This window comes from Neoarius graeffei, chromosome 3 (assembly GCF_027579695.1).
Source record: "Neoarius graeffei isolate fNeoGra1 chromosome 3, fNeoGra1.pri, whole genome shotgun sequence".
NCBI lineage: Eukaryota > Metazoa > Chordata > Actinopteri > Siluriformes > Ariidae > Neoarius > Neoarius graeffei.
Genome location: NC_083571.1, coordinates 3,867 through 75,955, shown reverse-complemented (window position 1 = coordinate 75,955; position 72,089 = coordinate 3,867).

Sequence of the window (72,089 nt, the reverse complement as noted above, 5' to 3'; positions counted from 1 at the left end):
TAACTCGGGGTCCCCGATCGTGGCCGAGGTGTCCGCGAAGCCGTAGGACCTTTAGTTTCAGAGTTATTCAAAAACAAACACTAACCCGTTCATTTCAATGGAAGGCCGGTAGTGAAAACCTCCCAAGTCCCACTTGCCAAAGAACTTCCCAGGGGAAGGTGTTAGGAGCATGTTTCAGCCCATTTGGAGTCTACCTATTTTGGATACATGATTTTTAAAAAATGTATTTGAAAGGTTAGGCCTCGTTCCGGGAATAGGATACTGTCAATAGGCCTAATTCCGGAAATGAAGTCTATTTCCCTAACCCGCTAACCCTGACTCCTTCACTTCAGAGCAAGCCCTTTTGCAGGCTGAAAGTTGTATGTGTACAAAGAGGATGCGTGGGGCTCAGGGTAACCATATTTAACGGATTTTTGAAAAAAAAAAAAAATCGGCCTCGTCGCCAGACCCTACGTCCAAGGCCTAATACCCTTACTCGACACCGTGGGCCTAAAATCATCCAAAATTTTTTATTTTTTTTCCCCCCACTCCCAGGGCTTATATGGGATGGTGAAACACAATAGCCCATCAGAAATGACTTTTCTGACTTTCAAGTGGGGGAAATGACTCTGGAAATCACTCGGTTAGGACTTTGGACTTGATTTCCGGAACGAGTCCTAACCCGACCCCATCGCTTAGACTTGCCGGTTGGAATTTTGATTTCGTCCAATCACGGCCCGCCTTTTCGGGCTAGGGCCTCGCGCCCCTATCGGTAGATAGCCCTAAGCGAGACGATACGGGGGATACTCGTCTGACGTCCGTACGACCTTCCTGTCCGGAACGGCGGCCCGAAACGCACTCGGCCAAAGGCCTCGTAAAAATAGTTGGAAATATTCACAAAAAAATCAGGAAAAGGTGGTATTGACCCGGAATCGAGTCTACCCCCCCCTAAATCGAGGGCACTGAGCGCACCTGACTTTGAACCGAGTCTCTAGCACCTTCCTGTCCTGAGATACACCCAAAGGTCACAGGTCAGAAAAAAAGTGTAAAAATATTCGTGAAAAATAACCCGAATGTCCCCGCTGCTTCAAAATCGTCACACACCCTAACTCGGGGTCCCCGATCGTGGCTGAGGTGTCCGCGAAGCCGTAGGTCCTTTAGTTTCAGAGTTATTCAAAAACAAACACTAACCCATTCATTTCAATGGAAGGCCAGTCGTGAAAACTTCCCAAGTCCCACTTGCCAAAGAACTTCCCGGGGGAAGATGTTAGGAGCACGTTTCAGCCCATTTGGAGTCTACCTATTTTGGATACATGATTTTTTTTTAAAATGTTTTTGAACGGTTAGGCCTCGTTCCGGGTATAGGATACTGTCAATAGGCCTAATTCTGGTATTGAAGTCCAATGTCCTATCCTGGTCCAAACTCAATTTTGACGTGCTGGGACACGCCTTAGGACCCTAAGCCACGCCGCCAAGGTGTTTTTTTGGAAAATCCAGTCTGGGTCTTGTCAAAGAAATGCTCTTAGAAGAAGCTCTCTGCTGCTATTGCCCCTCCCCACCCACACAGAAGCTCTCTGCTGCTGATGCCCTTCCCCCACACTACTTTTCACAACAACAACAGAGATGTAAGTCAAACACAGGGTCTGTCAAGTGTATGTGAGCATCAGGGTTTCCCACACTTGAAAGGGAAGGACTCGGACACAGCATTCCACTCGTCTTGTATTTTATTGGTTTTCAGTGGAACTGACGTTATAGTATAATTGTGGTAGTAGTGGGTTTTCCCAGAACAAAACATAGAACCAGAATCAGAAGTAGAAGGTTAAAAACCTTTAAACATACAAACATAAAATAAATGTATGAATAAATGCCTGTTTTTCTACAACAAAGCATGTATGAATAAATGCTTGTTTTTCTATAACAAAACCCAAGTTAATTAGGCAACAATATATAAATATTTATGTATAAGGTAAATTAAGTATATTTTAACAATTTGTAATCATTCAGGTAATATGTTGCTGAACAAATATAACTGAACAGAAAACCAGTTGTAAAGTAAGAACCATTTTAACCATTAGCCCTTTCACAGGCAGTTTGTTCACTTTAACTGAAGATATTTTACTACACACCACTGAGAAAGAAAGTTTAAACCAATCACAGGTAAGGAACAAACATTTGTCATGCCCACGGATTACTGCGAGCGCAGCGTTTGCATATAAAAAAGTTCAGTGGGTTTACCGGTAGCCTTTTTTGTCCTTTTTTCCCTGATGTGCTGTAAAGTTTGCGTTAGTAGTAAATTCTCTTTGCAACTGCAACATGATTTTTTAAAAAATGTTTTTGAAAGGTTAGGCCTCGTTCCGGGTATAGGATACTGTCAATAGGCCTAATTCCGGAAATGAAGTCTATTTCCCTAACCCGCTAACCCTGACTCCTTCACTTCAGAGCCAGCCCTTTTGCAGGCTGAAAGGTGTATGTGTACAAAGAGGATGCGTGGGGCTCAGGGTAACCATATTTAATGGATTTTTGAAAAAAAAAAATCGGCCTCGTCGCCAGACCCTACGTCCAAGGCCTAATACCCTTACTCGACACCGTGGGCCTAAAATCATCCAATTTTTATTTTTATTTTTTCCCCACTCCCAGGGCTTATATGGGATGGTGAAACACAATAGCCCATCAGAAATGACTTTTCTGACTTTCAAGTGGGGGAAATGACTCTGGAAATCACTCGGTTAGGACTTTGGACTTGATTTCCGGAACGAGTCCTAACCCGACCCCATTGCTTAGACTTGCCGGTTGGAATTTTGATTTCGTCCAATCACGGCCCGCCTTTTCGGGCTAGGGCCTCGCGCCCCTATCGGTAGATAGCCCTAAGCGAGACGAAACGGGGGATACTCGTCTGACGACCGTACGACCTTCCTGTCCGGAACGGCGGCCCGAAACGCACTCGGCAAAAGGCCTCGTAAAAATTGTTGGAAATATTCACAAAAAAATCAGGAAAAGGTGCTATTGACCCAGAATCAAGTCTACCCCCCCTAAATCGAGGGCGCCGAGCGCGCCTGACTCGGAACCGAGTCTCTAGCACCTTCCTGTCCTGAGATACACCCAAAGGTCACAGGTCAGAAAAAAAGTGTAAAAATATTCGTGAAAAATTACCCGAATGTCCCCGCGGCTTCAAAATCGTCGCACACACTAAGTCGCGGTCCCCGATCGTGGCCGACGCATCCGCGAAGCCGTAGGACCTTTAGTTTCAGAGTTATTCAAAAACAAACCCTAACCCATTCATTTCAATGGAAGGCCGGTAGTGAAAATTTGCCCAAGTCCCACTTGCCAAAAAACTTCCCAGGGGAAGGTGTTAGGAGCAGGTTTCAGCCCATTTGGAGTCTACCTATTTTGGAGACATGATTTTTAAAAAAATGTTTTTGTGAAAGGTTAGGCCTCGTTCCGGGTATAGGATACTGTCAATAGGCCTAATTCCGGAAATCAAGTCTATTTCCCTAACCCGCTAACCTTACCTATTTTGGAGACATGATTTTTTTCCCAGAGAGGGGCCATTTGGCCTTTTTACCTAGAAAACCCACAAGAGGGCCAATTGGCCTCAAGTCCCCCCTCTGGACACTCATTTTGTTATGGAAATGTGGCTGATAGTGGCACACGGCTGGAGCCACTTGAACTTGTCGCAAGGGTTTGCTCCATCCAGGATCATTTCCAATGCCTGTTGAATCTCTGCATCTTCGTTCCTTGGAGAGGAGCTTCTTTCACCACAAAATTCTTGAGGGAACTGAAGCGATAGTCCATGTGCACTGAGGTATTTATCCATCAAACAATTGTCTGGTTGCAGTCACATGAGTCGTTATGACTCGTCTTGACTTGAGTTGAAAGCTTTAATGTCCTTAAAAAAGGCAATTTGTCTTACAGCACAGCAGAGTGACAAAAAACACATACAATAAAAAAACCCATCACAACACAATAAATAGCAAAACGTGTAAATAAATACAGACCACTGGTCAGAGGCATCAATCAATGCTAGAAATGTTAAAAGGAATCATTTGTACATTAAAGTGTAGTTTTAAGTATGTATCTCCCATATCTTGTTCAATTGATTAATTGCCATGGGGATAAATGTTATGGTCACATGGGACAGTCACATGTTCACATTTTAGAATAGAATGTGTTTTTATTCCTCATTCTCACAGAAGCAGCCAACATGACTTCACCACTGAAGTGTGAAGTGTGTGAAGGGTGACCCCCTCCCCCCACACACTGCCACTAACAGCCTCATTACCATAACAAAAGGAGTGCATAAGGGAAAAGCGGTCGGGCCAAACGGCCCCTATGTGGGTCTTCTAGGTAGACAGAAAAATGCTGGGACTTGTAGTGTTAAATGTTTTTGAAAGGTTAGGCCTCGTTCCAGGTATAGGATACTGTCAATAGGCCTAATTCCGGAAATGAAGTCTATTTTCCTAACCCGCTAACCCTAACTCCTTCACTTCAGAGCGAGCCCTATTGCAGGCTGAAAGTTGTATGTGTACAAAAAAGGATGCATGGTGCTCAGGGTAACCATATTTAACGTATTTTTGAAAAAAAAAAATTGGCCTCGTTGCCAGACCCTACGGATGGGTCAAAGGCCTAATACCTTTACTCGACACCGTGGGCCTAAACTCATCCAAAAAAATATTTTTTTTCCCCCCACTCCCAGGGCTTATATGGGATGCTGAAACACAATAGCCCATCAGAAATGACTTTTCTGGCTTTCAAGTGGGTGAAATGGCTCTGGAAATCACTCGGTTAGGACTTTGGACTCGATTTCCGGAACGAGTCCTAACCCGACCCATTGCTTAGACAAAACCACATTGTGTTAACAACCCCAACGTGAACTCTACCTTGACGTGGTGTTGGGGCTTACGAGCCTAGGCTCAAACTAAAAGAGTTCAATATCAAATTTAAATGTCTCCAAAACAGGCACCGATACACTCCAAATGGCCTGAAACATGCTCCTAACAACTTTCCCCAGGAGGATTTAGGGCTGTGGGAGAACAAGCCCAAAGTGTCCCCATGACCTTCTGTTCCATGCTGTTCTATTAAAAGTGTGTTTTGAAATGTTTGATGTTATTGTATTTCTTTAAAGGTTTTTTGGCTTACTAAAGATATGGAAGTGCATTAAAGTTATTGAATTGCAATAAAATGTTTTCTTGGTGTCCAGGGTCCAGACATCATGTCACAACCCTACTTTGCTCCAGATATCAAGTCTGAATTCCAGATATCAAGTGTGAACCCTAGTGGGTTCAAGATATTAAGTCTGAATTCCAGATATCAAGTTCCAGACATCAAGTGACAACCCTAATTTGCCCCAGAGATCAAAAATATCAAAAATCAAGCCTCAATTCCAAAAATCAAGTCTCAATTCCAAAAATCGAGTCTCAATTCCAAAAATCAAGTCTCAATTCCAAAAATCAAGTCTCGGTTAGGAGTTTGAGACTTGACTTTTGGAATTGAGACTCGATTTTTGGAATTGAGACTCGATTTTTGGAATTGAGACTCGATTTTTGGAATTAACCCTAATCCTAGTGTAATAGCACTGGAATTTGATAGAGGAGCCCAGTCTGTACGACCCTGTGGTGAAAGTTTCCTCCAATGTCTTTCAGGGAGCGAGATATAAGGGTTTTTCCTGATGAAGTTGTCTGTTTTCCAAAGAAAAGAGTGTGGTGAAGTGTCTTATGGTCTGGTGGCACATGTCAGCACATCAGAATTGAGTTTGGAGCAAGTCCCAAAAAAGTAGTCTGGAACCCAGAAACCGAGTCGGGTGGGGTGTGCCTTAGGGCCAGGGTTGGTGCCCCAGCCTATCAGAGTTGAGTTTGGAGCAAGTTCCAAAAAACTAGTCACAATTCCAAAAATCCAGTCTGGAGGGTGTGGCTTTATTAAAGATATGGAAGTGCATTAAACTGTGGCTTTTTTAAAGATATGGAAGTGCATTAAAGTTATTGAATTGCAATAAAATGCTTTTTTGGTGTCCAGTTCCAGATATCAAGTCCCAACCCTAATTTGTTCCAGACATCAAGTCTGAATTCCAGATATCAAGTGTGAAACCTAATGGGTTCAAGGTATTAAGTCTGAATTCCAGATATCAAGTTCCAGACATCAAGTCCCAACCCTAATTTGCCCCAGAGATCAAAAATAACAAAAATCAAGCCTCAATTCCAAAAATCAAGTCTCAATTCCAAAAATCAAGTCTCAATTCCAAAAATCAAGTCTCAATTCCAAAAATCAAGTCTCAATTCCAAAAATCGAGTCTCAATTCCAAAAATCAAGTCTCGGTTAGGATTAGGGTTAGGAGTTTGAGACTTGATTTTTGGAATTGAGACTCGATTTTTGGAATTGAGACTTGATATTTGGAATTGAGACTTGATTTTTGGAATTGAGACTCGATTTTTGGAATTGAGACTTGATTTTTGGAATTAACCCTAATCCTAGTGTAATAGCACTGGAATTTGATAGAGGAGCCCAGTCTGCACGACCCTGTGGTGAAAGTTTCCTCCAATGTCTTTCAGGGAGCGAGATATAAGGGTTTTTCCTGATGAAGTTGTCTGTTTTCCCAAGAAAAGAGTGTGGTGAAGTGTCTTATGGTCTGGTGGCACATGTCAGCACATCAGAATTGAGGTTGGAGCAAGTTCCAAAAAAGTAGTCTGGAACCCAGAAACCGAGTTGGGTGGGCTGTGGCTTAGGGCCAGGGTTGGTGCCCCAGCCTATCAGAATTGAGTTTTGAGCAAGTTCCAAAAAAGTAGTCTGAAGTCCAAAAATCCAGTCAGGAGGGTGTGGCTTCATTAAAGATATGGAAGTGCATTAAATTGTGGCTTTATTAAAGACATGGAAGTGCATTAAAGTTATTGAATTGCAATAAAATGCTTTTTTGGTGTCCAGTTCCAGATATCAAGTCCCAACCCTAATTTGTTCCAGATATCAAGTCTGAATTCCAGATATCAAGTGTGAAACCTAATGGGTTCAAGGTATTAAGTCTGAATTCCAGATATCAAGTTCCAGACATCAAGTCACAACCCTACTTTGCCCCAGAGATCAAAAATAACAAAAATCAAGCCTCAATTCCAAAAATCAAGTCTCAATTCCAAAAATCGAGTCTCAATTCCAAAAATCAAGTCTCAATTCCAAATATCAAGTCTCGGTTAGGAGTTTGAGACTTGATTTTTGGAATTGAGACTTGATTTTTGGAATTGAGACTCGATTTTTGGAATTGAGACTCGATTTTTGGAATTAACCCTAATCCTAGTGTAATAGCACTGGAATTTGATAGAGGAGCCCAGTCTGTACGACCCTGTGGTGAAAGTTTCCTCCAATGTCTTTCAGGGAGCGAGATATAAGGGTTTTTCCTGATGAAGTTGTCTGTTTTCCAAAGAAAAGAGTGTGGTGAAGTGTCTTATGGTCTGGTGGCACATGTCAGCACATCAGAATTGAGTTTGGAGCAAGTCCCAAAAAAGTAGTCTGGAACCCAGAAACCGAGTCGGGTGGGCTGTGGCTTAGGGCCAGGGTTGGTGCCCCAGCCTATCAGAATTGAGTTTTGAGCAAGTTCCAAAAAAGTAGTCTGAAGTCCAAAAATCCAGTCTGGAGGGTGTGGCTTCATTAAAGATATGGAAGTGCATTAAATTGTGGCTTTATTAAAGACATGGAAGTGCATTAAAGTTATTGAATTGCAATAAAATGCTTTTTTGGTGTCCAGTTCCAGATATCAAGTCCCAACCCTAATTTGTTCCAGATATCAAGTCTGAATTCCAGATATCAAGTGTGAAACCTAATGGGTTCAAGGTATTAAGTCTGAATTCCAGATATCAAGTTCCAGACATCAAGTCACAACCCTACTTTGCCCCAGAGATCAAAAATAACAAAAATCAAGCCTCAATTCCAAAAATCAAGTCTCAATTCCAAAAATCGAGTATCAATTCCAAAAATCAAGTCTCAATTCCAAAAATCGAGTCTCAATTCCAAAAATCAAGTCTCAATTCCAAATATCAAGTCTCGGTTAGGAGTTTGAGACTTGATTTTTGGAATTGAGACTTGATTTTTGGAATTGAGACTCGATTTTTGGAATTGAGACTCGATTTTTGGAATTAACCCTAATCCTAGTGTAATAGCACTGGAATTTGATAGAGGAGCCCAGTCTGTACGACCCTGTGGTGAAAGTTTCCTCCAATGTCTTTCAGGGAGCGAGATATAAGGGTTTTTCCTGATGAAGTTGTCTGTTTTCCAAAGAAAAGAGTGTGGTGAAGTGTCTTATGGTCTGGTGGCACATGTCAGCACATCAGAATTGAGTTTGGAGCAAGTCCCAAAAAAGTAGTCTGGAAACCAGAAACCGAGTCGGGTGGGCTGTGGCTTAGGGCCAGGGTTGGTTACCCAGCCTATCAGAATTGAGTTTTGAGCAAGTTCCAAAAAAGTAGTCTGAAGTCCAAAAATCCAGTCTGGAGGGTGTGGCTTCATTAAAGATATGGAAGTGCATTAAATTGTGGCTTTATTAAAGACATGGAAGTGCATTAAAGTTATTGAATTGCAATAAAATGCTTTTTTGGTGTCCAGTTCCAGATATCAAGTCCCAACCCTAATTTGTTCCAGATATCAAGTCTGAATTCCAGATATCAAGTGTGAAACCTAATGGGTTCAAGGTATTAAGTCTGAATTCCAGATATCAAGTTCCAGACATCAAGTCACAACCCTACTTTGCCCCAGAGATCAAAAATAACAAAAATCAAGCCTCAATTCCAAAAATCGAGTCTCAATTCCAAAAATCGAGTCTCAATTCCAAAAATCAAGTCTCAATTCCAAATATCAAGTCTCGGTTAGGAGTTTGAGACTTGATTTTTGGAATTGAGACTTGATTTTTGGAATTGAGACTCGATTTTTGGAATTGAGACTCGATTTTTGGAATTAACCCTAATCCTAGTGTAATAGCACTGGAATTTGATAGAGGAGCCCAGTCTGTACGACCCTGTGGTGAAAGTTTCCTCCAATGTCTTTCAGGGAGCGAGATATAAGGGTTTTTCCTGATGAAGTTGTCTGTTTTCCAAAGAAAAGAGTGTGGTGAAGTGTCTTATGGTCTGGTGGCACATGTCAGCACATCAGAATTGAGTTTGGAGCAAGTCCCAAAAAAGTAGTCTGGAACCCAGAAACCGAGTCGGGTGGGCTGTGGCTTAGGGCCAGGGTTGGTGCCCCAGCCTATCAGAATTGAGTTTTGAGCAAGTTCCAAAAAAGTAGTCTGAAGTCCAAAAATCCAGTCTGGAGGGTGTGGCTTCATTAAAGATATGGAAGTGCATTAAATTGTGGCTTTATTAAAGACATGGAAGTGCATTAAAGTTATTGAATTGCAATAAAATGCTTTTTTGGTGTCCAGTTCCAGATATCAAGTCCCAACCCTAATTTGTTCCACATATCAAGTCTGAATTCCAGATATCAAGTGTGAAACCTAATGGGTTCAAGGTAGTAAGTCTGAATTCCAGATATCAAGTTCCAGACAACAAGTCACAACCCTACTTTGCCCCAGAGATCAAAAATAACAAAAATCAAGCCTCAATTCCAAAAATCGAGTCTCAATTCCAAAAATCGAGTCTCAATTCCAAAAATCAAGTCTCAATTCCAAATATCAAGTCTCGGTTAGGAGTTTGAGACTTGATTTTTGGAATTGAGACTTGATTTTTGGAATTGAGACTCGATTTTTGGAATTGAGACTCGATTTTTGGAATTAACCCTAATCCTAGTGTAATAGCACTGGAATTTGATAGAGGAGCCCAGTCTGTACGACCCTGTGGTGAAAGTTTCCTCCAATGTCTTTCAGGGAGCGAGATATAAGGGTTTTTCCTGATGAAGTTGTCTGTTTTCCAAAGAAAAGAGTGTGGTGAAGTGTCTTATGGTCTGGTGGCACATGTCAGCACATCAGAATTGAGTTTGGAGCAAGTCCCAAAAAAGTAGTCTGGAACCCAGAAACCGAGTCGGGTGGGCTGTGGCTTAGGGCCAGGGTTGGTGCCCCAGCCTATCAGAATTGAGTTTTGAGCAAGTTCCAAAAAAGTAGTCTGAAGTCCAAAAATCCAGTCTGGAGGGTGTGGCTTCATTAAAGATATGGAAGTGCATTAAATTGTGGCTTTATTAAAGACATGGAAGTGCATTAAAGTTATTGAATTGCAATAAAATGCTTTTTTGGTGTCCAGTTCCAGATATCAAGTCCCAACCCTAATTTGTTCCACATATCAAGTCTGAATTCCAGATATCAAGTGTGAAACCTAATGGGTTCAAGGTAGTAAGTCTGAATTCCAGATATCAAGTTCCAGACAACAAGTCACAACCCTACTTTGCCCCAGAGATCAAAAATAACAAAAATCAAGCCTCAATTCCAAAAATCGAGTCTCAATTCCAAAAATCGAGTCTCAATTCCAAAAATCAAGTCTCAATTCCAAATATCAAGTCTCGGTTAGGAGTTTGAGACTTGATTTTTGGAATTGAGACTTGATTTTTGGAATTGAGACTCGATTTTTGGAATTGAGACTCGATTTTTGGAATTAACCCTAATCCTAGTGTAATAGCACTGGAATTTGATAGAGGAGCCCAGTCTGTACGACCCTGTGGTGTAAGTTTCCTCCAATGTCTTTCAGGGAGTGAGATATAAGGGTTTTTCCTGATGAAGTTGTCTGTTTTCCAAAGAAAAGAGTGTGGTGAAGTGTCTTATGGTCTGGTGGCACATGCCCGCACATCAGAATTGAGTTTGGAGCAAGTCCCAAAAAAGTAGTCTGGAACCCAGAAACCGAGTCGGGTGGGGTGTGCCTTAGGGCCAGGGTTGGTGCCCCAGCCTATCAGAGTTGAGTTTGGAGCAAGTTCCAAAAAACTAGTCCCAATTCCAAAAATCGAGTCTGGGGGGTGTGGCTTTATTAAAGATATGGAAGTGCATTAAATTGTGGCTTTATCAAAGATATGGAAGTGCATTAAAGTTATTGAATTGCAATTAAATGCTTTTTTGGTGTCCAGTTCCAGATATCAAGTCCCAACCCTAATTTGTTCCAGATATCAAGTCTGAATTCCAGATATCAAGTGTGAAACATAATGGGTTCAAGGTATTAAGTCTGAATTCCAGATATCAAGTTCCAGACATCAAGTCACAACCCGAACTTGCCCCAGAGATAAAAAATATCAAAAATCAAGCCTCAATTCCAAAAATCGAGTCTCAATTCCAAAAATCAAGCCTCAATTCCAAAAATCGAGCCTGAATTCCAAAAATCCAGTTCGGGGCCTTGTCACAGTCAAAGAAAAGCTCTTAGAAGAAGCTCTCAGCTGCTACTGCCCATCCCCCACACACTTAGGTTAGGAGATTGGACTTGAGTTGTGGCCTCCATTGCTTAGACATTACCTGTTGGAATTTAGATTTTGTCCAATCACGGCAAGCCTTTTCGGGCTAGGGTCTCGCGCCCCTTTCGGGCGATAGCCCGAAGCGAGACGTAACTGCGGGTACTCGTCTGACGTCCGTACGACCTTCCTGTCCGGAACGGCGGCCCAAAACGCACTCGGCCAAAGGCCTCGTAAAAATAGTTGGAAATATTCACAAAAAAATCAGGAAAAGGTGCTATTGACCCGGAATCGAGTCTACCCCCCCTAAATCGAGGGCGCTGAGCGCGCCTGACTCAGAACCGAGTCTCTAGCACCTTCCTGTCCCGAGATACGCCCAAAGGTGAAAGGTCAGAAAAAAAGTGTAAAAATATTCGTGAAAAATTACCCGAATCTCCCCGCGGCTTCAAAACCTTAGCAAGCCCTAACTCGGGGTCCCCGATCGTGGCCGAGGCGTCCGCGAAACCTAGGCCCAAAAAAATTGACCGTTTTTGGAGGGAAAATGAAATTCCAACCGGCAATGTCTAAGCAATGAGTTAGGTTAGGACTCGTTCCGGAAATCAAGTCTATTTGCCTAAAGCCGTAATTGTAACTCCTTCACTTCAGAGCGAGCCCTTTTGCAGGCTGAAAGTTGTATGTGTACAAAAAAAGGATGTGTGAGGCTCAGGGTAACCATATTTAATGGATTTTTGAAAAAAAAAAAAAATAGGCCTCGTGGCCAGCCCCTATGTCAAAGGCCTAATACCCTTACTCGACACCGTGGGCCTAAAATCTTCCAAAAATTTTTATTTTTTTTCCCCCACTCCCAGGGCTTATATGGGATGCTGAAACACAATAGCCCATCAGAAATTACTTTTCTGACTTTCAAGTGGGTGAAATGGCTCTGGAAATCACTCGGTTAGGACTTTGGACTCGATTTCCTGAACGAGTCCAAACCCGACGCCATTGCTTAGACTTGCCGGTTGGAATTTCATTTTCCCTCCAAAAACGGTCGATTTTTTTGGGCCTAGGTTCAGCGGACGCCTCGGCCACGATCGCGGACCCAGAGTTAGGGCGTGTGACGATTTTGAAGCCGCACGGACATTCGGGTAATTTTTCACGAATATTTTTACACTTTTTTTCTGACCTTTCACCTTCGGGTGTATCTCGGGACAGGAAGGTGCTAGGGACTCGGTTCCAAGTCAGGCGTGCTCAACGCCCACGATTTAGGGGGGGTAGCCTCAATTGCGAGTCAATAGCACCTTTTCCTGATTTTTTGTGAATATTTCCAACAGTTTTTATGAGGCCTTTTTCCGAGTGCGTTTCGGGCCGCCGTTCGGGACAGGAAAGTCGTACGGACGTCAGACAAGTATCCCCCTTTTCGTCTCGCTTAGGGCTATCTACCGATACAGCATTTGTTACAATTCGACCCCGTTTTAGGTGCGAGACGGTCGGACTTGATTTTTGGAACTCGGACTAGTTTTTCGGAACTCGGTCCCGGTTTCCCAAAAAACACTTTGGGGGAGTGGCCTGGGGTCCGGGGGCACGTGCCGGCATATCGGAATTAAGTTTCGAGCGATTTCCAGAAAAGTAGGCTCGGATCCATAAATCGAGTCTGGGGGGCGTGGCCTAGGGTCCAGGGGTGTGTCCCAGCCTATCAGAATTAAGTTTGGGGCAAGTTCCCAAAAACTAGTCCCAATTCCAAAAATCGAGTCTGGGGGGCGTGGCCTAGGGTCTAGGGGTGTGTCCCAGCCTATCAGAATTAAGTTTGGGGCAAGTTCCAAAAAACTAGTCCCAATTCCAAAAATCAAGTCTGGGGGGGCGTGGCCTAGGGTCTAGGGGTGTGTCCCAGCCTATCAGAATTAAGTTTGGGGCAAGTTCCAAAAAACTAGTCCCAATTCCAAAAATCAAGTCTGGGGGGGCGTGGCCTAGCGTCCAGGGGGGTGTCCCAGCCTATTGGAGCAAGTTCCAAAAAAGTAGTCCGGAATCCATAAACCTAGTTTTTACAACGGCCACCCTGTGACAGGGTAGTATATTGCAACAATAATTAGTGGTAATTAGGCTTAAGGGGTTTTATTGCGGTATAAAATCATAAGAAGATCGAAAATTTATTTCAAAGGTGTCAAAAAATCTGTAATAACCTTCTACACAATCCCAAAAAGCGACCTATGCCGCAGGATTATCATTTAATAGCTTTCTGAAATTTCGGACTTGATTTGTGGAATCGAATTCCGCCTTAAGAGTCTATTCTCCTTCATTTTCCTAATTAGGGTTAGGGTTAGGGTTAGGGTTAGGGTTAGGGTTAGGGTTAGGGTTAGGGTTAGGGTTAGGCAAATAGACTTGATTTGTGGAACCGGCCCCATTGCGGGGACTGTGGAGTTGGAATTTTTTCGTCGCGACCGGTCACGACAGACTGCGACCATTCATCGGTAATGGCAAGTTGGAATCCAAAAACACAGTTTGTGGAATTGGGATAGCTTAGCTTAGTCGGCTAGGCCGAGGGCATATTGGACTCTAGGTGGCGCTCTAACACTAGAGACTTGTTTTCTGGACTCCAGACTAGTTTTTTGGAACTTGCCCCAAACTCGATTCTGATTGGCTGCGGACCCCCCCGGGACCCTAGGCCACGCCCCCCAGACTTGATTTTTGGAATTGGGACTAGTTTTTTGGAACTTGCCCCAAACCTGATTCTGATTGGCTGGGACACGCCCCCCGACCCTAGGCCACGCCCCCCGGACTCGATTTTTGGAATTGGGACTAGTTTTTTGGAACTTGCCCCAAACTCGATTCTGATTGGCTGGGACACGCCCCCCGACCCTAGGCCACGCCCCCCGGACTCGATTTTTGGAATTGGGACTGGTTTTTTGGAACTTGCCCAAAACTCGATTCTGATTGGCTGGGACACGCCCCCCGACCCTAGGCCACGCCCCCCGGACTCGATTTTTGGAATTGGGACTAGATTTTTGGAACTTCCCCCAAACTCGATTCTGATTGGCTGGGACACGCCCCCCGACCCTAGGCCACGCCCCCCAGACTCGATTTTTGGAATTGGGACTAGTTTTTTGGAACTTGCCCCAAACTCGATTCTGATTGGCTGGGACACGCCCCCCGACCCTAGGCCACGCCCCCCCAGACCCGATTTCCGGATTCGAGACTACTTTTTTGGAAATCGCTCGAAACTTAATTCCGATATGCCGGGACGTGCCCCCGGACCCCAGGCAACTCCCCCAAAGTGTTTTTTTGGGAAACCAGGAACGAGTTCCAAAAAACTAGTCCGAGTTCCAAAAATCAAGTCCGACCGTCTCGCCCCTAAAACGGGGTCGAATCATAACAAATGCGGTATCGGTAGATAGCCCTAAGCGAGACGAAACGGGGGATACTCGTCTGACCTCCGTACGACCTTCCTGTCCGGAACGGCGGCCCGAAACGTACTAGGCCAAAGGCCCATAAAAATAGTTGGAAATATTCAGAAAAAAATCAGGAAAAGGTGGTATTGACCCGCAATCGAGTCTACCCCCCCTAAATCGAGGGCGCTGAGCACGCCTGACTCAGAACCGAGTCTCTAGCACCTTCCTGTCCCGAGATACGCTCGAAGGGGAAAGGTCAGAAAAAAAGTAGAAAAATATTCGTGAAAAATTACCCGAATGTCCCCGCGGCTTCAAAATCGTCGGACACCCTAACTCCTGGTCCCCGATCGTGGCCGAAGCATCCGCAAAGCCGTAGGACCTTTAGTTTCAGAGTTATTCAAAAACAAACCCTAACCCATTCATTTCAATGGAAGGCCGGTAGTGAAAATTTGCCCAAGTCCCACTTGCCAAAAAACTTCCCGGGGGAAGGTGTTAGGAGCATGTTTCAGCCCATTTGGAGTCGACCTATTTTGGAGACAGGATTTTTTAAAAAATGTTTTTGAAAGGTTAGGCCTCGTTACGTTTATAGGATCCTGTCACTAGGCCTAATTCTGGAAATGAACTCTATTTCCCTAACCCACTATCCCTAACTCCTTCACTTCAGAGCGAGCCCTTTTGCAGGCTGAAAGTTGTATGGGTACAAAAAAGGATGCGTGGGGCTCAGGGTATCCATATTTAATGGATTTAAAAAAAAAACAATAATAAGAATAAGAATGACTAGACAATTCCCCTGTGGGAAATCGCACGAGTGATGCAGCGCGCTTCGCCAGGCCCTGTGAAGAGACCCTCGAAAATCACACCAATATTCCCTGTCGAACTGAAGTTGAGAGACACAGTGTTATTGCTTGTGTTTTGGCGCCATCTGCGGGCGAGATCTCACGTATATCCAAAGAAGCCCATATAAATGAATGGGGAAAAACGGGTCGTGCAAAGTAATAGCACACCGAGTCCCATCGAGCCGCACGGTTTGATGTCAGAAATGACTTTTCTGACTTGGAAGGAAGTCTATTTCCCTAACCCAGTACCACTAACTCCTTCACTTCAGAGCAAGCCCTTTTGCAGGCTGAAAGTTGTATGTGTACAAAAAAGGATGCGTGGGGCTCAGGGTAACCATATTTAATGGATTTTTGAAAAAAAAAAATTGGCCTCGTTGCCAGCCCCTACGTCAAAGGCCTAATACCCATACTCGACACCGTGGGCCTAAAATCATCCAAAAGTTTTTTTTTTTTCCCCCCCCCACTCCCAGGGCTTATATGGGATGCTGAAACACAATATCCCATCAGAAATGACTTTTCTGACTTTCAAGTGGGTGAAATGACTATGGAAATCACTCGGTTAGGACTTTGGACTTGATTTCCGGAACGAGTCCTAACCCAACCCATTGCTTAGACTTGCAGGTTGGAATTTTGATTTCGTCCAATCACGGCCCGCCTTTTCTTGCTAGGGTCTCGCGCCCCTATCACAAGATAGCCCTAAGCGAGACGAAACGGGGGATACTCGTCTGACGTCCGTACGACCTTCCTGTCTGGAACGGCGGCCCAAAACGCACTAGGCCAAAGGCGTCATAAAAATAGTTGGAAATATTCACAAAAAAATCAGGAAGAGGTGCTATTGACCCGGAATCAAGTTTACCCCCCCCCCTAAATCGAGGGCGCTGAGCGCGCCTGACTTGGAACCGAGTCTCTAGCACCTTCCTGTCTCCAGATACGCCCAAAGGTGAAAGGTCAGAAAAAAAGTGTAAAAATATTCGTGAAAAATTACCCGAATGTCCCAGGGGCTTCAAAATCGTCGCACACCCTAAGTCAGGGTCCCCGATCGTGGCCGATGCATCCGCGAAGCCGTAGGAACTTTAGTTTCAGAGTTATTCAAAAACAAACCCTAACCCATTTATTTCAAAATTAAATTCAAAATCATTCCAAAAAAAGGCCTATAACTCGGTCCATGAAAGACACCCGAGAAAACTTTTACCGTAGGGCCGCACAGACCCGGCTCTCTCCCGATACCCAAAGGCGCGAAACCTAGGCCCAAAAAAATTGACTGTTTTTGGAGGGAAAATGAAATTCCAACCAGCAATGTCTAAGCAATGAGTTAGGTTAGGATTCGTTCCGGAAATGAAGTCTATTTCCCTAACCCGCTAACCATAATTGTAACTCCTTCACTTCAGAGTGAGCCCTTTTGCAGGCTGAAAGTTGTGTGTACAAAGAGGATGCGTGGGGCTCAGGGTAACCATATTTAACGGATTTTTGAAAAAAAAAAATCGGCCTCGTTGCCAGACCCTACGTCCAAGGCCTAATACCCTTACTCAACACCGTGGGCCTAAAATCATCCAAAATTTTTTATTTTTTTTTCCCCACTCCCAGGGCTTATATGGGATGCTGAAACACAATAGCCCATCAGAAATGACTTTTCTGACTTTCAAGTGGGTGAAATGACTCTGGAAATCACTCAGTTAGGACTTTGGACTTGATTTCCGGAACGAGTCCTAACCCAACCCGTTGCTTAGACTTGCAGGTTGGAATTTTGATTTCGTCCAATCACGGCCCGCCTTTTAGGGCTAGGGTCTCGCGCCCCTATGAGTAGATAGCCCTAAGCGAGACGAAACGGGGGATACTCGTCTGACGTACGTACGACCTTCCTGTCCGGAACGGCGGCCCAAAACGCACTAGGCCAAAGGCCTCATAAAAATAGTTGGAAATATTCACAAAAAAATCAGGAAGAGGTGCTATTGACCCGGAATCAAGTCTACCCCCCATAAATCGAGGGCGCTGAGCGCGCCTGACTTGGAACCGAGTCTCTAGCACCTTCCTGTCCCAAGATATGCCCAGAGGTGAAAGGTCAGAAAAAAAGTGTAAAAATATTAGTGAAAAATTACCCGAATGTCCCCGGGGCTTCAAAATCATCGCCCACCCTAACTCGGGGTCCCCGATCGTGGCCGATGCATCCGCGAAGCCGTAGGACCTTTAGTTTCAGAGTTATTCATAAACAAACTCTAACCCATTTATTTCAAAATTAAAAATCATTCCAAAAAAGGCCCATAACTCGGTCCATGAAAGACACCCGAGAAAACTTTTACCGTAGGGCCGCACTGACCCGGCTCTCTACTGATACCCAAAGGCGCGAACCTAGGCCCAAAAAAATTGACTGTTTTTGGAGGGAAAATGAAATTCCAACCGGCAATGTCTAAGCAATGAGTTAGGTTAGGATTTGTTCCAGAAATGAAGTCTATTTCCCTAACCCGCTAACCTTAATTGTATCTCCTTCACTTCAGAGTGAGCCCTTTTGCAGGCTGATAGTTGTATGTGTACAAAGAGGATGCGTGGGGCTCAGGGTAACCATATTTCATGGATTTTTGAAAAAAAAAAATCGGCCTCGTTGCCAGACCCTACGTCCAAGGCCTAATACCCTTACTCGACACCGTGGGCCTAAAATCATCCAAAATTTTTTATTTTTTTTCTCCACTCCCAGGGCTTATATGGGATGCTGAAACACAATAGCCCATCAGAAATGACTTTTCTGACTTTCAAGTGGGTGAAATGACTCTGGAAATCACTCGGTTAGGACTTTGGACTTGATTTCCGGAACGAGTCCTAACCCAACCCATTGCTTAGACTTGCCAGTTGGAATTTTGATTTCGTCCAATCACGGCCCGCCTTTTCAGGCTAGGGTCTCGCGCCCCTATCAGTAGATAGCCCTAAGTGAGACGAAACGGGGGATACTTGTCTGATGTCCTTACGACCTTCCAGTCCTGAACAGCAGCCCAAAACGCACTCGGCTAAAGGCCTCATAAAAATAGTTGGAAATATTCACAAAAAAATCAGGAAGAGGTGCTATTGACCCGGAATCAAGTCTACCCCCCCTAAATTGAGGGCGCTGAGCGCGCCTGACTTGGAACCGAGTCTCTAGCACCTTCCTGTCCTGAGATATGCCCAAAGGTCACAGGTCAGAAAAAAAGTGTAAAAATATTCGTGAAAAATTACCCGAATGTCCCCGCGGCTTCAAAATCGTCGCACACACTAACTCGCGGTCCCCGATCGTGGCCGAGGTGTCCGCGAAGCCGTAGGCCCTTTAGTTTCAGAGTTATTCAAAAACAAACCCTAACCCATTCATTTCAATGGAAGGCCGGTAGTGAAAATTTGCCCAAGTCCCACTTGCCAAAAAACTTCCCGGGGGAAGGTGTTAGGAGCACGTTTCAGCCCATTTGGAGTCTACCTATTTTGGAGACATGATTTTTTTTAAAAATGTTTTTGAAAGGTTAGGCCTCGTTCCGGGTATAGGATACTGTCAATAGGCCTAATTCCGGAAATGAAGTCTATTTCTCTAACCCGCCATCCCTAACTCCTTCACTTCAGAGCGAGCCCTTTTGCAGGCTGAAAGTTGTATGTGTACAAAAAAGGATGCGTGGGGCTCAGGGTAACCATATTTAACGGATTTTTGAAAAAAAAATAAGAATAAGAATGAGAATAAGAATAACTAGACAATTCTCCTGTGGGAAATCATGAGAGTAATGCAGCGCGCTTAGCCACGCCCTGTGAGGAGACTAGGGCTGTGTGTCACAAAAATAATCAGAAAGACTGACAGACTCTGAACATTCTGATGAATATTTATTTAAAACACGTGCCACACACACATTGTTCATGAAAGATGATTGTAACAAAATAAAACAAAATACAGCCTTAACCCTTTGGTGACTGACCCCTTGAACATGGTTCCTCCAGGAACGATGACGTTTCAGTCGTCAAGACAACGGAAAAACTAAAATACAAGAGCATTTTGTTTTGTGCACAAGAGCATTGTGACGTATCTTTCTGGTTTTGTATTTTAGTTCTTCTGTTGTCTTGACAACTGAAAAGTCATAGTTCCTGGAGGAACCTTTTTCAAGGGGTCAGTCACCAAATTAAACTAATAAAAAAAATACATTTTCGTTTCTTTTGAAAATGAAGATATTAAAATTAAAATTATTAAAATTAGATAATAAAAATTATTAAAATTAGATAATAATTAACAACCGGCAATCGACAAATCTGAAACACTTTTTTGAAAGTCTTAGTGCAAATAAACAGACCAACGGCAGCCCTGATGAAATAAAAACTCACTGAATAGGCCTAAAATAGCATAAATAAACGAATAAATAGCCTAACTGAAACAGTGCAGATTTACAGACACACAGGGTAGGCTAGCTAGGCTACTTACATGGTTGAGGTGGTGAAGCATGTTCGTTGTGGAAGAATGAAAGGCGAATGTTTTTTTGCAAATTCTGCACGTAATCCTCTTTGGGTCATCTTTGTTCTTTTCGAAATGATCCCATATTTTAGAGCTCCTTCCAGACATGCTGTCTGCCCATGTTAAAAGAATCACCAACAGTAAATTAGTGTCACTACTTCCTTTATCATGCCCGTCAAATTAAAAGCCCTTCAGCCCTTTGACAAGATGTGGCTTTTTTCCCTGCGACCAATCGACCCATGGAATTTTGGTCGGCTAATATTTTTTTGGTCGACCAACGATTAATCGATTGTTTGCCGTCAGCCTTGGGGGAGACACCAGAAAATCACACCAAGATTCCCTGTTGAACTGAAGTTGAGAGGCACAGTATTATTGCTTGTGTTTTGGCTTAATCTGCAGGGGAGATCTCACGTATATCCAAAGAAGCCCATATAAATGAATGGGGAAAAACGGGTCGTGCAAAGTAATAGCACACCGAGTCTGATCGGGCCGCACGGTTTGATGTCAGAAATGACTTTTCTGACTTTCAAGTGGGTGAAATGACTCTGGAAATCACTCGGTTAGGACTTTGGACTTGATTTCCGGAATGAGTCCTAACCCAACCCATTGCTTAGACTTGCAGGTTGGAATTTTGATTTCGTCCAATCACGGCCCGCCTTTTCGGGCTAGGGTCTCGCGCCCCTATCAGTAGATAGCCCTAAGCGAGACGAAACGGTGCATACTTGTCTGATGTCCGTACGACCTTCCTGTCCGGAACGGCGGCCCAAAACGCACTAGGCCAAAGGCCTCATAAAAATAGTTGGAAATATTCACAAAAAAATCAGGAAGAGGTGCTATTGACCCGGAATCAAGTCTACCCCCCATAAATCGAGGGCGCTGAGCGCGCCTGACTTGGAACCGAGTCTCTAGCACCTTCCTGTCCCGAGATACGCCCAAAGGTGAAAGGTCAGAAAAAAAGTGTAAAAATATTCGTGAAAAATTACCCGAATGTCCCCGGGGCTTCAAAATCGTCGCACACCCTAACTCGGGGTCCCCGATCGTGGCCGATGTGTCCGTGAAGCCGTAGGACCTTTAGTTTCAGAGTTATTCAAAAACAAACCCTAACCCATTTATTTCAAAATTAAATTAAAAATCATTCCAAAAAAAGGCCCATAACTTGGTCCACGAAAGACACCCGAGAAAACTTTTACCGTAGGGCCGCACAGACCCGGCTCTCTACCGATACCCAAATGCGCGAAACCTAGGCCCAAAAAAATTGACTGTTTTTGGAGGGAAAATGAAATTCCAACCGGCAATGTCTAAGCAATGAGTTAGGTTAGGATTCATTCCGGAAATGAAGTCTATTTCCCTAACCCGCTAACCATAATTGTAACTCCTTCACTTCAGAGTGAGCCCTTTTGCAGGCTGAAAGTTTTATGTGTACAAAGAGGATGCGTGGGGCTCAGGGTAACCATATTTCATGGATTTTTGAAAAAAAAAATCAACCTCGTTGCCAGACCCTACGTCCAAGGCCTAATACCCTTACTCGACACCGTGGGCCTAAAATCATCCAAAATTTTTTATTTTTTTTCCCCCACTCCCAGGGCTTATAGGGGATGCTGAAAGACAATAGCCCATCAGAAATGACTTTTCTGACTTTCAAGTGGGTGAAATGACTCTGGAAATCACTCGGTTAGGACTTTGGACTTGATTTCCGGAACGAGTCCTAACCCAACCCCATTGCTTAGACTTGCCGGTTGGAATTTTGATTTCGTCCAATCACAGCCCGCCTTTTCGGGCTATGGCCTCACACCCCTATCGGTAGATAGCCCTAAGCGAGACGAAACGGGGGATACTCGTCTGACGTCCGTATGACCTTTCTGTCCGGAACGGTGGCCCGAAACGCACTCGGCCAAAGGCCTCCTAAAAATAGTTGGAAATATTCACAAAAAAATCAGGAACAGGTGCTATTGACCCAGAATCAAGTCTACCCCCCCTAAATCGAGGGCGCCGAGCGCACCTGACTTGGAACCGAGTCTCTAGCACCTTCCTGTCCCGAGATATGCCCAAAGGTCACAGGTCAGACAAAAAGTGTAAAAATATTCGTGAAAAATTACGCGAATGTCCCCACGGCTTCAAAATCGTCGCACACACTAACTCGCGGTCCCCGATCGTGGCTGACACATCCGCGAAGCCGTAGGACCTTTAGTTTCAGAGTTATTAAAAAACAAACCCTAACCCATTCATTTCAATGGAAGGCCGGTAGTGAAAATTTGCCCAAGTCCCACTTGCCAAACAACTTCCCAGGGGAAGGTGTTAGGAGCAGGTTTCAGCCCATTTGGAGTCTACCTATTTTGGAGACATGATTTTTTAAAAAATGTTTTTGTGAAAGGTTAGGCCTCGTTCCGGGTATAGGATACTGTCAATAGGCCTAATTCCGTAAATCAAGTCTATTTCCCTAACCCGCTAACACTACCTATTTTGGAGACATGATTTTTTTCCCAGAGAGGGGCCATTTGGCATTTTTACCTAGAAAACCCACAAGAGGGCCAATTGGCCCCAAGTGCCCCCTGTGGACACTCATTTTGTTATGGAAATGTGGCTGTTAGTGGCACACGGCCGGAGCCACTTGAACTTGTCGCAAGGGTTTGCTCCATCCAGGATCATTTCCAATGCCTGTTGAATCTCTGCATCTTCGTTCCTTGGAGAGGAGCTTCTTTCACCACAAAATTCTTGAGGGAACTGACGCGATAGTCCATGTGCACTGTATCCATCAAACAATTGTCTGGTTGCAGTCACATGAGTCGTTATGACTTGTCTTGACTTGACTTGAAAGCTTTAATGTCCTTAAAAAAGGCAATTTGTCTTACAGCACAGCAGAGTGACAAAAAACACATACAATAAAAAAACCCATCACAACACAATAAATAGCAAAACGTGTAAATAAATACAGACCACTGGTCAGAGGCATCAATCAATGCTAGAAATGTTAAAAGGAATCATTTGTACATTAACACAAGTATGAGTGTAGTTTTAAGTATGTATCTCCCATATCTTGTTCAGTTGATTAATTGCCATGGGGATAAATGTTATGGTCACATGGGACATTCACATGTTCACATTTTAGAATAGAATGTGTTTTTATTCCTCATTCTCACAGAAGTAGCCAACATGACTTCACCACTGAAGTGTGAAGTGTGTGAAGTGTGTGAAGTGTGACCCCCTCCCCCCACACACTGCCACTAACAGCCTCATTACCATAACTAAAGGAGTGCATAAGGGAAAAGCAGTCGGGCCAAATGGCCCCTATGTGGGTCTTCTAGGTAGAAAGAAAAATGCTGGGACTTGCAGTGTTAAATGTTTTTGAAAGGTTAGGCCTTGTTCCAGGTATAGGATACTGTCAATAGGCCTAATTCCGGAAATGAAGTCTATTTCCCGAACCCGCTAACCCTAACTCCTTCAGTTCAGAGTGAGCCCTTTTGCAGGCTGAAAGTTGTATGTGTACAAAGAGGATGCGTGGGGCTCAGGGTAACCATATTTAATGGATTTTTGAAAAAAAATAATCAGCCTCGTTGCCAGACCCTACGTCCAAGGCCTAATACCCTGACTCGACACCGTGGGCCTAAAATCATCCAAAATTTTTTATTTTTTTTCCCCACTCCTAGGGCTTATATGGGATGCTGAAACACAATAGCCCATCAGAAATGACTTTTCTGACTTTCAAGTGGGTGAAATGACTCTGGAAATCACTCGGTTAGGACTTTGGACTTGATTTCCGGAACGAGTCCTAACCCAACCCATTGCTTAGATATTGCCTGTTGGAATTTTGATTTCGTCCAATCACGGCCCGCCTTTTCGGGCTAGGGTCTCGCGCCGCTGGATTTTGGTACAGTAGGCCGGGCTGTACGAAACTGTGGTGAAACTTTCCTCCCACGTTTTTCGGGGGCCGAACCGCAGGGGTGTGACCTACCGTCTCGCACCTAAAACGCGGTCAAATCGTAACAAATGTGGTATGAGTCGATAGCGCTAAGTGAGACGAAACAGGGGATACTTGTCTGACGTCTGTACGACCTTCCTGTCCAGAACAGCGGCCCAAAACGCAATCGGCCAAAGGCCTCATAAAAATAGTTGAAAATATTCACAAAAAAATCAGGAAAAGGTGCAATTGACTCGGAATCAAGTCTACCCCCACTAAATCGAGGGCGCCGAGCGTGCCTGACTTGGAACCGAGTCTCTTGCACCTTCCTGTCCCGAGATACGCCCAAAGGACAAAGGTAAGAAAAAAAGTGTAAAAAGATTCGTGAAAAATTACCCGAATGTCCCCGCGGCTTCAAAATCATCGCACACCCTAATGTGGGGACCCCGATCGTGGCTGAGCCATCCCTGAAGTTGTAGGACCTTTAGTTTCAGAGTTATTCAAAAACAAACCCTAACACATTCATTTCAAAATTCAATTCAAAATCATTCCAAAAAAGGCCCATAACTCGGTCCACGAAAGACCCCAAAGAAAACTTTTACCATAGGGCATGACAGACCCGGCTCTCTACCAAAACCCAAAGGCGCGAAACCAAGGCCCAAAAAAATTGACCGTTTTTGGAGGGAAAATGAAATTTCAACCGGCAATGTCGAAGCAATGAGTTAGGTTAGGATTCGTTCCAGGAATGAAGTCTATTTCCCTAACCCGCTAACCCTAATTGTAACTCCTTCACTTCAGAGCGAGCCCTTTTGCAGGCTGAACGTTGCATGTGTACAAAAAAGGATGCATGGGGCTCAGGGTAACCATATTTAATGGATTTTTGAAAAAAAAAAATTAGCCTCGTTGCCAGACCCTACGGATGGGTCAAAGGCCTAATACCCTTACTTGACACCGTGGGCCTAAAATAATCCAAAATTTTTTATTTTTTTTTTCCCACTCCCAGGGCTTATATGGGATGCTGAAACACAATATCCCATCAGAAATGACTTTTCTGACTTTCAAGAAGGGTGAAATGACTCTGGAAATCACTCGGTTAGGACTTTGGACTTGATTTCCGGAACGAGTCCTAACCCATCCCATTGCTTAGACTTGCCAGTTGGAATTTTGATTTCGTCCAATCACGGCCCGCCTTTTCGGGCTAGGGTCTCGCGCCCCTATCAGTAGATAGCCCTAAGCGAGACGAAACGGGGGATACTCGTCTGACGTCCGTACGACCTTCCTGTCCTGAGCAGCGGCCCAAAACGCACTCGGCCAAAGGCCTCATAAAAATAGTTGGAAATATTCACAAAAAAATCAGGAAGAGGTGCTATTGACCCGGAATCAAGTCTACCCCCCCTAAAACGAGGGCGCTGAGCGCGCCTGACTTGGAACCGAGTCTCTAGCACCTTCCTGTGCCGAGATACGCCCAAAGGTCACAGGTCAGAAAAAAAGTGTAAAAATATTCGTGAAAAATTACCCGAATGTCCCCGCGGCTTCAAAATCATCGCACACCCTAACTCGGGGTCGCCGATCGTGGCTGAGGCGTCCGCAAAGCCGTAGGACCTTTACTTTCAGAGTTATTCAGAAACAAACCCTAACCCATTCATTTCAATGGAAGGCCGGTAGTGAAAATTTTTCCAAGTCCCACTTGCCAAAGAACTTCCCGGGGCAAGGTGCTAGGAGCACGTTTCAGCCCATTTGGAGTCTACCTATTTTGGATACATGATTTTTTAAAAATGTTTTTGAAAGGTTAGGCCTCGTTCCGGGTATAGGATACTGTAAATAGGCCTAATTCCGGAATTGAAGTCCAATGTCCTAACCTGGTCCAAAATCAATTTTGACATGTTGGGACATGCCCTCGGCCCCTATGCCATGCCCCCAAGGTGTTTTTTTGGAAAATCAATTCCGGGTCTTGTCAAAGTCAAAGAAAAGCTCTTAGAAAAAGCTCTCTGCTGCTATTGCCCCTCCCCACAACCCACACAGAAGCTCTCAGCTGCTAATTCCCATCCCCCCACACACTTCTTTTCACAACAACAACAGAGGTGCAAGTCAAACACAGGGTCTCTTCTGTAGACAATATTTTTTTACTGTTTAGTCACTTAGGAGATTAATCTTGAAGTAAGTAACATCCCACATTGAACCCTAACCACATTGTGTTAACAACCCCAACGTGAACTCTACCTTGACGTGGTGTTGGGGCTTACGAGCTAGGCTCAAACTAAAAGAGTTCAATATCAAATTTAAATGTTCATGTCTCCAAAACAGGCACCAATACACTCCAAATGGCCTGAAACATGCTCCTAACAAAGTTCCCCAGGAGGATTTAGGGCTGTGGGAGAACAAGCCCAAAGTGTCCCCATGACCTTCTGTTCCATGCTGTTCTATTAAAAGTGTGTTTTGAAATGTTTGATGTTATTGTATTTCTTTAAAATTTTTTTGGCAGACTAAAGATATGGAAGTGCATTAAAGTTATTGAATTGCAATAAAATGTTTTTTTGGTGTCCAGGTTCCAGATATCAAGTCTCAACCCTAATTTGCTCCAGATATCAAGTCTCAATTCCAGATATCAAGTGTGAACCCTAGTGGGTTCAAGATATTAAGTCTGAATTCCAGATATCAAGTTCCAGATATCAAGTCACAACCCTAATTTGCCCCAGATATCAAAAATATCAAAAATCGAGGCTCAATTCCAAAAATCAAGTCTCAATTCCAAAAATCGAGTCTCAATTCCAAAAATCAAGTCTCAATTCCAAAAATCAAGTCTCGGTTAGGATTAGGGTTAGGAGTTTGAGACTTGATTTTTGGAATTGAGACTTGATTTTTGGAATTGAGACTCGATTTTTGGAATTGAGACTTGATTTTTGGAATTAACCCTAATCCTAGTGTAATATCACTGGCATTTGATAGAGGAGCCCAGTCTGTACGACCCTGTGGTGAAAGTTTCCTCCAATGTCTTTCAGGGAGCGAGATATAAGGGTTTTTCCTGATGAAGTTGTCTGTTTTCCAAAGAAAAGAGTGTGGTGAAGTGTCTTATGGTCTGGTGGCACATGTCAGCACATCAGAATTGAGTTTGGAGCAAGTTCCAAAAAAGTAGTCCCAATTCCAAAAATCGAGTCTGGGGGTGTGTGGCTTTATTAAAGATATGGAAGTGCATTAAATTGTGGCTTTATTAAAGATATGGAAGTGCATTAAATTGTGGCTTTATTAAAGATATGGAAGTGCATTAAAGTTATTGAATTGCAATAAAATGCTTTTTTGGTGTCCAGTTCCAGATATCAAGTCTCAACCCTAATTTGCTCCAGATATCAAGTCTGAATTCCAGATATCAAGTGTGAACCCTAGTTGGTTCAAGATATTAAGTCTGAATTCCAGATATCAAGTTCCAGACATCAAGTGACAACCCTAATTTGCCCCAGAGATCAAAAATATCAAAAATCAAGCCTCAATTCCAAAAATCAAGTCTCAATTCCAAAAATCGAGTCTCAATTCCAAAAATCAAGTCTCAATTCCAAAAATCAAGTCTCGGTTAGGAATTTGAGACTTGACTTTTGGAATTGAGACTTGATTTTTGGAATTGAGACTCGATTTTTGGAATTGAGACTCGATTTTTGGAATTAACCCTAATCCTAGTGTAATAGCACTGGAATTTGATAGAAGAGCCCAGTCTGTACGACCCTGTGGTGAAAGTTTCCTCCAATGTCTTTCAGGGAGCGAGATATAAGGGTTTTTCCTGATGAAGTTGTCTGTTTTCCAAAGAAAAGAGTGTGGTGAAGTGTCTTATGGTCTGGTGGCAAATGTCAGCACATCAGAATTGAGTTTGGAGCAAGTCCCAAAAAAGTAGTCTGGAACCCAGAAACCGAGTCGGGTGGGGTGTGCCTTAGGGCCAGGGTTGGTGCCCCAGCCTATCAGAGTTGAGTTTGGAGCAAGTTCCAAAAAACTACTCCCAATTCCAAAAATCCAGTCTGGAGGGTGTGGCTTTATTAAAGATATGGAAGTGCATTAAATTGTGGCTTTATTAAAGATATGGAAGTGCATTAAAGTTATTGAATTGCAATAAAATGCTTTTTTGGTGTCCAGTTCCAGATATCAAGTCCCAACCCTAATTTGTTCCAGACATCAAGTCTGAATTCCAGATATCAAGTGTGAAACCTAATGGGTTCAAGGTATTAAGTCTGAATTCCAGATATCAAGTTCCAGACATCAAGTCACAACCCTAATTTGCCCCAGAGATCAAAAATAACAAAAATCAAGCCTCAATTCCAAAAATCAAGTCTCAATTCCAAAAATCAAGTCTCAATTCCAAATATCAAGTCTCAATTCCAAAAATCAAGTCTCAGTTCCAAAAATCGAGTCTCAATTCCAAAAATCAAGTCTCGGTTAGGATTAGGGTTAGGAGTTTGAGACTTGATTTTTGGAATTGAGACTCGATTTTTGGAATTGAGACTTGATATTTGGAATTGAGACTTGATTTTTGGAATTGAGACTCGATTTTTGGAATTGAGACTTGATTTTTGGAATTAACCCTAATCCTAGTGTAATAGCACTGGAATTTGACAGAGGAGCCCAGTCTGCACGACCCTGTGGTGAAAGTTTCCTCCAATGTCTTTCAGGGAGCGAGATATAAGGGTTTTTCCTGATGAAGATGTCTGTTTTCCAAAGAAAAGAGTGTGGTGAAGTGTCTTATGGTCTGGTGGCACATGTCAGCACATCAGAATTGAGGTTGGAGCAAGTTCCAAAAAAGTAGTCTGGAACCCAGAAACCGAGTTGGGTGGGCTGTGGCTTAGGGCCAGGGTTGGTGCCCCAGCCTATCAGAATTGAGTTTTGAGCAAGTTCCAAAAAAGTAGTCTGAAGTCCAAAAATCCAGTCAGGAGGGTGTGGCTTCATTAAAGATATGGAAGTGCATTAAATTGTGGCTTTGTTAAAGACATGGAAGTCCATTAAAGTTATTGAATTGCAATAAAATGCTTTTTTGGTGTCCAGTTCCAGATATCAAGTCCCAACCCTAATTTGTTCCAGATATCAAGTCTGAATTCCAGATATCGAGTGTGAAACCTAATGGGTTCAAGGTATTAAGTCTGAATTCCAGATATCAAGTTCCAGACATCAAGTCCCAACCCTACTTTGCCCCAGAGATCAAAAATAACAAAAATCAAGCCTCAATTCCAAAAATCAAGTCTCAATTCCAAAAATCGAGTCTCAATTCCAAAAATCAAGTCTCAATTCCAAATATCAAGTCTCGGTTAGGAGTTTGAGACTTGATTTTTGGAATTGAGACTTGATTTTTGGAATTGAGACTCGATTTTTGGAATTGAGACTCGATTTTTGGAATTAACCCTAATCCTAGTGTAATAGCACTGGAATTTGATAGAGGAGCCCAGTCTGTACGACCCTGTGGTGAAAGTTTCCTCCAATGTCTTTCAGGGAGCGAGATATAAGGGTTTTTCCTGATGAAGTTGTCTGTTTTCCAAAGAAAAGAGTGTGGTGAAGTGTCTTATGGTCTGGTGGCACATGTCAGCACATCAGAATTGAGTTTGGAGCAAGTCCCAAAAAAGTAGTCTGGAAACCAGAAACCGAGTCGGGTGGGCTGTGGCTTAGGGCCAGGGTTGGTGCCCCAGCCTATCAGAATTGAGTTTTGAGCAAGTTCCAAAAAAGTAGTCTGAAGTCCAAAAATCCAGTCTGGAGGGTGTGGCTTCATTAAAGATATGGAAGTGCATTAAATTGTGGCTTTATTAAAGACATGGAAGTGCATTAAAGTTATTGAATTGCAATAAAATGCTTTTTTGGTGTCCAGTTCCAGATATCAAGTCCCAACCCTAATTTGTTCCAGATATCAAGTCTGAATTCCAGATATCAAGTGTGAAACCTAATGGGTTCAAGGTATTAAGTCTGAATTCCAGATATCAAGTTCCAGACATCAAGTCACAACCCTACTTTGCCCCAGAGATCAAAAATAACAAAAATCAAGCCTCAATTCCAAAAATCGAGTCTCAATTCCAAAAATCGAGTCTCAATTCCAAAAATCAAGTCTCAATTCCAAATATCAAGTCTCGGTTAGGAGTTTGAGACTTGATTTTTGGAATTGAGACTTGATTTTTGGAATTGAGACTCGATTTTTGGAATTGAGACTCGATTTTTGGAATTAACCCTAATCCTAGTGTAATAGCACTGGAATTTGATAGAGGAGCCCAGTCTGTACGACCCTGTGGTGAAAGTTTCCTCCAATGTCTTTCAGGGAGCGAGATATAAGGGTTTTTCCTGATGAAGTTGTCTGTTTTCCAAAGAAAAGAGTGTGGTGAAGTGTCTTATGGTCTGGTGGCACATGTCAGCACATCAGAATTGAGGTTGGAGCAAGTTCCAAAAAAGTAGTCTGGAACCCAGAAACCGAGTTGGGTGGGCTGTGGCTTAGGGCCAGGGTTGGTGCCCCAGCCTATCAGAATTGAGTTTTGAGCAAGTTCCAAAAAAGTAGTCTGAAGTCCAAAAATCCAGTCAGGATGGTGTGGCTTCATTAAAGATATTGAAGTGCATTAAATTGTGGCTTTATTAAAGACATGGAAGTGCATTAAAGTTATTGAATTGCAATAAAATGCTTTTTTGGTGTCCAGTTCCAGATATCAAGTCCCAACCCTAATTTGTTCCAGATATCAAGTCTGAATTCCAGATATCAAGTGTGAAACCTAATGGGTTCAAGGTATTAAGTCTGAATTCCAGATATCAAGTTCCAGACATCAAGTCACAACCCTACTTTGCCCCAGAGATCAAAAATAACAAAAATCAAGCCTCAATTCCAAAAATCAAGTCTCAATTCCAAAAATCGAGTCTCAATTCCAAAAATCAAGTCTCAATTCCAAAAATCGAGTCTCAATTCCAAAAATCAAGTCTCAATTCCAAATATCAAGTCTCGGTTAGGAGTTTGAGACTTGATTTTTGGAATTGAGACTTGATTTTTGGAATTGAGAATCGATTTTTGGAATTGAGACTCGATTTTTGGAATTAACCCTAATCCTAGTGTAATAGCACTGGAATTTGATAGAGGAGCCCAGTCTGTACGACCCTGTGGTGAAAGTTTCCTCCAATGTCTTTCAGGGAGCGAGATATAAGGGTTTTTCCTGATGAAGTTGTCTGTTTTCCAAAGAAAAGAGTGTGGTGAAGTGTCTTATGGTCTGGTGGCACATGTCAGCACATCAGAATTGAGTTTGGAGCAAGTCCCAAAAAAGTAGTCTGGAAACCAGAAACCGAGTCGGGTGGGCTGTGGCTTAGGGCCAGGGTTGGTTACCCAGCCTATCAGAATTGAGTTTTGAGCAAGTTCCAAAAAAGTAGTCTGAAGTCCAAAAATCCAGTCTGGAGGGTGTGGCTTCATTAAAGATATGGAAGTGCATTAAATTGTGGCTTTATTAAAGACATGGAAGTGCATTAAAGTTATTGAATTGCAATAAAATGCTTTTTTGGTGTCCAGTTCCAGATATCAAGTCCCAACCCTAATTTGTTCCAGATATCAAGTCTGAATTCCAGATATCAAGTGTGAAACCTAATGGGTTCAAGGTATTAAGTCTGAATTCCAGATATCAAGTTCCACACATCAAGTCACAACCCTACTTTGCCCCAGAGATCAAAAATAACAAAAATCAAGCCTCAATTCCAAAAATCGAGTCTCAATTCCAAAAATCGAGTCTCAATTCCAAAAATCAAGTCTCAATTCCAAATATCAAGTCTCGGTTAGGAGTTTGAGACTTGATTTTTGGAATTGAGACTTGATTTTTGGAATTGAGACTCGATTTTTGGAATTGAGACTTGATTTTTGGAATTAACCTTAATCCTAGTGTAATAGCACTGGAATTTGATAGAGGAGCCCAGTCTGTACGACCCTGTGGTGAAAGTTTCCTCCAATGTCTTTCAGGGAGCGAGATATAACGGTTTTTCCTGATGAAGTTGTCTGTTTTCCAAAGAAAAGATTGTGGTGAAGTGTCTTATGGTCTGGTGGCACATGTCAGCACATCAGAATTGAGTTTGGAGCAAGTCCCAAAAAAGTAGTCTGGAACCCAGAAACCGAGTCGGGTGGGCTGTGGCTTAGGGCCAGGGTTGGTGCCCCAGCCTATCAGAATTGAGTTTTGAGCAAGTTCCAAAAAAGTAGTCTGAAGTCCAAAAATCCAGTCTGGAGGGTGTGGCTTCATTAAAGATATGGAAGTGCATTAAATTGTGGCTTTATTAAAGACATGGAAGTGCATTAAAGTTATTGAATTGCAATAAAATGCTTTCTTGGTGTCCAGTTCCAGATATCAAGTCCCAACCCTAATTTGTTCCACATATCAAGTCTGAATTCCAGATATCAAGTGTGAAACCTAATGGGTTCAAGGTAGTAAGTCTGAATTCCAGATATCAAGTTCCAGACAACAAGTCACAACCCTACTTTGCCCCAGAGATCAAAAATAACAAAAATCAAGCCTCAATTCCAAAAATCGAGTCTCAATTCCAAAAATCGAGTCTCAATTCCAAAAATCAAGTCTCAATTCCAAATATCAAGTCTCGGTTAGGAGTTTGAGACTTGATTTTTGGAATTGAGACTTGATTTTTGGAATTGAGACTCGATTTTTGGAATTGAGACTCGATTTTTGGAATTAACCCTAATCCTAGTGTAATAGCACTGGAATTTGATAGAGGAGCCCAGTCTGTACGACCCTGTGGTGTAAGTTTCCTCCAATGTCTTTCAGGGAGTGAGATATAAGGGTTTTTCCTGATGAAGTTGTCTGTTTTCCAAAGAAAAGAGTGTGGTGAAGTGTCTTATGGTCTGGTGGCACATGCCCGCACATCAGAATTGAGTTTGGAGCAAGTCCCAAAAAAGTAGTCTGGAACCCAGAAACCGAGTCGGGTGGGGTGTGCCTTAGGGCCAGGGTTGGTGCCCCAGCCTATCAGAGTTGAGTTTGGAGCAAGTTCCAAAAAACTAGTCCCAATTCCAAAAATCGAGTCTGGGGGGTGTGGCTTTATTAAAGATATGGAAGTGCATTAAATTGTGGCTTTATCAAAGATATGGAAGTGCATTAAAGTTATTGAATTGCAATTAAATGCTTTTTTGGTGTCCAGTTCCAGATATCAAGTCCCAACCCTAATTTGTTCCAGATATCAAGTCTGAATTCCAGATATCAAGTGTGAAACATAATGGGTTCAAGGTATTAAGTCTGAATTCCAGATATCAAGTTCCAGACATCAAGTCACAACCCGAACTTGCCCCAGAGATAAAAAATATCAAAAATCAAGCCTCAATTCCAAAAATCGAGTCTCAATTCCAAAAATCAAGCCTCAATTCCAAAAATCGAGCCTGAATTCCAAAAATCCAGTTCGGGGCCTTGTCACAGTCAAAGAAAAGCTCTTAGAAGAAGCTCTCAGCTGCTACTGCCCATCCCCCACACACTTAGGTTAGGAGATTGGACTTGAGTTGTGGCCTCCATTGCTTAGACATTACCTGTTGGAATTTAGATTTTGTCCAATCACGGCAAGCCTTTTCGGGCTAGGGTCTCGCGCCCCTTTCGGGCGATAGCCCGAAGCGAGACGTAACTGCGGGTACTCGTCTGACGTCCGTACGACCTTCCTGTCCGGAACGGCGGCCCAAAACGCACTCGGCCAAAGGCCTCGTAAAAATAGTTGGAAATATTCACAAAAAAATCAGGAAAAGGTGCTATTGACCCGGAATCGAGTCTACCCCCCCTAAATCGAGGGCGCTGAGCGCGCCTGACTCAGAACCGAGTCTCTAGCACCTTCCTGTCCCGAGATACGCCCAAAGGTGAAAGGTCAGAAAAAAAGTGTAAAAATATTCGTGAAAAATTACCCGAATCTCCCCGCGGCTTCAAAACCTTAGCAAGCCCTAACTCGGGGTCCCCGATCGTGGCCGAGGCGTCCGCGAAACCTAGGCCCAAAAAAATTGACCGTTTTTGGAGGGAAAATGAAATTCCAACCGGCAATGTCTAAGCAATGAGTTAGGTTAGGACTCGTTCCGGAAATCAAGTCTATTTGCCTAAAGCCGTAATTGTAACTCCTTCACTTCAGAGCGAGCCCTTTTGCAGGCTGAAAGTTGTATGTGTACAAAAAAAGGATGTGTGAGGCTCAGGGTAACCATATTTAATGGATTTTTGAAAAAATAAAAAAAATAGGCCTCGTGGCCAGCCCCTATGTCAAAGGCCTAATACCCTTACTCGACACCGTGGGCCTAAAATCTTCCAAAAATTTTTATTTTTTTTCCCCCACTCCCAGGGCTTATATGGGATGCTGAAACACAATAGCCCATCAGAAATTACTTTTCTGACTTTCAAGTGGGTGAAATGGCTCTGGAAATCACTCGGTTAGGACTTTGGACTCGATTTCCTGAACGAGTCCAAACCCGACGCCATTGCTTAGACTTGCCGGTTGGAATTTCATTTTCCCTCCAAAAACGGTCGATTTTTTTGGGCCTAGGTTCAGCGGACGCCTCGGCCACGATCGCGGACCCAGAGTTAGGGCGTGTGACGATTTTGAAGCCGCACGGACATTCGGGTAATTTTTCACGAATATTTTTACACTTTTTTTCTGACCTTTCACCTTCGGGTGTATCTCGGGACAGGAAGGTGCTAGGGACTCGGTTCCAAGTCAGGCGCGCTCAACGCCCGCGATTTAGGGGGGGTAGCCTCAATTGCGAGTCAATAGCACCTTTTCCTGATTTTTTGTGAATATTTCCAACAATTTTTATGAGGCCTTTTTCCGAGTGCGTTTCGGGCCGCCGTTCGGGACAGGAAAGTCGTACGGACGTCAGACGAGTATCCCCCTTTTCGTCTCGCTTAGGGCTATCTACCGATACAGCATTTGTTACAATTCGACCCCGTTTTAGGTGCGAGACGGTCGGACTTGATTTTTGGAACTCGGACTAGTTTTTTGGAACTCGGTCCCGGTTTCCCAAAAAACACTTTGGGGGAGTGGCCTGGGGTCCGGGGGCACGTGCCGGCATATCGGAATTAAGTTTCGAGCGATTTCCAGAAAAGTAGGCTCGGATCCATAAATCGAGTCTGGGGGGCGTGGCCTAGGGTCCAGGGGTGTGTCCCAGCCTATCAGAATTAAGTTTGGGGCAAGTTCCCAAAAACTAGTCCCAATTCCAAAAATCGAGTCTGGGGGGCGTGGCCCATGGTCCAGGGGTGTGTCCCAGCCTATCAGAATCAAGTTTGGGGCAAGTTCCAAAAAACTAGTCCCAATTCCAAAAATCGAGTCTGGGGGGCGTGGCCTAGGGTCTAGGGGTGTGTCCCAGCCTATCAGAATTAAGTTTGGGGCAAGTTCCAAAAAACTAGTCCCAATTCCAAAAATCAAGTCTGGGGGGGCGTGGCCTAGCGTCCAGGGGGGTGTCCCAGCCTATTGGAGCAAGTTCCAAAAAAGTAGTCCGGAATCCATAAACCTAGTTTTTACAACGGCCACCCTGTGACAGGGTAGTATATTGCAACAATAATTAGTGGTAATTAGGCTTAAGGGGTTTTATTGCGGTATAAAATCATAAGAAGATCGAAAATTTATTTCAAAGGTGTCAAAAAATCTGTAATAACCTTCTACACAATCCCAAAAAGCGACCTATGCCGCAGGATTATCATTAAATAGCTTTCTGAAATTTCGGACTTGATTTGTGGAATCGAATTCCGCCTTAAGAGTCTATTCTCCTTCATTTTCCTAATTAGGGTTAGGGTTAGGGTTAGGGTTAGGGTTAGGGTTAGGGTTAGGGTTAGGCAAATAGACTTGATTTGTGGAACCGGCCCCATTGCGGGGACTGTGGAGTTGGAATTTTTTCGTCGTGACCGGTCACGACAGATTGCGACCATTCATCGGTAATGGCAAGTTGGAATCCAAGAACACAGTTTGTGGAATTGGGATAGCTTAGCTTAGTCGGCTAGGCCGAGGGCATATTGGACTCTAGGTGGCGCTCTAACACTAGAGACTTGTTTTCTGGACTCCAGACTAGTTTTTTGGAACTTGCCCCAAACTCGATTCTGATTGGCTGCGGACCCCCCCGGGACCCTAGGCCACGCCCCCCAGACTTGATTTTTGGAATTGGGACTAGTTTTTCGGAACTTGCCCCAAACCTGATTCTGATTGGCTGGGACACGCCCCCCGACCCTAGGCCACGCCCCCCGGACTCGATTTTTGGAATTGGGACTAGTTTTTTGGAACTTGCCCCAAACTCGATTCTGATTGGCTGGGACACGCCCCCCGACCCTAGGCCACGCCCCCCGGACTCGATTTTTGGAATTGGGACTGGTTTTTTGGAACTTGCCCCAAACTCAATTCTGATTGGCTGGGACACGCCCCCCGACCCTAGGCCACGCCCCCCGGACTCGATTTTTGGACTTGGGACTAGATTTTTGGAACTTGCCCCAAACTCGATTCTGATTGGCTGGGACACGCCCCCCGACCCTAGGCCACGCCCCCCGGACTCGATTTTTGGAATTGGGACTGGTTTTTTGGAACTCGCCCCAAACTCGATTCTGATAGGCTGGGACACGCCCCCGGACCCTAGGCCACGCCCCCCAGACCCGACATCCGGATCCGAGACCGCTTTTTTGAAATATCGCTCGAAACTCGATTCCGATACGACGGGACGTGCCCCCGGACCACGGGCGACTCCCCCGAAGCGTTTTTTTGGGAATCCGGGAACGAGTTCCAAAAAACTAGTCCGAGTTCCAAAAATCAAGTCCGACAGTCTCGCCCCTAAAACGGGGTCGAACCGTAACAAACGCGGTATCGGTAGATAGCCCCGAGCGAGACGAATCGGGGGATACTCGTCCTACCTCCGTACGACCTTCCTGTCCGGAACGGCGGCCCGAAACGTCCTAGGCCGAAGGCCCGTAAAAACAGTTGGAAAAGAGGATGCGTGGGGGCTCAGGGTAACCGTATTTAACGGATTTTTGAAAAAAAAAATCGGCCTCGTCGCCAGACCCTACGTCCAAGGCCTAATACCCTTACTCGACACCGTGGGCCTAAAATCATCCAAAATGATTTTGGATGAAATGAAACCCTTTTATTTTTTTTTTCCCCCACTCCCAGGGCTTATATGGGATGCTGAAACACAATATCCCATCAGAAATGACTTTTCTGACTTTCAAGTGGGTGAAACGGCCAAGTCCCACTTGCCAAAAAACTTCCCAGGGGAAGGTGTTAGGAGCACGTTTCAGCCCATTTGGAGGCGTTTGGCACATATTTTGGAGACATGATTTTTTTAAAAATGTTTTTGTGAAAGGTTAGGCCTCGTTCCGGGTATAGGATACAGTAAATAGGCCTAATTCAAGGAAACGAAGTCTATTTCCCTAACCCGCTAACCCTCACTCCTTCACTTCAGAGCGAGCCCTTTTGCAGGCTGAAAGTTGTATGTCTACAAAAAAGGATGCGTGGGGCTCAGGGCAACCGTATTTAATGGATTTTTGAAAAAAAAATAATAAGAAGAATAAGAATAATAATAACTAGACAATTCCCCTGTGGGAAATTGCGAGAGTGATGCAGCGCGCTTAGCCAGGCCCTGTGAGGAGACCCCAGAAAATCACACCAAGATTCCCTGTGGAACCGAAGTCGAGAGGCAGAGTATTATCGCTTGTGTTTTGCCTCCATCTGCTGGCGAGATCTCACGTATCTCCAAAGAAGCCCATATAAATGAATGGGGAAAAAGGGGTCGTGCAACGTAATAGCGCACCGAGTCCGATCGAGCCGCACGGGTCGATGTCAGAAATTATTTTTCAAGTGGGGGAAACGGCTCTGGAAATCACTCGGTTAGGACTTTGGACTCGATTTCCGGAACGAGTCCTAACCCGACCCAATCGCTTAGACTTGCAGGTTGGAATTTCGATTTCGTCCGATCGCGGCCCGCCTTTTCGGCCTAGGGCCTCGCGCCCCCGTCGGTAGATAGCCCCGAGCGAGACGAAACGGGGGATGCTCGTCCGACGTCCGTACGACCTTCCCGTCCGGAACGGCGGCCCGAAACGCACTAGGCCGAAGGCCTCGTAAAAATAGTCGGAAATATTCACAAAAAAATCAGGAAGAGGTGCCGTCGACCCGGAATCGAGTCTACCCCCCCTAAATCGAGGGCGCCGAGCGCGCCTGACTCGGAACCGAGTCTCTAGCGCCTTCCCGTCCCGAGATACGCCCGAAGGTGAAAGGTCGGAAAAAAAGTGTAAAAATATTCGTGAAAAATTACCCGAACGTCCCGGCGGCTTCAAAATCGTCGCGCGCCCTAAATCGGGGTCCCCGATCGTGGCCGACACGTCCGCGAAGCCGTAGGACCTTTAGTTTCAGAGTTATTCGAAAACAAACCCTAACCCATTCGTTTCAAAATTCAATTCAAAATCATTCCAAAAAAGGCCCATAACTCGGTCCACGAAAGACACCCGAGAAAACTTTTACCGTAGGGCCGCACAGACCCGGCTCTCTACCGATACCCAAAGGCGCAAAACCCAGGCCCAAAAAAATCGACCGTTTTTGGAGGGAAAATGAAATTCCAACCGGCAATGTCTAAGCAATGAGTTAGGTTAGGATTCGTTCCGGAAATGAAGTCTATTTCCCTAACCCGCTAACACTGATTCCTTCACTTCAGAGTGAGCCCTTTTGCAGGCTGACAGTTGTATGTGTACAAAGAGGATGCGTGGGGCTCAGGGTAACCGTATTTAACGGATTTTTGAAAAAAAAAATCGGCCTCGTCGCCAGACCCTACGTCCAAGGCCTAATACCCTTACTCGACACCGTGGGCCTAAAATCATCCAAAATTTTTTATTTTTTTTCCCCCCACTCCCAGGGCTTATATGGGATGCTGAAACACAATAGCCCATCAGAAATGACTTTTCTGACTTTCAAGTGGGTGAAATGGCTCTGGAAATCACTCGGTTAGGACTTTGGACTCGATTTCCGGAACGAGTCCTAACCCGACCCCATCGCTTAGACTTGCCGGTTGGAATTTTGATTTCGTCCGATCACGGACCGCCTTTTCGGGCTAGGGCCTCGCGCCCCCATCGGTAGATAGCCCCGAGCGAGACGGAACGGGGGATACTCGTCCGACGTCCGTACGACCTTCCCGTCCGGAACGGCGGCCCGAAACGCACTAGGCCGAAGGCCTCGTAAAAATAGTCGGAAATATTCACAAAAAAATCAGGAAGAGGTGCCATCGACCCGGAATCTGGTCTACCCCCCCTAAATCGAGGGCGCCGAGCGCGCCTGACTCGGAACCGAGTGTCTAGCACCTTCCTGTCCCGAGATACGCCCAAAGCTCACAGGTCAGAAAAAAAGTGTAAAAATATTCGTGAAAAATTACCCGAATGTCCCCGCGGTTTCAGATTCGTCCCACCCCCTAACTCGGGGTCCCCGATCGTGGCCGAGGTGTCCGCGAAGCCGTAGGACCTTTAGTTTCAGAGTTATTCAAAAACAAACACTAACCCGTTCATTTCAATGGAAGGCCGGTAGTGAAAACCTCCCAAGTCCCACTTGCCAAAGAACTTCCCAGGGGAAGGTGTTAGGAGCATGTTTCAGCCCATTTGGAGTCTACCTATTTTGGATACATGATTTTTTTTTTTAATGTTTTTGAACGGTTAGGCCTCGTTCCGGGTATAGGATACTGTCAATAGGCCTAATTCCGGAAATGAAGTCTATTTCCCTAACCCGCTAACCCTGACTCCTTCACTTCAGAGCAAGCCCTTTTGCAGGCTGAAAGTTGTATGTGTACAAAGAGGATGCGTGGGGCTCAGGGTAACCATATTTAACGGATTTTTGAAAAAAAAAAAAATCGGCCTCGTCGCCAGACCCTACGTCCAAGGCCTAATACCCTTACTCGACACCGTGGGCCTAAAATCATCCAAAATTTTTTATTTTTTTTCCCCCCACTCCCAGGGCTTATATGGGATGCTGAAACACAATAGCCCATCAGAAATGACTTTTCTGACTTTCAAGTGGGGGAAATGACTCTGGAAATCACTCGGTTAGGACTTTGGACTTGATTTCCGGAACGAGTCCTAACCCGACCCCATCGCGTAGACTTGCCGGTTGGAATTTTGATTTCGTCCGATCACGGCCCGCCTTTTCGGGCTAGGGCCTCGCGCCCCTATCGGTAGATAGCCCTAAGCGAGACGATACGGGGGATACTCGTCTGACGTCCGTACGACCTTCCTGTCCGGAACGGCGGCCCGAAACGCACTCGGCCAAAGGCCTCGTAAAAATAGTTGGAAATATTCACAAAAAAATCAGGAAAAGGTGGTATTGACCCGGAATCGAGTCTAACCCCCCCTAAATCGAGGGCACTGAGCGCGCCTGACTTTGAACCGAGTCTCTAGCACCTTCCTGTCCTGAGATACACCCAAAGGTCACAGGTCAGAAAAAAAGTGTAAAAATATTCGTGAAAAATTACCCGAATGTCCCCGCTGCTTCAAAATCGTCACACACCCTAACTCGGGGTCCCCGATCGTGGCTGAGGTGTCCGCGAAGCCGTAGGTCCTTTAGTTTCAGAGTTATTCAAAAACAAACACTAACCCATTCATTTCAATGGAAGGCCAGTCGTGAAAACTTCCCAAGTCCCACTTGCCAAAGAACTTCCCGGGGGAAGATGTTAGGAGCACGTTTCAGCCCATTTGGAGTCTACCTATTTTGGATACATGATTTTTTTTTTAAATGTTTTTGAACGGTTAGGCCTCGTTCCGGGTATAGGATACTGTCAATAGGCCTAATTCTGGTATTGAAGTCCAATGTCCTATCCTGGTCCAAACTCAATTTTGACGTGCTGGGACACGCCTTAGGACCCTAAGCCACGCCGCCAAGGTGTTTCTTTGGAAAATCCAGTCTGGGTCTTGTCAAAGAAATGCTCTTAGAAGAAGCTCTCTGCTGCTATTGCCCCTCCCCACCCACACAGAAGCTCTCTGCTGCTGATGCCCTTCCCCCACACTACTTTTCACAACAACAACAGAGATGTAAGTCAAACACAGGGTCTGTCAAGTGTATGTGAGCATCAGGGTTTCCCACACTTGAAAGGGAAGGACTCGGACACAGCATTCCACTCGTCTTGTATTTTATTGGTTTTCAGTGGAACTGACGTTATAGTATAATTGTGGTAGTAGTGGGTTTTCCCAGAACAAAACATAGAACCAGAATCAGAAGTAGAAGCTAGAAGGTTAAAAACCTTTAAACATACAAACATAAAATAAATGTATGAATAAATGCCTGTTTTTCTACAACAAAGCATGTATGAATAAATGCTTGTTTTTCTATAACAAAACCCAAGTTAATTAGGCAACAATATATAAATATTTATGTATAAGGTAAATTAAGTATATTTTAACAATTTGTAATCATTCAGGTAATATGTTGCTGAACAAATATAACTGAACAGAAAACCAGTTGTAAAGTAAGAACCATTTTAACCATTAGCCCTTTCACAGGCAGTTTGTTCACTTTAACTGAAGATATTTTACTACACGCCACTGAGAAAGAAAGTTTAAACCAATCACAGGTAAGGAACAAACATTTGTCATGCCCACGGATTACTGCGAGCGCAGCGTTTGCATATAAAAAAGTTCAGTGGGTTTACCGGTAGCCTTTTTTGTCCTTTTTTCCCTGATGTGCTGTAAAGTTTGCGTTAGTAGTAAATTCTCTTTGCAACTGCAACATGATTTTTTAAAAAATGTTTTTGAAAGGTTAGGCCTCGTTCCGGGTATAGGATACTGTCAATAGGCCTAATTCCGGAAATGAAGTCTATTTCCCTAACCCGCTAACCCTGACTCCTTCACTTCAGAGCCAGGCCTTTTGCAGGCTGAAAGGTGTATGTGTACAAAGAGGATGCGTGGGGCTCAGGGTAACCATATTTAATGGATTTTTGAAAAAAAAAAATCGGCCTCGTCGCCAGACCCTACGTCCAAGGCCTAATACCCTTACTCGACACCGTGGGCCTAAAATCATCCAATTTTTATTTTTATTTTTTCCCCACTCCCAGGGCTTATATGGGATGGTGAAACACAATAGCCCATCAGAAATGACTTTTCTGACTTTCAAGTGGGGGAAATGACTCTGGAAATCACTCGGTTAGGACTTTGGACTTGATTTCCGGAACGAGTCCTAACCCGACCCCATTGCTTAGACTTGACGGTTGGAATTTTGATTTCGTCCAATCACGGCCCGCCTTTTCGGGCTAGGGCCTCGCGCCCCTATCGGTAGATAGCCCTAAGCGAGACGAAACGGGGGATACTCGTCTGACGTCCGTACGACCTTCCTGTCCGGAACGGCGGCCCGAAACGCACTCGGCAAAAGGCCTCGTAAAAATTGTTGGAAATATTCACAAAAAAATCAGGAAAAGGTGCTATTGACCCAGAATCAAGTCTACCCCCCCTAAATCGAGGGCGCCGAGCGCGCCTGACTCAGAACCGAGTCTCTAGCACCTTCCTGTCCTGAGATACACCCAAAGGTCACAGGTCAGAAAAAAAGTGTAAAAATATTCGTGAAAAATTACCCGAATGTCCCCGCGGCTTCAAAATCGTCGCACACACTAAGTCGCGGTCCCCGATCGTGGCCGACGCATCCGCGAAGCCGTAGGACCTTTAGTTTCAGAGTTATTCAAAAACAAACCCTAACCCATTCATTTCAATGGAAGGCCGGTAGTGAAAATTTGCCCAAGTCCCACTTGCCAAAAAACTTCCCAGGGGAAGGTGTTAGGAGCAGGTTTCAGCCCATTTGGAGTCTACCTATTTTGGAGACATGATTTTTAAAAAAATGTTTTTGTGAAAGGTTAGGCCTCGTTCCGGGTATAGGATACTGTCAATAGGCCTAATTCCGGAAATCAAGTCTATTTCCCTAACCCGCGAACCTTACCTATTTTGGAGACATGATTTTTTTCCCAGAGAGGGGCCATTTGGCCTTTTTACCTAGAAAACCCACAAGAGGGCCAATTGGCCTCAAGTCCCCCCTCTGGACACTCATTTTGTTATGGAAATGTGGCTGATAGTGGCACACGGCTGGAGCCACTTGAACTTGTCGCAAGGGTTTGCTCCATCCAGGATCATTTCCAATGCCTGTTGAATCTCTGCATCTTCGTTCCTTGGAGAGGAGCTTCTTTCACCACAAAATTCTTGAGGGAACTGAAGCGATAGTCCATGTGCACTGAGGTATTTATCCATCAAACAATTGTCTGGTTGCAGTCACATGAGTCGTTATGACTCGTCTTGACTTGAGTTGAAAGCTTTAATGTCCTTAAAAAAGGCAATTTGTCTTACAGCACAGCAGAGTGACAAAAAACACATACAATAAAAAAACCCATCACAACACAATAAATAGCAAAACGTGTAAATAAATACAGACCACTGGTCAGAGGCATCAATCAATGCTAGAAATGTTAAAAGGAATCATTTGTACATTAACACAAGTATGAGTGTAGTATGTATCTCCCATATCTTGTTCAATTGATTAATTGCCATGGGGATAAATGTTATGGTCACATGGGACAGTCACATGTTCACATTTTAGAATAGAATGTGTTTTTATTCCTCATTCTCACAGAAGCAGCCAACATGACTTCACCACTGAAGTGTGAAGTGTGTGAAGGGTGACCCCCTCCCCCCACACACTGCCACTAACAGCCTCATTACCATAACAAAAGGAGTGCATAAGGGAAAAGCGGTCGGGCCAAACGGCCCCTATGTGGGTCTTCTAGGTAGACAGAAAAATGCTGGGACTTGTAGTGTTAAATGTTTTTGAAAGGTTAGGCCTCGTTCCAGGTATAGGATACTGTCAATAGGCCTAATTCCGGAAATGAAGTCTATTTTCCTAACCCGCTAACCCTAACTCCTTCACTTCAGAGCGAGCCCTATTGCAGGCTGAAAGTTGTATGTGTACAAAAAAGGATGCATGGTGCTCAGGGTAACCGTATTTAACGTATTTTTGAAAAAAAAAAATTGGCCTCGTTGCCAGACCCTACGGATGGGTCAAAGGCCTAATACCTTTACTCGACACCGTGGGCCTAAACTCATCCAAAAAAATATTTTTTTTCCCCCCACTCCCAGGGCTTATATGGGATGCTGAAACACAATAGCCCATCAGAAATGACTTTTCTGGCTTTCAAGTGGGTGAAATGGCTCTGGAAATCACTCGGTTAGGACTTTGGACTCGATTTCCGGAACGAGTCCTAACCCGACCCATTGCTTAGACAAAACCACATTGTGTTAACAACCCCAACGTGAACTCTACCTTGACGTGGTGTTGGGGCTTACGAGCCTAGGCTCAAACTAAAAGAGTTCAATATCAAATTTAAATGTCTCCAAAACAGGCACCGATACACTCCAAATGGCCTGAAACATGCTCCTAACAACTTTCCCCAGGAGGATTTAGGGCTGTGGGAGAACAGGCCCAAAGTGTCCCCATGACCTTCTGTTCCATGCTGTTCTATTAAAAGTGTGTTTTGAAATGTTTGATGTTATTGTATTTCTTTAAAGGTTTTTTGGCTTACTAAAGATATGGAAGTGCATTAAAGTTATTGAATTGCAATAAAATGTTTTCTTGGTGTCCAGGGTCCAGACATCAAGTCACAACCCTACTTTGCTCCAGATATCAAGTCTGAATTCCAGATATCAAGTGTGAACCCTAGTGGGTTCAAGATATTAAGTCTGAATTCCAGATATCAAGTTCCAGACATCAAGTGACAACCCTAATTTGCCCCAGAGATCAAAAATATCAAAAATCAAGCCTCAATTCCAAAAATCAAGTCTCAATTCCAAAAATCGAGTCTCAATTCCAAAAATCAAGTCTCAATTCCAAAAATCAAGTCTCGGTTAGGAGTTTGAGACTTGACTTTTGGAATTGAGACTCGATTTTTGGAATTGAGACTCGATTTTTGGAATTGAGACTCGATTTTTGGAATTAACCCTAATCCTAGTGTAATAGCACTGGAATTTGATAGAGGAGCCCAGTCTGTACGACCCTGTGGTGAAAGTTTCCTCCAATGTCTTTCAGGGAGCGAGATATAAGGGTTTTTCCTGATGAAGTTGTCTGTTTTCCAAAGAAAAGAGTGTGGTGAAGTGTCTTATGGTCTGGTGGCACATGTCAGCACATCAGAATTGAGTTTGGAGCAAGTCCCAAAAAAGTAGTCTGGAACCCAGAAACCGAGTCGGGTGGGGTGTGCCTTAGGGCCAGGGTTGGTGCCCCAGCCTATCAGAGTTGAGTTTGGAGCAAGTTCCAAAAAACTAGTCACAATTCCAAAAATCCAGTCTGGAGGGTGTGGCTTTATTAAAGATATGGAAGTGCATTAAACTGTGGCTTTTTTAAAGATATGGAAGTGCATTAAAGTTATTGAATTGCAATAAAATGCTTTTTTGGTGTCCAGTTCCAGATATCAAGTCCCAACCCTAATTTGTTCCAGACATCAAGTCTGAATTCCAGATATCAAGTGTGAAACCTAATGGGATCAAGGTATTAAGTCTGAATTCCAGATATCAAGTTCCAGACATCAAGTCCCAACCCTAATTTGCCCCAGAGATCAAAAATAACAAAAATCAAGCCTCAATTCCAAAAATCAAGTCTCAATTCCAAAAATCAAGTCTCAATTCCAAAAATCAAGTCTCAATTCCAAAAATCAAGTCTCAATTCCAAAAATCGAGTCTCAATTCCAAAAATCAAGTCTCGGTTAGGATTAGGGTTAGGAGTTTGAGACTTGATTTTTGGAATTGAGACTCGATTTTTGGAATTGAGACTTGATATTTGGAATTGAGACTTGATTTTTGGAATTGAGACTCGATTTTTGGAATTGAGACTTGATTTTTGGAATTAACCCTAATCCTAGTGTAATAGCACTGGAATTTGATAGAGGAGCCCAGTCTGCACGACCCTGTGGTGAAAGTTTCCTCCAATGTCTTTCAGGGAGCGAGATATAAGGGTTTTTCCTGATGAAGTTGTCTGTTTTCCAAAGAAAAGAGTGTGGTGAAGTGTCTTATGGTCTGGTGGCACATGTCAGCACATCAGAATTGAGGTTGGAGCAAGTTCCAAAAAAGTAGTCTGGAACCCAGAAACTGAGTTGGGTGGGCTGTGGCTTAGGGCCAGGGTTGGTGCCCCAGCCTATCAGAATTGAGTTTTGAGCAAGTTCCAAAAAAGTAGTCTGAAGTCCAAAAATCCAGTCAGGAGGGTGTGGCTTCATTAAAGATATGGAAGTGCATTAAATTGTGGCTTTATTAAAGACATGGAAGTGCATTAAAGTTATTGAATTGCAATAAAATGCTTTTTTGGTGTCCAGTTCCAGATATCAAGTCCCAACCCTAATTTGTTCCAGATATCAAGTCTGAATTCCAGATATCAAGTGTGAAACCTAATGGGTTCAAGGTATTAAGTCTGAATTCCAGATATCAAGTTCCAGACATCAAGTCACAACCCTACTTTGCCCCAGAGATCAAAAATAACAAAAATCAAGCCTCAATTCCAAAAATCAAGTCTCAATTCCAAAAATCGAGTCTCAATTCCAAAAATCAAGTCTCAATTCCAAATATCAAGTCTCGGTTAGGAGTTTGAGACTTGATTTTTGGAATTGAGACTTGATTTTTGGAATTGAGACTCGATTTTTGGAATTGAGACTCGATTTTTGGAATTAACCCTAATCCTAGTGTAATAGCACTGGAATTTGATAGAGGAGCCCAGTCTGTACGACCCTGTGGTGAAAGTTTCCTCCAATGTCTTTCAGGGAGCGAGATATAAGGGTTTTTCCTGATGAAGTTGTCTGTTTTCCAAAGAAAAGAGTGTGGTGAAGTGTCTTATGGTCTGGTGGCACATGTCAGCACATCAGAATTGAGTTTGGAGCAAGTCCCAAAAAAGTAGTCTGGAACCCAGAAACCGAGTCGGGTGGGCTGTGGCTTAGGGCCAGGGTTGGTGCCCCAGCCTATCAGAATTGAGTTTTGAGCAAGTTCCAAAAAAGTAGTCTGAAGTCCAAAAATCCAGTCTGGAGGGTGTGGCTTCATTAAAGATATGGAAGTGCATTAAATTGTGGCTTTATTAAAGACATGGAAGTGCATTAAAGTTATTGAATTGCAATAAAATGCTTTTTTGGTGTCCAGTTCCAGATATCAAGTCCCAACCCTAATTTGTTCCAGATATCAAGTCTGAATTCCAGATATCAAGTGTGAAACCTAATGGGTTCAAGGTATTAAGTCTGAATTCCAGATATCAAGTTCCAGACATCAAGTCACAACCCTACTTTGCCCCAGAGATCAAAAATAACAAAAATCAAGCCTCAATTCCAAAAATCGAGTCTCAATTCCAAAAATCGAGTCTCAATTCCAAAAATCAAGTCTCAATTCCAAATATCAAGTCTCGGTTAGGAGTTTGAGACTTGATTTTTGGAATTGAGACTTGATTTTTGGAATTGAGACTCGATTTTTGGAATTGAGACTGGATTTTTGGAATTAACCCTAATCCTAGTGTAATAGCACTGGAATTTGATAGAGGAGCCCAGTCTGTACGACCCTGTGGTGAAAGTTTCCTCCAATGTCTTTCAGGGAGCGAGATATAAGGGTTTTTCCTGATGAAGTTGTCTGTTTTCCAAAGAAAAGAGTGTGGTGAAGTGTCTTATGGTCTGGTGGCACATGTCAGCACATCAGAATTGAGGTTGGAGCAAGTTCCAAAAAAGTAGTCTGGAACCCAGAAACCGAGTCGGGTGGGCTGTGGCTTAGGGCCAGGGTTGGTGCCCCAGCCTATCAGAATTGAGTTTTGAGCAAGTTCCAAAAAAGTAGTCTGAAGTCCAAAAATCCAGTCAGGATGGTGTGGCTTCATTAAAGATATTGAAGTGCATTAAATTGTGGCTTTATTAAAGACATGGAAGTGCATTAAAGTTATTGAATTGCAATAAAATGCTTTTTTGGTGTCCAGTTCCAGATATCAAGTCCCAACCCTAATTTGTTCCAGATATCAAGTCTGAATTCCAGATATCAAGTGTGAAACCTAATGGGTTCAAGGTATTAAGTCTGAATTCCAGATATCAAGTTCCAGACATCAAGTCACAACCCTACTTTGCCCCAGAGATCAAAAATAACAAAAATCATGCCTCAATTCCAAAAATCAAGTCTCAATTCCAAAAATCGAGTCTCAATTCCAAAAATCAAGTCTCAATTCCAAAAATCGAGTCTCAATTCCAAAAATCAAGTCTCAATTCCAAATATCAAGTCTCGGTTAGGAGTTTGAGACTTGATTTTTGGAATTGAGACTTGATTTTTGGAATTGAGACTCGATTTTTGGAATTGAGACTCGATTTTTGGAATTAACCCTAATCCTAGTGTAATAGCACTGGAATTTGATAGAGGAGCCCAGTCTGTACGACCCTGTGGTGAAAGTTTCCTCCAATGTCTTTCAGGGAGCGAGATATAAGGGTTTTTCCTGATGAAGTTGTCTGTTTTCCAAAGAAAAGAGTGTGGTGAAGTGTCTTATGGTCTGGTGGCACATGTCAGCACATCAGAATTGAGTTTGGAGCAAGTCCCAAAAAAGTAGTCTGGAAACCAGAAACCGAGTCGGGTGGGCTGTGGCTTAGGGCCAGGGTTGGTTACCCAGCCTATCAGAATTGAGTTTTGAGCAAGTTCCAAAAAAGTAGTCTGAAGTCCAAAAATCCAGTCTGGAGGGTGTGGCTTCATTAAAGATATGGAAGTGCATTAAATTGTGGCTTTATTAAAGACATGGAAGTGCATTAAAGTTATTGAATTGCAATAAAATGCTTTTTTGGTGTCCAGTTCCAGATATCAAGTCCCAACCCTAATTTGTTCCAGATATCAAGTCTGAATTCCAGATATCAAGTGTGAAACCTAATGGGTTCAAGGTATTAAGTCTGAATTCCAGATATCAAGTTCCAGACATCAAGTCACAACCCTACTTTGCCCCAGAGATCAAAAATAACAAAAATCAAGCCTCAATTCCAAAAATCGAGTCTCAATTCCAAAAATCGAGTCTCAATTCCAAAAATCAAGTCTCAATTCCAAATATCAAGTCTCGGTTAGGAGTTTGAGACTTGATTTTTGGAATTGAGACTTGATTTTTGGAATTGAGACTCGATTTTTGGAATTGAGACTCGATTTTTGGAATTAACCCTAATCCTAGTGTAATAGCACTGGAATTTGATAGAGGAGCCCAGTCTGTACGACCCTGTGGTGAAAGTTTCCTCCAATGTCTTTCAGGGAGCGAGATATAAGGGTTTTTCCTGATGAAGTTGTCTGTTTTCCAAAGAAAAGATTGTGGTGAAGTGTCTTATGGTCTGGTGGCACATGTCAGCACATCAGAATTGAGTTTGGAGCAAGTCCCAAAAAAGTAGTCTGGAACCCAGAAACCGAGTCGGGTGGGCTGTGGCTTAGGGCCAGGGTTGGTGCCCCAGCCTATCAGAATTGAGTTTTGAGCAAGTTCCAAAAAAGTAGTCTGAAGTCCAAAAATCCAGTCTGGAGGGTGTGGCTTCATTAAAGATATGGAAGTGCATTAAATTGTGGCTTTATTAAAGACATGGAAGTGCATTAAAGTTATTGAATTGCAATAAAATGCTTTCTTGGTGTCCAGTTCCAGATATCAAGTCCCAACCCTAATTTGTTCCACATATCAAGTCTGAATTCCAGATATCAAGTGTGAAACCTAATGGGTTCAAGGTAGTAAGTCTGAATTCCAGATATCAAGTTCCAGACAACAAGTCACAACCCTACTTTGCCCCAGAGATCAAAAATAACAAAAATCAAGCCTCAATTCCAAAAATCGAGTCTCAATTCCAAAAATCGAGTCTCAATTCCAAAAATCAAGTCTCAATTCCAAATAACAAGTCTCGGTTAGGAGTTTGAGACTTGATTTTTGGAATTGAGACTTGATTTTTGGAATTGAGACTCGATTTTTGGAATTGAGACTCGATTTTTGGAATTAACCCTAATCCTAGTGTAATAGCACTGGAATTTGATAGAGGAGCCCAGTCTGTACGACCCTGTGGTGTAAGTTTCCTCCAATGTCTTTCAGGGAGCGAGATATAAGGGTTTTTCCTGATGAAGTTGTCTGTTTTCCAAAGAAAAGAGTGTGGTGAAGTGTCTTATGGTCTGGTGGCACATGCCCGCACATCAGAATTGAGTTTGGAGCAAGTCCCAAAAAAGTAGTCTGGAACCCAGAAACCGAGTCGGGTGGGGTGTGCCTTAGGGCCAGGGTTGGTGCCCCAGCCTATCAGAGTTGAGTTTGGAGCAAGTTCCAAAAAACTAGTCCCAATTCCAAAAATCGAGTCTGGGGGGTGTGGCTTTATTAAAGATATGGAAGTGCATTAAATTGTGGCTTTATCAAAGATATGGAAGTGCATTAAAGTTATTGAATTGCAATTAAATGCTTTTTTGGTGTCCAGTTCCAGATATCAAGTCCCAACCCTAATTTGTTCCAGATATCAAGTCTGAATTCCAGATATCAAGTGTGAAACATAATGGGTTCAAGGTATTAAGTCTGAATTCCAGATATCAAGTTCCAGACATCAAGTCACAACCCGAACTTGCCCCAGAGATAAAAAATATCAAAAATCAAGCCTCAATTCCAAAAATCGAGTCTCAATTCCAAAAATCGAGCCTGAATTCCAAAAATCGAGCCTGAATTCCAAAAATCCAGTTCGGGGCCTTGTCACAGTCAAAGAAAAGCTCTTAGAAGAAGCTCTCAGCTGCTACTGCCCATCCCCCACACACTTAGGTTAGGAGATTGGACTTGAGTTGTGGCCTCCATTGCTTAGACATTACCTGTTGGAATTTAGATTTTGTCCAATCACGGCAAGCCTTTTCGGGCTAGGGTCTCGCGCCCCTTTCGGGCGATAGCCCGAAGCGAGACGTAACTGCGGGTACTCGTCTGACGTCCGTACGACCTTCCTGTCCGGAACGGCGGCCCAAAACGCACTCGGCCAAAGGCCTCGTAAAAATAGTTGGAAATATTCACAAAAAAATCAGGAAAAGGTGCTATTGACCCGGAATCGAGTCTACCCCCCCTAAATCGAGGGCGCTGAGCGCGCCTGACTCAGAACCGAGTCTCTAGCACCTTCCTGTCCCGAGATACGCCCAAAGGTGAAAGGTCAGAAAAAAAGTGTAAAAATATTCGTGAAAAATTACCCGAATCTCCCCGCGGCTTCAAAACCTTAGCAAGCCCTAACTCGGGGTCCCCGATCGTGGCCGAGGCGTCCGCGAAACCTAGGCCCAAAAAAATTGACCGTTTTTGGAGGGAAAATGAAATTCCAACCGGCAATGTCTAAGCAATGAGTTAGGTTAGGACTCGTTCCGGAAATCAAGTCTATTTGCCTAAAGCCGTAATTGTAACTCCTTCACTTCAGAGCGAGCCCTTTTGCAGGCTGAAAGTTGTATGTGTACAAAAAAAGGATGTGTGAGGCTCAGGGTAACCATATTTAATGGATTTTTGAAAAAAAAAAAAATAGGCCTCGTGGCCAGCCCCTATGTCAAAGGCCTAATACCCTTACTCGACACCGTGGGCCTAAAATCTTCCAAAAATTTTTATTTTTTTTCCCCCACTCCCAGGGCTTATATGGGATGCTGAAACACAATAGCCCATCAGAAATTACTTTTCTGACTTTCAAGTGGGTGAAATGGCTCTGGAAATCACTCGGTTAGGACTTTGGACTCGATTTCCTGAACGAGTCCAAACCCGACGCCATTGCTTAGACTTGCCGGTTGGAATTTCATTTTCCCTCCAAAAACGGTCGATTTTTTTGGGCCTAGGTTCAGCGGACGCCTCGGCCACGATCGCGGACCCAGAGTTAGGGCGTGTGACGATTTTGAAGCCGCACGGACATTCGGGTAATTTTTCACGAATATTTTTACACTTTTTTTCTGACCTTTCACCTTCGGGTGTATCTCGGGACAGGAAGGTGCTAGGGACTCGGTTCCAAGTCAGGCGCGCTCAACGCCTGCGATTTAGGGGGGGTAGCCTCAATTGCGAGTCAATAGCACCTTTTCCTGATTTTTTGTGAATATTTCCAACAATTTTTATGAGGCCTTTTTCCGAGTGCGTTTCGGGCCGCCGTTCGGGACAGGAAAGTCGTACGGACGTCAGACAAGTATCCCCCTTTTCGTCTCGCTTAGGGCTATCTACCGATACAGCATTTGTTACAATTCGACCCCGTTTTAGGTGCGAGACGGTCGGACTTGATTTTTGGAACTCGGACTAGTTTTTTGGAACTCGGTCCCGGTTTCCCAAAAAACACTTTGGGGGAGTGGCCTGGGGTCCGGGGGCACGTGCCGGCATATCGGAATTAAGTTTCGAGCGATTTCCAGAAAAGTAGGCTCGGATCCATAAATCGAGTCTGGGGGGCGTGGCCTAGGGTCCAGGGGTGTGTCCCAGCCTATCAGAATTAAGTTTGGGGCAAGTTCCCAAAAACTAGTCCCAATTCCAAAAATCGAGTCTGGGGGGCGTGGCCCATGTTCCAGGGGTGTGTCCCAGCCTATCAGAATCAAGTTTGGGGCAAGTTCCAAAAAACTAGTCCCAATTCCAAAAATCGAGTCTGGGGGGCGTGGCCTAGGGTCTAGGGGTGTGTCCCAGCCTATCAGAATTAAGTTTGGGGCAAGTTCCAAAAAACTAGTCCCAATTCCAAAAATCAAGTCTGGGGGGGCGTGGCCTAGCGTCCAGGGGGGTGTCCCAGCCTATTGGAGCAAGTTCCAAAAAAGTAGTCCGGAATCCATAAACCTAGTTTTTACAACGGCCACCCTGTGACAGGGTAGTATATTGCAACAATAATTAGTGGTAATTAGGCTTAAGGGGTTTTATTGCGGTATAAAATCATAAGAAGATCGAAAATTTATTTCAAAGGTGTCAAAAAATCTGTAATAACCTTCTACACAATCCCAAAAAGCGACCTATGCCGCAGGATTATCATTTAATAGCTTTCTGAAATTTCGGACTTGATTTGTGGAATCGAATTCCGCCTTAAGAGTCTATTCTCCTTCATTTTCCTAATTAGGGTTAGGGTTAGGGTTAGGGTTAGGGTTAGGGTTAGGGTTAGGGTTAGGGTTAGGGTTAGGGTTAGGGTTAGGGTTAGGCAAATAGACTTGATTTGTGGAACCGGCCCCATTGCGGGGACTGTGGAGTTGGAATTTTTTCGTCGCGACCGGTCACGACAGACTGCGACCATTCATCGGTAATGGCAAGTTGGAATCCAAAAACACAGTTTGTGGAATTGGGATAGCTTAGCTTAGTCGGCTAGGCCGAGGGCATATTGGACTCTAGGTGGCGCTCTAACACTAGAGACTTGTTTTCTGGACTCCAGACTAGTTTTTTGGAACTTGCCCCAAACTCGATTCTGATTGGCTGCGGACCCCCCCGGGACCCTAGGCCACGCCCCCCAGACTTGATTTTTGGAATTGGGACTAGTTTTTTGGAACTTGCCCCAAACCTGATTCTGATTGGCTGGGACACGCCCCCCGACCCTAGGCCACGCCCCCCGGACTCGATTTTTGGAATTGGGACTAGTTTTTTGGAACTTGCCCCAAACTCGATTCTGATTGGCTGGGACACGCCCCCCGACCCTAGGCCACGCCCCCCGGACTCGATTTTTGGAATTGGGACTGGTTTTTTGGAACTTGCCCAAAACTCGATTCTGATTGGCTGGGACACGCCCCCCGACCCTAGGCCACGCCCCCCGGACTCGATTTTTGGAATTGGGACTAGATTTTTGGAACTTCCCCCAAACTCGATTCTGATTGGCTGGGACACGCCCCCCGACCCTAGGCCACGCCCCCCAGACTCGATTTTTGGAATTGGGACTAGTTTTTTGGAACTTGCCCCAAACTCGATTCTGATTGGCTGGGACACGCCCCCCGACCCTAGGCCACGCCCCCCCAGACCCGATTTCCGGATTCGAGACTACTTTTTTGGAAATCGCTCGAAACTTAATTCCGATATGCCGGGACGTGCCCCCGGACCCCAGGCAACTCCCCCAAAGTGTTTTTTTGGGAAACCAGGAACGAGTTCCAAAAAACTAGTCCGAGTTCCAAAAATCAAGTCCGACCGTCTCGCCCCTAAAACGGGGTCGAATCATAACAAATGCGGTATCGGTAGATAGCCCTAAGCGAGACGAAACGGGGGATACTCGTCTGACCTCCGTACGACCTTCCTGTCCGGAACGGCGGCCCGAAACGTACTAGGCCAAAGGCCCATAAAAATAGTTGGAAATATTCAGAAAAAAATCAGGAAAAGGTGGTATTGACCCGCAATCGAGTCTACCCCCCCTAAATCGAGGGCGCTGAGCACGCCTGACTCAGAACCGAGTCTCTAGCACCTTCCTGTCCCGAGATACGCTCGAAGGGGAAAGGTCAGAAAAAAAGTAGAAAAATATTCGTGAAAAATTACCCGAATGTCCCCGCGGCTTCAAAATCGTCGGACACCCTAACTCCTGGTCCCCGATCGTGGCCGAAGCATCCGCAAAGCCGTAGGACCTTTAGTTTCAGAGTTATTCAAAAACAAACCCTAACCCATTCATTTCAATGGAAGGCCGGTAGTGAAAATTTGCCCAAGTCCCACTTGCCAAAAAACTTCCCGGGGGAAGGTGTTAGGAGCATGTTTCAGCCCATTTGGAGTCGACCTATTTTGGAGACAGGATTTTTTAAAAAATGTTTTTGAAAGGTTAGGCCTCGTTACGTTTATAGGATCCTGTCACTAGGCCTAATTCTGGAAATGAACTCTATTTCCCTAACCCACTATCCCTAACTCCTTCACTTCAGAGCGAGCCCTTTTGCAGGCTGAAAGTTGTATGGGTACAAAAAAGGATGCGTGGGGCTCAGGGTATCCATATTTAATGGATTTAAAAAAAAAACAATAATAAGAATAAGAATGACTAGACAATTCCCCTGTGGGAAATCGCACGAGTGATGCAGCGCGCTTCGCCAGGCCCTGTGAAGAGACCCTCGAAAATCACACCAATATTCCCTGTCGAACTGAAGTTGAGAGACACAGTGTTATTGCTTGTGTTTTGGCGCCATCTGCGGGCGAGATCTCACGTATATCCAAAGAAGCCCATATAAATGAATGGGGAAAAACGGGTCGTGCAAAGTAATAGCACACCGAGTCCCATCGAGCCGCACGGTTTGATGTCAGAAATGACTTTTCTGACTTGGAAGGAAGTCTATTTCCCTAACCCAGTACCACTAACTCCTTCACTTCAGAGCAAGCCCTTTTGCAGGCTGAAAGTTGTATGTGTACAAAAAAGGATGCGTGGGGCTCAGGGTAACCATATTTAATGGATTTTTGAAAAAAAAAAATTGGCCTCGTTGCCAGCCCCTACGTCAAAGGCCTAATACCCATACTCGACACCGTGGGCCTAAAATCATCCAAAAGTTTTTTTTTTTTCCCCCCCCCACTCCCAGGGCTTATATGGGATGCTGAAACACAATATCCCATCAGAAATGACTTTTCTGACTTTCAAGTGGGTGAAATGACTATGGAAATCACTCGGTTAGGACTTTGGACTTGATTTCCGGAACGAGTCCTAACCCAACCCATTGCTTAGACTTGCAGGTTGGAATTTTGATTTCGTCCAATCACGGCCCGCCTTTTCTTGCTAGGGTCTCGCGCCCCTATCACAAGATAGCCCTAAGCGAGACGAAACGGGGGATACTCGTCTGACGTCCGTACGACCTTCCTGTCTGGAACGGCGGCCCAAAACGCACTAGGCCAAAGGCGTCATAAAAATAGTTGGAAATATTCACAAAAAAATCAGGAAGAGGTGCTATTGACCCGGAATCAAGTTTACCCCCCCCCCTAAATCGAGGGCGCTGAGCGCGCCTGACTTGGAACCGAGTCTCTAGCACCTTCCTGTCTCCAGATACGCCCAAAGGTGAAAGGTCAGAAAAAAAGTGTAAAAATATTCGTGAAAAATTACCCGAATGTCCCAGGGGCTTCAAAATCGTCGCACACCCTAAGTCAGGGTCCCCGATCGTGGCCGATGCATCCGCGAAGCCGTAGGAACTTTAGTTTCAGAGTTATTCAAAAACAAACCCTAACCCATTTATTTCAAAATTAAATTCAAAATCATTCCAAAAAAAGGCCTATAACTCGGTCCATGAAAGACACCCGAGAAAACTTTTACCGTAGGGCCGCACAGACCCGGCTCTCTCCCGATACCCAAAGGCGCGAAACCTAGGCCCAAAAAAATTGACTGTTTTTGGAGGGAAAATGAAATTCCAACCAGCAATGTCTAAGCAATGAGTTAGGTTAGGATTCGTTCCGGAAATGAAGTCTATTTCCCTAACCCGCTAACCATAATTGTAACTCCTTCACTTCAGAGTGAGCCCTTTTGCAGGCTGAAAGTTGTGTGTACAAAGAGGATGCGTGGGGCTCAGGGTAACCATATTTAACGGATTTTTGAAAAAAAAAAATCGGCCTCGTTGCCAGACCCTACGTCCAAGGCCTAATACCCTTACTCAACACCGTGGGCCTAAAATCATCCAAAATTTTTTATTTTTTTTTCCCCACTCCCAGGGCTTATATGGGATGCTGAAACACAATAGCCCATCAGAAATGACTTTTCTGACTTTCAAGTGGGTGAAATGACTCTGGAAATCACTCAGTTAGGACTTTGGACTTGATTTCCGGAACGAGTCCTAACCCAACCCGTTGCTTAGACTTGCAGGTTGGAATTTTGATTTCGTCCAATCACGGCCCGCCTTTTAGGGCTAGGGTCTCGCGCCCCTATGAGTAGATAGCCCTAAGCGAGACGAAACGGGGGATACTCGTCTGACGTACGTACGACCTTCCTGTCCGGAACGGCGGCCCAAAACGCACTAGGCCAAAGGCCTCATAAAAATAGTTGGAAATATTCACAAAAAAATCAGGAAGAGGTGCTATTGACCCGGAATCAAGTCTACCCCCCATAAATCGAGGGCGCTGAGCGCGCCTGACTTGGAACCGAGTCTCTAGCACCTTCCTGTCCCAAGATATGCCCAGAGGTGAAAGGTCAGAAAAAAAGTGTAAAAATATTAGTGAAAAATTACCCGAATGTCCCCGGGGCTTCAAAATCATCGCCCACCCTAACTCGGGGTCCCCGATCGTGGCCGATGCATCCGCGAAGCCGTAGGACCTTTAGTTTCAGAGTTATTCATAAACAAACTCTAACCCATTTATTTCAAAATTAAAAATCATTCCAAAAAAGGCCCATAACTCGGTCCATGAAAGACACCCGAGAAAACTTTTACCGTAGGGCCGCACTGACCCGGCTCTCTACTGATACCCAAAGGCGCGAACCTAGGCCCAAAAAAATTGACTGTTTTTGGAGGGAAAATGAAATTCCAACCGGCAATGTCTAAGCAATGAGTTAGGTTAGGATTTGTTCCAGAAATGAAGTCTATTTCCCTAACCCGCTAACCTTAATTGTATCTCCTTCACTTCAGAGTGAGCCCTTTTGCAGGCTGATAGTTGTATGTGTACAAAGAGGATGCGTGGGGCTCAGGGTAACCATATTTCATGGATTTTTGAAAAAAAAAAATCGGCCTCGTTGCCAGACCCTACGTCCAAGGCCTAATACCCTTACTCGACACCGTGGGCCTAAAATCATCCAAAATTTTTTATTTTTTTTCTCCACTCCCAGGGCTTATATGGGATGCTGAAACACAATAGCCCATCAGAAATGACTTTTCTGACTTTCAAGTGGGTGAAATGACTCTGGAAATCACTCGGTTAGGACTTTGGACTTGATTTCCGGAACGAGTCCTAACCCAACCCATTGCTTAGACTTGCCAGTTGGAATTTTGATTTCGTCCAATCACGGCCCGCCTTTTCAGGCTAGGGTCTCGCGCCCCTATCAGTAGATAGCCCTAAGTGAGACGAAACGGGGGATACTTGTCTGATGTCCTTACGACCTTCCAGTCCTGAACAGCAGCCCAAAACGCACTCGGCTAAAGGCCTCATAAAAATAGTTGGAAATATTCACAAAAAAATCAGGAAGAGGTGCTATTGACCCGGAATCAAGTCTACCCCCCCTAAATTGAGGGCGCTGAGCGCGCCTGACTTGGAACCGAGTCTCTAGCACCTTCCTGTCCTGAGATATGCCCAAAGGTCACAGGTCAGAAAAAAAGTGTAAAAATATTCGTGAAAAATTACCCGAATGTCCCCGCGGCTTCAAAATCGTCGCACACACTAACTCGCGGTCCCCGATCGTGGCCGAGGTGTCCGCGAAGCCGTAGGCCCTTTAGTTTCAGAGTTATTCAAAAACAAACCCTAACCCATTCATTTCAATGGAAGGCCGGTAGTGAAAATTTGCCCAAGTCCCACTTGCCAAAAAACTTCCCGGGGGAAGGTGTTAGGAGCACGTTTCAGCCCATTTGGAGTCTACCTATTTTGGAGACATGATTTTTTTTAAAAATGTTTTTGAAAGGTTAGGCCTCGTTCCGGGTATAGGATACTGTCAATAGGCCTAATTCCGGAAATGAAGTCTATTTCTCTAACCCGCCATCCCTAACTCCTTCACTTCAGAGCGAGCCCTTTTGCAGGCTGAAAGTTGTATGTGTACAAAAAAGGATGCGTGGGGCTCAGGGTAACCATATTTAACGGATTTTTGAAAAAAAAATAAGAATAAGAATGAGAATAAGAATAACTAGACAATTCTCCTGTGGGAAATCATGAGAGTAATGCAGCGCGCTTAGCCACGCCCTGTGAGGAGACTAGGGCTGTGTGTCACAAAAATAATCAGAAAGACTGACAGACTCTGAACATTCTGATGAATATTTATTTAAAACACGTGCCACACACACATTGTTCATGAAAGATGATTGTAACAAAATAAAACAAAATACAGCCTTAACCCTTTGGTGACTGACCCCTTGAACATGGTTCCTCCAGGAACGATGACGTTTCAGTCGTCAAGACAACGGAAAAACTAAAATACAAGAGCATTTTGTTTTGTGCACAAGAGCATTGTGACGTATCTTTCTGGTTTTGTATTTTAGTTCTTCTGTTGTCTTGACAACTGAAAAGTCATAGTTCCTGGAGGAACCTTTTTCAAGGGGTCAGTCACCAAATTAAACTAATAAAAAAAATACATTTTCGTTTCTTTTGAAAATGAAGATATTAAAATTAAAATTATTAAAATTAGATAATAAAAATTATTAAAATTAGATAATAATTAACAACCGGCAATCGACAAATCTGAAACACTTTTTTGAAAGTCTTAGTGCAAATAAACAGACCAACGGCAGCCCTGATGAAATAAAAACTCACTGAATAGGCCTAAAATAGCATAAATAAACGAATAAATAGCCTAACTGAAACAGTGCAGATTTACAGACACACAGGGTAGGCTAGCTAGGCTACTTACATGGTTGAGGTGGTGAAGCATGTTCGTTGTGGAAGAATGAAAGGCGAATGTTTTTTTGCAAATTCTGCACGTAATCCTCTTTGGGTCATCTTTGTTCTTTTCGAAATGATCCCATATTTTAGAGCTCCTTCCAGACATGCTGTCTGCCCATGTTAAAAGAATCACCAACAGTAAATTAGTGTCACTACTTCCTTTATCATGCCCGTCAAATTAAAAGCCCTTCAGCCCTTTGACAAGATGTGGCTTTTTTCCCTGCGACCAATCGACCCATGGAATTTTGGTCGGCTAATATTTTTTTGGTCGACCAACGATTAATCGATTGTTTGCCGTCAGCCTTGGGGGAGACACCAGAAAATCACACCAAGATTCCCTGTTGAACTGAAGTTGAGAGGCACAGTATTATTGCTTGTGTTTTGGCTTAATCTGCAGGGGAGATCTCACGTATATCCAAAGAAGCCCATATAAATGAATGGGGAAAAACGGGTCGTGCAAAGTAATAGCACACCGAGTCTGATCGGGCCGCACGGTTTGATGTCAGAAATGACTTTTCTGACTTTCAAGTGGGTGAAATGACTCTGGAAATCACTCGGTTAGGACTTTGGACTTGATTTCCGGAATGAGTCCTAACCCAACCCATTGCTTAGACTTGCAGGTTGGAATTTTGATTTCGTCCAATCACGGCCCGCCTTTTCGGGCTAGGGTCTCGCGCCCCTATCAGTAGATAGCCCTAAGCGAGACGAAACGGTGCATACTTGTCTGATGTCCGTACGACCTTCCTGTCCGGAACGGCGGCCCAAAACGCACTAGGCCAAAGGCCTCATAAAAATAGTTGGAAATATTCACAAAAAAATCAGGAAGAGGTGCTATTGACCCGGAATCAAGTCTACCCCCCATAAATCGAGGGCGCTGAGCGCGCCTGACTTGGAACCGAGTCTCTAGCACCTTCCTGTCCCGAGATACGCCCAAAGGTGAAAGGTCAGAAAAAAAGTGTAAAAATATTCGTGAAAAATTACCCGAATGTCCCCGGGGCTTCAAAATCGTCGCACACCCTAACTCGGGGTCCCCGATCGTGGCCGATGTGTCCGTGAAGCCGTAGGACCTTTAGTTTCAGAGTTATTCAAAAACAAACCCTAACCCATTTATTTCAAAATTAAATTAAAAATCATTCCAAAAAAAGGCCCATAACTTGGTCCACGAAAGACACCCGAGAAAACTTTTACCGTAGGGCCGCACAGACCCGGCTCTCTACCGATACCCAAATGCGCGAAACCTAGGCCCAAAAAAATTGACTGTTTTTGGAGGGAAAATGAAATTCCAACCGGCAATGTCTAAGCAATGAGTTAGGTTAGGATTCATTCCGGAAATGAAGTCTATTTCCCTAACCCGCTAACCATAATTGTAACTCCTTCACTTCAGAGTGAGCCCTTTTGCAGGCTGAAAGTTTTATGTGTACAAAGAGGATGCGTGGGGCTCAGGGTAACCATATTTCATGGATTTTTGAAAAAAAAAATCAACCTCGTTGCCAGACCCTACGTCCAAGGCCTAATACCCTTACTCGACACCGTGGGCCTAAAATCATCCAAAATTTTTTATTTTTTTTCCCCCACTCCCAGGGCTTATAGGGGATGCTGAAAGACAATAGCCCATCAGAAATGACTTTTCTGACTTTCAAGTGGGTGAAATGACTCTGGAAATCACTCGGTTAGGACTTTGGACTTGATTTCCGGAACGAGTCCTAACCCAACCCCATTGCTTAGACTTGCCGGTTGGAATTTTGATTTCGTCCAATCACAGCCCGCCTTTTCGGGCTATGGCCTCACACCCCTATCGGTAGATAGCCCTAAGCGAGACGAAACGGGGGATACTCGTCTGACGTCCGTATGACCTTTCTGTCCGGAACGGTGGCCCGAAACGCACTCGGCCAAAGGCCTCCTAAAAATAGTTGGAAATATTCACAAAAAAATCAGGAACAGGTGCTATTGACCCAGAATCAAGTCTACCCCCCCTAAATCGAGGGCGCCGAGCGCACCTGACTTGGAACCGAGTCTCTAGCACCTTCCTGTCCCGAGATATGCCCAAAGGTCACAGGTCAGACAAAAAGTGTAAAAATATTCGTGAAAAATTACGCGAATGTCCCCACGGCTTCAAAATCGTCGCACACACTAACTCGCGGTCCCCGATCGTGGCTGACACATCCGCGAAGCCGTAGGACCTTTAGTTTCAGAGTTATTAAAAAACAAACCCTAACCCATTCATTTCAATGGAAGGCCGGTAGTGAAAATTTGCCCAAGTCCCACTTGCCAAACAACTTCCCAGGGGAAGGTGTTAGGAGCAGGTTTCAGCCCATTTGGAGTCTACCTATTTTGGAGACATGATTTTTTAAAAAATGTTTTTGTGAAAGGTTAGGCCTCGTTCCGGGTATAGGATACTGTCAATAGGCCTAATTCCGTAAATCAAGTCTATTTCCCTAACCCGCTAACACTACCTATTTTGGAGACATGATTTTTTTCCCAGAGAGGGGCCATTTGGCATTTTTACCTAGAAAACCCACAAGAGGGCCAATTGGCCCCAAGTGCCCCCTGTGGACACTCATTTTGTTATGGAAATGTGGCTGTTAGTGGCACACGGCCGGAGCCACTTGAACTTGTCGCAAGGGTTTGCTCCATCCAGGATCATTTCCAATGCCTGTTGAATCTCTGCATCTTCGTTCCTTGGAGAGGAGCTTCTTTCACCACAAAATTCTTGAGGGAACTGACGCGATAGTCCATGTGCACTGTATCCATCAAACAATTGTCTGGTTGCAGTCACATGAGTCGTTATGACTTGTCTTGACTTGACTTGAAAGCTTTAATGTCCTTAAAAAAGGCAATTTGTCTTACAGCACAGCAGAGTGACAAAAAACACATACAATAAAAAAACCCATCACAACACAATAAATAGCAAAACGTGTAAATAAATACAGACCACTGGTCAGAGGCATCAATCAATGCTAGAAATGTTAAAAGGAATCATTTGTACATTAACACAAGTATGAGTGTAGTTTTAAGTATGTATCTCCCATATCTTGTTCAGTTGATTAATTGCCATGGGGATAAATGTTATGGTCACATGGGACATTCACATGTTCACATTTTAGAATAGAATGTGTTTTTATTCCTCATTCTCACAGAAGTAGCCAACATGACTTCACCACTGAAGTGTGAAGTGTGTGAAGTGTGTGAAGTGTGACCCCCTCCCCCCACACACTGCCACTAACAGCCTCATTACCATAACTAAAGGAGTGCATAAGGGAAAAGCAGTCGGGCCAAATGGCCCCTATGTGGGTCTTCTAGGTAGAAAGAAAAATGCTGGGACTTGCAGTGTTAAATGTTTTTGAAAGGTTAGGCCTTGTTCCAGGTATAGGATACTGTCAATAGGCCTAATTCCGGAAATGAAGTCTATTTCCCGAACCCGCTAACCCTAACTCCTTCAGTTCAGAGTGAGCCCTTTTGCAGGCTGAAAGTTGTATGTGTACAAAGAGGATGCGTGGGGCTCAGGGTAACCATATTTAATGGATTTTTGAAAAAAAATAATCAGCCTCGTTGCCAGACCCTACGTCCAAGGCCTAATACCCTGACTCGACACCGTGGGCCTAAAATCATCCAAAATTTTTTATTTTTTTTCCCCACTCCTAGGGCTTATATGGGATGCTGAAACACAATAGCCCATCAGAAATGACTTTTCTGACTTTCAAGTGGGTGAAATGACTCTGGAAATCACTCGGTTAGGACTTTGGACTTGATTTCCGGAACGAGTCCTAACCCAACCCATTGCTTAGATATTGCCTGTTGGAATTTTGATTTCGTCCAATCACGGCCCGCCTTTTCGGGCTAGGGTCTCGCGCCGCTGGATTTTGGTACAGTAGGCCGGGCTGTACGAAACTGTGGTGAAACTTTCCTCCCACGTTTTTCGGGGGCCGAACCGCAGGGGTGTGACCTACCGTCTCGCACCTAAAACGCGGTCAAATCGTAACAAATGTGGTATGAGTCGATAGCGCTAAGTGAGACGAAACAGGGGATACTTGTCTGACGTCTGTACGACCTTCCTGTCCAGAACAGCGGCCCAAAACGCAATCGGCCAAAGGCCTCATAAAAATAGTTGAAAATATTCACAAAAAAATCAGGAAAAGGTGCAATTGACTCGGAATCAAGTCTACCCCCACTAAATCGAGGGCGCCGAGCGTGCCTGACTTGGAACCGAGTCTCTTGCACCTTCCTGTCCCGAGATACGCCCAAAGGACAAAGGTAAGAAAAAAAGTGTAAAAAGATTCGTGAAAAATTACCCGAATGTCCCCGCGGCTTCAAAATCATCGCACACCCTAATGTGGGGACCCCGATCGTGGCTGAGCCATCCCTGAAGTTGTAGGACCTTTAGTTTCAGAGTTATTCAAAAACAAACCCTAACACATTCATTTCAAAATTCAATTCAAAATCATTCCAAAAAAGGCCCATAACTCGGTCCACGAAAGACCCCAAAGAAAACTTTTACCATAGGGCATGACAGACCCGGCTCTCTACCAAAACCCAAAGGCGCGAAACCAAGGCCCAAAAAAATTGACCGTTTTTGGAGGGAAAATGAAATTTCAACCGGCAATGTCGAAGCAATGAGTTAGGTTAGGATTCGTTCCAGGAATGAAGTCTATTTCCCTAACCCGCTAACCCTAATTGTAACTCCTTCACTTCAGAGCGAGCCCTTTTGCAGGCTGAACGTTGCATGTGTACAAAAAAGGATGCATGGGGCTCAGGGTAACCATATTTAATGGATTTTTGAAAAAAAAAAATTAGCCTCGTTGCCAGACCCTACGGATGGGTCAAAGGCCTAATACCCTTACTTGACACCGTGGGCCTAAAATAATCCAAAATTTTTTATTTTTTTTTTCCCACTCCCAGGGCTTATATGGGATGCTGAAACACAATATCCCATCAGAAATGACTTTTCTGACTTTCAAGAAGGGTGAAATGACTCTGGAAATCACTCGGTTAGGACTTTGGACTTGATTTCCGGAACGAGTCCTAACCCATCCCATTGCTTAGACTTGCCAGTTGGAATTTTGATTTCGTCCAATCACGGCCCGCCTTTTCGGGCTAGGGTCTCGCGCCCCTATCAGTAGATAGCCCTAAGCGAGACGAAACGGGGGATACTCGTCTGACGTCCGTACGACCTTCCTGTCCTGAGCAGCGGCCCAAAACGCACTCGGCCAAAGGCCTCATAAAAATAGTTGGAAATATTCACAAAAAAATCAGGAAGAGGTGCTATTGACCCGGAATCAAGTCTACCCCCCCTAAAACGAGGGCGCTGAGCGCGCCTGACTTGGAACCGAGTCTCTAGCACCTTCCTGTGCCGAGATACGCCCAAAGGTCACAGGTCAGAAAAAAAGTGTAAAAATATTCGTGAAAAATTACCCGAATGTCCCCGCGGCTTCAAAATCATCGCACACCCTAACTCGGGGTCGCCGATCGTGGCTGAGGCGTCCGCAAAGCCGTAGGACCTTTACTTTCAGAGTTATTCAGAAACAAACCCTAACCCATTCATTTCAATGGAAGGCCGGTAGTGAAAATTTTTCCAAGTCCCACTTGCCAAAGAACTTCCCGGGGCAAGGTGCTAGGAGCACGTTTCAGCCCATTTGGAGTCTACCTATTTTGGATACATGATTTTTTAAAAATGTTTTTGAAAGGTTAGGCCTCGTTCCGGGTATAGGATACTGTAAATAGGCCTAATTCCGGAATTGAAGTCCAATGTCCTAACCTGGTCCAAAATCAATTTTGACATGTTGGGACATGCCCTCGGCCCCTATGCCATGCCCCCAAGGTGTTTTTTTGGAAAATCAATTCCGGGTCTTGTCAAAGTCAAAGAAAAGCTCTTAGAAAAAGCTCTCTGCTGCTATTGCCCCTCCCCACAACCCACACAGAAGCTCTCAGCTGCTAATTCCCATCCCCCCACACACTTCTTTTCACAACAACAACAGAGGTGCAAGTCAAACACAGGGTCTCTTCTGTAGACAATATTTTTTTACTGTTTAGTCACTTAGGAGATTAATCTTGAAGTAAGTAACATCCCACATTGAACCCTAACCACATTGTGTTAACAACCCCAACGTGAACTCTACCTTGACGTGGTGTTGGGGCTTACGAGCTAGGCTCAAACTAAAAGAGTTCAATATCAAATTTAAATGTTCATGTCTCCAAAACAGGCACCAATACACTCCAAATGGCCTGAAACATGCTCCTAACAAAGTTCCCCAGGAGGATTTAGGGCTGTGGGAGAACAAGCCCAAAGTGTCCCCATGACCTTCTGTTCCATGCTGTTCTATTAAAAGTGTGTTTTGAAATGTTTGATGTTATTGTATTTCTTTAAAATTTTTTTGGCAGACTAAAGATATGGAAGTGCATTAAAGTTATTGAATTGCAATAAAATGTTTTTTTGGTGTCCAGGTTCCAGATATCAAGTCTCAACCCTAATTTGCTCCAGATATCAAGTCTCAATTCCAGATATCAAGTGTGAACCCTAGTGGGTTCAAGATATTAAGTCTGAATTCCAGATATCAAGTTCCAGATATCAAGTCACAACCCTAATTTGCCCCAGATATCAAAAATATCAAAAATCGAGGCTCAATTCCAAAAATCAAGTCTCAATTCCAAAAATCGAGTCTCAATTCCAAAAATCAAGTCTCAATTCCAAAAATCAAGTCTCGGTTAGGATTAGGGTTAGGAGTTTGAGACTTGATTTTTGGAATTGAGACTTGATTTTTGGAATTGAGACTCGATTTTTGGAATTGAGACTTGATTTTTGGAATTAACCCTAATCCTAGTGTAATATCACTGGCATTTGATAGAGGAGCCCAGTCTGTACGACCCTGTGGTGAAAGTTTCCTCCAATGTCTTTCAGGGAGCGAGATATAAGGGTTTTTCCTGATGAAGTTGTCTGTTTTCCAAAGAAAAGAGTGTGGTGAAGTGTCTTATGGTCTGGTGGCACATGTCAGCACATCAGAATTGAGTTTGGAGCAAGTTCCAAAAAAGTAGTCCCAATTCCAAAAATCGAGTCTGGGGGTGTGTGGCTTTATTAAAGATATGGAAGTGCATTAAATTGTGGCTTTATTAAAGATATGGAAGTGCATTAAATTGTGGCTTTATTAAAGATATGGAAGTGCATTAAAGTTATTGAATTGCAATAAAATGCTTTTTTGGTGTCCAGTTCCAGATATCAAGTCTCAACCCTAATTTGCTCCAGATATCAAGTCTGAATTCCAGATATCAAGTGTGAACCCTAGTTGGTTCAAGATATTAAGTCTGAATTCCAGATATCAAGTTCCAGACATCAAGTGACAACCCTAATTTGCCCCAGAGATCAAAAATATCAAAAATCAAGCCTCAATTCCAAAAATCAAGTCTCAATTCCAAAAATCGAGTCTCAATTCCAAAAATCAAGTCTCAATTCCAAAAATCAAGTCTCGGTTAGGAATTTGAGACTTGACTTTTGGAATTGAGACTTGATTTTTGGAATTGAGACTCGATTTTTGGAATTGAGACTCGATTTTTGGAATTAACCCTAATCCTAGTGTAATAGCACTGGAATTTGATAGAAGAGCCCAGTCTGTACGACCCTGTGGTGAAAGTTTCCTCCAATGTCTTTCAGGGAGCGAGATATAAGGGTTTTTCCTGATGAAGTTGTCTGTTTTCCAAAGAAAAGAGTGTGGTGAAGTGTCTTATGGTCTGGTGGCAAATGTCAGCACATCAGAATTGAGTTTGGAGCAAGTCCCAAAAAAGTAGTCTGGAACCCAGAAACCGAGTCGGGTGGGGTGTGCCTTAGGGCCAGGGTTGGTGCCCCAGCCTATCAGAGTTGAGTTTGGAGCAAGTTCCAAAAAACTACTCCCAATTCCAAAAATCCAGTCTGGAGGGTGTGGCTTTATTAAAGATATGGAAGTGCATTAAATTGTGGCTTTATTAAAGATATGGAAGTGCATTAAAGTTATTGAATTGCAATAAAATGCTTTTTTGGTGTCCAGTTCCAGATATCAAGTCCCAACCCTAATTTGTTCCAGACATCAAGTCTGAATTCCAGATATCAAGTGTGAAACCTAATGGGTTCAAGGTATTAAGTCTGAATTCCAGATATCAAGTTCCAGACATCAAGTCACAACCCTAATTTGCCCCAGAGATCAAAAATAACAAAAATCAAGCCTCAATTCCAAAAATCAAGTCTCAATTCCAAAAATCAAGTCTCAATTCCAAATATCAAGTCTCAATTCCAAAAATCAAGTCTCAGTTCCAAAAATCGAGTCTCAATTCCAAAAATCAAGTCTCGGTTAGGATTAGGGTTAGGAGTTTGAGACTTGATTTTTGGAATTGAGACTCGATTTTTGGAATTGAGACTTGATATTTGGAATTGAGACTTGATTTTTGGAATTGAGACTCGATTTTTGGAATTGAGACTTGATTTTTGGAATTAACCCTAATCCTAGTGTAATAGCACTGGAATTTGACAGAGGAGCCCAGTCTGCACGACCCTGTGGTGAAAGTTTCCTCCAATGTCTTTCAGGGAGCGAGATATAAGGGTTTTTCCTGATGAAGATGTCTGTTTTCCAAAGAAAAGAGTGTGGTGAAGTGTCTTATGGTCTGGTGGCACATGTCAGCACATCAGAATTGAGGTTGGAGCAAGTTCCAAAAAAGTAGTCTGGAACCCAGAAACCGAGTTGGGTGGGCTGTGGCTTAGGGCCAGGGTTGGTGCCCCAGCCTATCAGAATTGAGTTTTGAGCAAGTTCCAAAAAAGTAGTCTGAAGTCCAAAAATCCAGTCAGGAGGGTGTGGCTTCATTAAAGATATGGAAGTGCATTAAATTGTGGCTTTGTTAAAGACATGGAAGTCCATTAAAGTTATTGAATTGCAATAAAATGCTTTTTTGGTGTCCAGTTCCAGATATCAAGTCCCAACCCTAATTTGTTCCAGATATCAAGTCTGAATTCCAGATATCGAGTGTGAAACCTAATGGGTTCAAGGTATTAAGTCTGAATTCCAGATATCAAGTTCCAGACATCAAGTCCCAACCCTACTTTGCCCCAGAGATCAAAAATAACAAAAATCAAGCCTCAATTCCAAAAATCAAGTCTCAATTCCAAAAATCGAGTCTCAATTCCAAAAATCAAGTCTCAATTCCAAATATCAAGTCTCGGTTAGGAGTTTGAGACTTGATTTTTGGAATTGAGACTTGATTTTTGGAATTGAGACTCGATTTTTGGAATTGAGACTCGATTTTTGGAATTAACCCTAATCCTAGTGTAATAGCACTGGAATTTGATAGAGGAGCCCAGTCTGTACGACCCTGTGGTGAAAGTTTCCTCCAATGTCTTTCAGGGAGCGAGATATAAGGGTTTTTCCTGATGAAGTTGTCTGTTTTCCAAAGAAAAGAGTGTGGTGAAGTGTCTTATGGTCTGGTGGCACATGTCAGCACATCAGAATTGAGTTTGGAGCAAGTCCCAAAAAAGTAGTCTGGAAACCAGAAACCGAGTCGGGTGGGCTGTGGCTTAGGGCCAGGGTTGGTGCCCCAGCCTATCAGAATTGAGTTTTGAGCAAGTTCCAAAAAAGTAGTCTGAAGTCCAAAAATCCAGTCTGGAGGGTGTGGCTTCATTAAAGATATGGAAGTGCATTAAATTGTGGCTTTATTAAAGACATGGAAGTGCATTAAAGTTATTGAATTGCAATAAAATGCTTTTTTGGTGTCCAGTTCCAGATATCAAGTCCCAACCCTAATTTGTTCCAGATATCAAGTCTGAATTCCAGATATCAAGTGTGAAACCTAATGGGTTCAAGGTATTAAGTCTGAATTCCAGATATCAAGTTCCAGACATCAAGTCACAACCCTACTTTGCCCCAGAGATCAAAAATAACAAAAATCAAGCCTCAATTCCAAAAATCGAGTCTCAATTCCAAAAATCGAGTCTCAATTCCAAAAATCAAGTCTCAATTCCAAATATCAAGTCTCGGTTAGGAGTTTGAGACTTGATTTTTGGAATTGAGACTTGATTTTTGGAATTGAGACTCGATTTTTGGAATTGAGACTCGATTTTTGGAATTAACCCTAATCCTAGTGTAATAGCACTGGAATTTGATAGAGGAGCCCAGTCTGTACGACCCTGTGGTGAAAGTTTCCTCCAATGTCTTTCAGGGAGCGAGATATAAGGGTTTTTCCTGATGAAGTTGTCTGTTTTCCAAAGAAAAGAGTGTGGTGAAGTGTCTTATGGTCTGGTGGCACATGTCAGCACATCAGAATTGAGGTTGGAGCAAGTTCCAAAAAAGTAGTCTGGAACCCAGAAACCGAGTTGGGTGGGCTGTGGCTTAGGGCCAGGGTTGGTGCCCCAGCCTATCAGAATTGAGTTTTGAGCAAGTTCCAAAAAAGTAGTCTGAAGTCCAAAAATCCAGTCAGGATGGTGTGGCTTCATTAAAGATATTGAAGTGCATTAAATTGTGGCTTTATTAAAGACATGGAAGTGCATTAAAGTTATTGAATTGCAATAAAATGCTTTTTTGGTGTCCAGTTCCAGATATCAAGTCCCAACCCTAATTTGTTCCAGATATCAAGTCTGAATTCCAGATATCAAGTGTGAAACCTAATGGGTTCAAGGTATTAAGTCTGAATTCCAGATATCAAGTTCCAGACATCAAGTCACAACCCTACTTTGCCCCAGAGATCAAAAATAACAAAAATCAAGCCTCAATTCCAAAAATCAAGTCTCAATTCCAAAAATCGAGTCTCAATTCCAAAAATCAAGTCTCAATTCCAAAAATCGAGTCTCAATTCCAAAAATCAAGTCTCAATTCCAAATATCAAGTCTCGGTTAGGAGTTTGAGACTTGATTTTTGGAATTGAGACTTGATTTTTGGAATTGAGAATCGATTTTTGGAATTGAGACTCGATTTTTGGAATTAACCCTAATCCTAGTGTAATAGCACTGGAATTTGATAGAGGAGCCCAGTCTGTACGACCCTGTGGTGAAAGTTTCCTCCAATGTCTTTCAGGGAGCGAGATATAAGGGTTTTTCCTGATGAAGTTGTCTGTTTTCCAAAGAAAAGAGTGTGGTGAAGTGTCTTATGGTCTGGTGGCACATGTCAGCACATCAGAATTGAGTTTGGAGCAAGTCCCAAAAAAGTAGTCTGGAAACCAGAAACCGAGTCGGGTGGGCTGTGGCTTAGGGCCAGGGTTGGTTACCCAGCCTATCAGAATTGAGTTTTGAGCAAGTTCCAAAAAAGTAGTCTGAAGTCCAAAAATCCAGTCTGGAGGGTGTGGCTTCATTAAAGATATGGAAGTGCATTAAATTGTGGCTTTATTAAAGACATGGAAGTGCATTAAAGTTATTGAATTGCAATAAAATGCTTTTTTGGTGTCCAGTTCCAGATATCAAGTCCCAACCCTAATTTGTTCCAGATATCAAGTCTGAATTCCAGATATCAAGTGTGAAACCTAATGGGTTCAAGGTATTAAGTCTGAATTCCAGATATCAAGTTCCACACATCAAGTCACAACCCTACTTTGCCCCAGAGATCAAAAATAACAAAAATCAAGCCTCAATTCCAAAAATCGAGTCTCAATTCCAAAAATCGAGTCTCAATTCCAAAAATCAAGTCTCAATTCCAAATATCAAGTCTCGGTTAGGAGTTTGAGACTTGATTTTTGGAATTGAGACTTGATTTTTGGAATTGAGACTCGATTTTTGGAATTGAGACTTGATTTTTGGAATTAACCTTAATCCTAGTGTAATAGCACTGGAATTTGATAGAGGAGCCCAGTCTGTACGACCCTGTGGTGAAAGTTTCCTCCAATGTCTTTCAGGGAGCGAGATATAACGGTTTTTCCTGATGAAGTTGTCTGTTTTCCAAAGAAAAGATTGTGGTGAAGTGTCTTATGGTCTGGTGGCACATGTCAGCACATCAGAATTGAGTTTGGAGCAAGTCCCAAAAAAGTAGTCTGGAACCCAGAAACCGAGTCGGGTGGGCTGTGGCTTAGGGCCAGGGTTGGTGCCCCAGCCTATCAGAATTGAGTTTTGAGCAAGTTCCAAAAAAGTAGTCTGAAGTCCAAAAATCCAGTCTGGAGGGTGTGGCTTCATTAAAGATATGGAAGTGCATTAAATTGTGGCTTTATTAAAGACATGGAAGTGCATTAAAGTTATTGAATTGCAATAAAATGCTTTCTTGGTGTCCAGTTCCAGATATCAAGTCCCAACCCTAATTTGTTCCACATATCAAGTCTGAATTCCAGATATCAAGTGTGAAACCTAATGGGTTCAAGGTAGTAAGTCTGAATTCCAGATATCAAGTTCCAGACAACAAGTCACAACCCTACTTTGCCCCAGAGATCAAAAATAACAAAAATCAAGCCTCAATTCCAAAAATCGAGTCTCAATTCCAAAAATCGAGTCTCAATTCCAAAAATCAAGTCTCAATTCCAAATATCAAGTCTCGGTTAGGAGTTTGAGACTTGATTTTTGGAATTGAGACTTGATTTTTGGAATTGAGACTCGATTTTTGGAATTGAGACTCGATTTTTGGAATTAACCCTAATCCTAGTGTAATAGCACTGGAATTTGATAGAGGAGCCCAGTCTGTACGACCCTGTGGTGTAAGTTTCCTCCAATGTCTTTCAGGGAGTGAGATATAAGGGTTTTTCCTGATGAAGTTGTCTGTTTTCCAAAGAAAAGAGTGTGGTGAAGTGTCTTATGGTCTGGTGGCACATGCCCGCACATCAGAATTGAGTTTGGAGCAAGTCCCAAAAAAGTAGTCTGGAACCCAGAAACCGAGTCGGGTGGGGTGTGCCTTAGGGCCAGGGTTGGTGCCCCAGCCTATCAGAGTTGAGTTTGGAGCAAGTTCCAAAAAACTAGTCCCAATTCCAAAAATCGAGTCTGGGGGGTGTGGCTT